Genomic DNA, 71,644 nt, shown 5'->3' on the forward strand with positions numbered 1-71,644 from the left:
CATCATATGTGCCCGAGACTTCCTTCTTTCATTTGGTGAAACATTTATTACGTTGTGATGTATGGTGCTCAGTAAAAGTTAGTCAGTGTGAAAAGTGTGACAACTTACCCCGCTCTCCCCTACCTCACTGGTACCTCACTATAATTTTTCTTGTACAGATTATTTCTGTAACATTATTTAATTCCAGAGGTTTCTAAGTTATTTTTTTTGCACTTGTTGACTTGTACAAGACTATATGACATTTTTTATTTAACCATTCATTAACTGCACAAAGAAGGCATCTTTTAAATATGTTAAAATCTTCTTTAAACAAACAGTATTATTAAAATTCTTCATGACTGGGCCAAATGTCCTCTTTTTTGGAAATCAAAATATGGTCACCCTATCTTTTGGAAAGTGGCAACTACCTTATGGTAAATTAATAGCTGGGCTTTACTTATACAAATTAACTGACTCGTGTCTTCATGATGATGATGACTTCAACTTGAGTTCTCCCTTTTTATACCTACAGTGGTAGTTAGCTAGTTAGCTAGCTTACAGCTGCAGCAAAAGAGCTGCAACACGAGCCAACGTTTAAGGAGAGTCTAAATACAGGCTGTCCTAAAATTTTCAAAGGGTAGGCTTGCATATGACACATGATATGCAGAATATTAATAAAACATTCTTACCTACAATATGTGCAAATACATGTGATTGACACACATGTATTTGTGTGTCAATCACAGGTTTTAAATGTCTACCATGTTTGCTGGTGTTTACTCTATATTTGATAACTACTGATTATATTAATTAAAAAACATTTACTGTGTGATTTGATGGCTGCTTCTTCAATTGTTAATCTCTATTGGATTGAGATCTGGTGAATGTGGATGCCACTTGAGTGTAGTGAACATATTTCCATGTTCATGTAACCAGGCTGAGATGATTTGAGCTTTGTGACATATGTTATCCAGCAGCCATAACTGCAGCCATCAGACGATGGGCATGCTATGGTCATGAAGGGATAGTCACCAGCAATACTCGGGTAGGTGTGGCATAAATCAGTTTGTATATGTGGTCTTCTGCAGCTGTAGCTCAACTGCTTCAAGGTTCGATGTGTTGTGTTTTCAGAGATGGATGTAACAAATGGTTATTTTTGAGTTATTGTGGCTTTCCAGCTTGAAACAGTCTGGTCATTCTCCTCTGACATCTGGCATGAACAAGATATTTTAACCCAGAAATCTCTTGGTTACCAAACCAAATCTGGTTTGGGTAGACTAAACAAGTCAGTGAGATGATTCAGCCCAAAAAGACTGGGGAAAGAAAAGAAAACAGGTTTAGCATCACACATGCTTTAACCATCAGTCAGTACAAATGCTTTCAGTCATTCATGTAATGTATTATGAGACAGCATTGTAAATTTGTAAATTTCAGATTACCATCTTGCAGTGTAAATTGCTTATATAGTCATGTGAAACGGAAAGCTTTCAGAACTCTATGCAGTCCTGTGAAAAACTAAGTAAACTCGTACGGCTTTCATAGGAGGGTAAGTAGTAGCTGAGTTCCACTAATCATATGCACAAAACTGATCATCAGGAGGTGAGAGCACCTCTTTAAAAGCACAGGATTTGGCTGAAAAGGAAAAGAATCAAAGTGTTGGAATAGTTCAGTCAAACTCGATACCTCAACTCGACTGAAATGCTGTGGTGGGGCCTTAAGAGAGCTGTGCACAAACTAATGCCCACAAATTCATTGAACTGAAGCAATGCTGTAAAAAAAGTGGGCCAAAAGTCCTCCACAAGGATGTGAGAATCTAATAAAGTAATACACACAATAAGTACTTTGTTGCCTCAAGGATCTTTATATTGTAAAGACCTTAGAGTAATGGAGAGAAAAACCCACCAAGATGAACCCGTATGAGCACTTAGTGACAGTGGGAAGGAAAACCCCCCTTTTAACAGGAAGAAACCTCCAGCAGAAGCAGGCTCAGGGAGGGCAGCCATGTGCCATGATGTGGTGGAGGTGAAAGGAAAGAGACAGGATAAAGGACATGCTGTGGAAGAGAGCCAGAGATTAATAATAACTAATTATTAAATGCAGAGTGGTGTATAAACACATAGTGAGTAAAGAAGAAAGAGTGGATCGTGGTAAGCCTATTACAAGTAACTAAAGGGAGGATTCAGGGTCACCTGATCCAGCTCTAACTGCTTTATCAAGACGGAAGCTTTTAAGCCTAACCTTAAAAGCAGAAAGTGTGCTGTCGCCTGAATCCAAACTGGGAGCTGGTTCGACAGACGAGAGCCCCCCACGTGAAAGGCTCTGGCTGGGATTCTACTTTTAGATATCTCAGGAGTTAGTGTGAACCACGGCCTGTGCATAGTTTCTCACAGCACTGCATAGAGTCCCGTGAGAAACCTTTGTCACGTGACTCTATTTGCTGTGCATATTTCAGTCTAATAACGATCATTAAAAAGTTACTTTAAATATTTCCTGCACTGAGCAACAGGTAAATGAATAATATTTCATATCTAATCATTGATTACATCTTCTGTTGATCAGTGTCTGTGATATTGCTCAAGTTTTCCTTCCCCTCCTCTCTCTCCACTTTCCTCAAGCAGTGCCTCTGCTCACTGACCCCTTGCCACTTCTGGAGCAGCTTTGGCTGACGCGCACATCAGATTCAGTTACAGCCAAACAAGCTCACAATGAAAAATGCCTCCACATTTCCCCGGTTTCACAAACACTGTTTGAAACAAAAAGCCCTTATCAGACCTGTGTATTATTCACAGTGTTAATTGGAGGGAAAATAAGTGCATTGTGCATCTCAACGGTGCTGTTAAAACAAGATAAGGACCGCGCAAGCAGGTCCGACGCAGTGGCTATTGAATGAATTGTTTAATAGCGAAAGTGTGAACAAGTTGGGAACTGTGTGTTTTTTTTTCCTTTTTCTGGTGAACTGTGCTCTGGTGGGGCTGATGTGACCATTCTGGTAATCCCCAGGTAGGTGTCATTTATTTATTGTCACTAGCTGTAGCGTTATGTATTCAGGCAGCAAAGGTCAGCGTTAAACATGCGCACAAAGAAACACAATCGCCACCCGTGAAAATGCGATAACTCAGTAGGCAGCGGTAAGTGACACTGAACATAAGAGTGAAACATGGCAGCTAAGGAGACCCGCATGCAGGTTTCTTTCAATAGAGAAGTTTTGCTTCACTCTAAGCAGCTGTCGAGCTCGGGCCGCAGTGAACCTCACCCCCGTGTTCCTGACAAGTACGGCCCTCTAATAAAGTGGCAGCATTGCATGAATTAAAATGGTCCTCTTTTATCTTCAGGCTTTCAGAGAAGTTTCAGCAGCCTAACGGTTGTAGTTGCTTCGATTACTGAGTCAAACAGATGAAAGAGAGATGACAGATTAAAAAGGAAAAGATCATGAGGTCAGAACTTACGAAATCATTCTGTACTTACAAATATGTTTGGTGGTTCAAAACCACACACCATAACCCGGTTTGCAGCAAAGCGGCACTAAACTGAAGCAGTACAGTAAGAGCTGTTTCATTCACCCTGATTCACTTTAGTAAAGTCCATATTTGGTAACGTTAGGGCACAGAAAAGAAGTATATGGTTGCATGTGTTTCTATAAAGGGTTTCTGCATCACAGGTTAGAGCAGTGACAAGTCACTCCACCCTGTGCAAACCGAGGCAAACCGATTGTCCACTTTGAATAAAGCCAATAAACATGTCAGTGAAGCTGTTTGTTTGGTAGGGGCTTTACTGAACGCTGCCACGTCTCGGAGTGATACCATCTATCGCAGAGAAAAGCATCACAGAATGAATGAGTGCGTGAACAGGTACAAGGTTCACATACAGGTCGAACTCACCTGCCATCACAGTTTTACCCCAAAACTGCTGACTGACAAAGTCTTCAGCTGGTAATTATTAAAGATATTAGGTAACTGGTTGGTATCTATGTGCATTTAGTTTAGAGTCTTCACTGAGCAGTAATGTCCATTGCAGGGTCTTACATCATTTGACATAAACATGTCCTAAAGACAGAATTTGACAGAGTTAGTTGGAATGTGTTGATCTGGGTGAGTGAATGTCATAAAATTATTATTATTTCAACTGTTTAAAAAAATGCATTAAAACATTTAGCATTGCATTATGGGATTTAAAGAACTACATAGTTTACAGGCTACAGATACTAGGGACTCCAATTACTATTTTTACTGTTTGCCATTTCTGAGACATGTTGTGAAACATCAGACGTCAGATATGATTGCTGTCAGAGCCAAAACGGAACCTTCAAGTTTTAAGAATCTTTTTAAAAAGACTTTTCAGTGTCATAAACAGGTGAATGACAAAATAAAACTGCAATGCAGTTCACTCATGATGTCAAGCGATGATCATCAGCAAGTTCTTGGACAGGAGTTCAAAATGCTGTAGATTCTTAGCAGTGCTTTTGACATATTGAGGTGGCTGTAGCTCAGGAGGAAGAGCGGGTCTCTCTTGATGATGGTTGGAAGGTTGATGGTTCGATCCCTCCACAGTCTACATGCTAAATATCCTCAAGCAAGATACTAACCCCAAGTTGCTCTGTGATGCATCCGTTGGAGCATGGAGTATCTGTTAGTTAGAAAGCACTTAAAAGCAAAGAAAACATTACTTGTGGCATGTTGCACAAAGTGCTTTGAGTGATCCAGGAGAGTAGAAAAGCGCTATATAAGAATCAGACCACTTACCATGTTTTATACTGAACAGTAGCCAACATCAGCCACTGTGAACTGCAGTTGATTATGATGACCCAAGTGTACCCCAAGAATTAAATGTGTATTTTAAAAGTTATCACTATTTAGGCTTTAGACTGCATGCGCTTTGCTGGAGATCTGTTTTTTTTACCCACTATACACAAAATCTCTTTCAAGTTACATCGTTTAAATTAATAAAAAGAAAGAAAATTCCACATCAATTCTACATTACTAACTTTTGGTAGATAAAGGTCAAAGTTGAGCTAATCTGTGTCCACAGTCAGAGATATGGATCGAATAGACCCAGAAACACATCAGGTTTGATGTTTGTAAACTGTCAACACAACTGTCGCTACTTCTGTCCTTACCATGACTTTTATGCTTCATCCTGGTATGGTTACTAGTGGAGGGCACACAACACAAACTAGCTCAACTGGATTTTTCTTCTTTGCCAGAATCCAGAACACGTTGTTTAGCATAATTTACCAACATCTTTTTGTTGTCTTGTCCATTGTGTCATTTCAAACTGCATTCCTATTGATTGATTAACAGCCATAAGCCATACAGACAGAAAGCAACTCCAAAGGACTGTATGCAAATCAGCATATGATTCACAAGCTTGTGGAACCACTTTTAGCAGCAATAGCAACTTGAAGCAAACTTTTTTTTGTGTGTACGACTTTAACAGTCTCTCTCACATAGAGGAGTTTTAATTAACCCCTCTTTTCAATGCAGTTTAAGTTCATTGAGGTTTGTAGATGCGGCTCTTTTAAGATCCCACCACATCATTTCAATCTGGTTGAGGTCTAGGCTTTGTCTGGAACATTGCAACACCTTGATTTATTTTTCAGCCATTCTTTTGCAAAGTTGCTGTTGTTCTTGCAATCATTGTCTTGTTGCATGACTCAATTTTAACCAAGCTTTAGCTGCTAGGTAGAGCTTCACATTTGAGTCTAGAATACTCTGGTATACAGAGGAGTTCAGGGTTGACTTATTAATTGCAAGGTGCCCATGTTTGGTTTTTATCGAAAGGGGTGCTGTGAAAACAAGCTCCACAATGGTCTCGTCTGTTCAAAGGAAACAGTTGGAGAAATCTTGTTATTTTTTTTAGATACAACTTTATAAAACTAAACCACGTTTAATCTTCTTTTTATAAAGAGAAGCCTTTCTCCTCTATCACCATGAAGTGTGGCCAGATGGGCCACCCTTAAAACAAGCCATACTTGTTAAGTGTTTTTCTAATTGTGGTGTCATGAACTTTAACATTTAACATGTGAACTGAGGCCTGTAAAGTCTTACATGTAGCTCTTGGTATTTTTGCAGTTTCTCTGAGTCTTACACTGTCTGGCCTCTGGGTGAATTGCTGAGACAAACAATCCTGGGACGACTGCGACATTGTGAATGCTCCAGACCAGCAAAGTGCTAAAACTTCTTTTAGAGAGATGCTGAGACTTGATGATGATGAGCTAATCAAGTGCATTTGATTTGCAGCACCTCGCTGCTACTTACCCTCTTAATTCCTATGGAAGGTGTAAGGTGTATGGACGTTTTACAGGATGCTCTGCAGCCCACTCTTACTGTGCGATGTATGGCATGACTAAATATATTGCCATGATTGTTTCAGATTGGTACTCTTTAGTCTGGGACAACAGTCCATAATCGCAGTGTATTCCTGGATTTAGGCTACCAGCCAATAAAGCATGGCATTCAAAACAATCCCAGCAGAGGTTGGGAATCAGTTACTGTCATCAAGACATGTGACAGTTAAAAACTCAACCAACTGGTGAAACTGAAAATGCTCATATACCTCAAGGCGAAAAAGCGGCACATCACACCTTTAAAGCTAACCAATAATTTGGAGCAAGAACAAACACCCTTACTTTGTAAATATGCAGTCAAACAACATGTGACAATATTTAGAAAAAAAATCCATTGTCAACTCAGACTTGCAGTCTCGCTTTGACTGTGGCCCAAGTACGTTATGAATATCCTGCCAGTCAGCGAGGCAGGAAACAGACAGCCAGTGGCTCACTCTACCAGGGCTGCAGGGGTCAAAAGCCTGTCAGGTGGTGCGGCGGTGGAGGTGGTGGGGGTCAGGCAGGTGAGCCAGTGAGGAAAACAAAGAACCACTACTAAACCCCCACCCCCTTTTCCTTCCCCTATCCCGTCTGCCTTCTCTTCCTCTCAGAACAATCACCACCAACAGGACCAGGAAGTGATGTAGAGAGGAGGTTGATCTAACCGGGGCAGTTCCTTTCAGATAGGTCAGACAGGGGAAGAGAAGGTAGGAAAGACAGGCGTGGAAATGGGAAAAGATAGAAAACATACACAGCAAGTGGTGGCAGAGTTTCCTGTTTGGGTGTGCGTGTGTGTGAGTGTGAGACTTTCCTATTTATAGAGTATTCCAGTCCTGTAGTGTTGTTCACTGATGACTAACGGTGTCCAGTATTGTTTTAAGCCCTGTGCTATTTCTTTTTTAAATATTCCTGCACTGTTGTGTTCTTTCCTTCATATCTGATCCTCATAGGTGTTATAATTATAAAAATAATGTCCGATGCCCAAGTGACCCTGACTGTGACAAAGGTCATGACAGCACTTTGAAGCTACCATTCTGTTCCGTGTTAGCAGCTGCCTCCATTATTGTTATTTTGACTTCAGGGCCTCTGTGGCTCGCCAGCATCTGCAGCGTCTCCCTTCGCTCAGTCTTCCTTGAGAATGTGAGCAGGCATGTGGCATTGAGAGTCAGTCGGGCCATTCCTGCGCTCATAGCACAGACACAAAGCATGTGGCACTTGACAGGGATGCCAGATGAGGGACGCACGCCACCACGAGCCGCAGCAGCCCCCTTGCCTTTTAAGACACACACTGAGGGGTTCCTGCCCTGAAAGGCGACACCTCGGCCTGCGCCACCGAGGCTCCTTGCGTCTTGTCTTTCCCCCCACTTGCGGACTCTTGTCTGTCCTCGGCTCCTCATTTCCGTCACACTTTCTCTTCCAGGGAGGGTAGCGCGGGGGGCAAGACTGTGTCGTATGTTATTAATACTATTGTTAACTGCACACTCAAGGCTGGCCTTCCTGACTCAGCTCATCATGTTACAGGTATATTGTGCACAGCAGAGAAATGGCCAATCCTGCTTTATATAATGCCATCTATATATATCGCGAGGAATGCCTTGGCCAATTATGGTTCGAAGCCGGCTGATTGTCATGATGGATCTGTCAGCAGACTTAAAGGCTTTCTTCTTGGACTAAAAACAGATGATGTCTTTTGACTGAGGTGATATTCTCCCTGTGAGCATCATTAAAAATGAGTAGACACAAGACAAATGCAAGAGACATTTACTTTACAGGCAGAAGAGATAGGGGTCTCCCAGTGATCGAACAGAACTGTTATTACTACTTTACTGATCGATTCTGACACTATAACTTTTGATAATTGTGCTGCGTGCTGGAATATTAGATGTGTTGGAGCGCCCTCTAGAGGCAGGTACCTGAGAGTACTATTGTTGGATGTTACTTGCAGATTTAAAGTTACTTATTGCAAGTATTAAATGATATGTATTTATTTATATTGGATTTAAATAAGAATTTGCTCTTAATCACTTGTCTGGTTAATCAAAGATCACACTGACTGACTGCATTTTTTTGTAGTACAAACCTCAAATTAAACCAAAATACAGCCTGGCCCTGTTTCAGTCTTGGCTGAGCCTTCTTTAGCACGATGCATAGACATCTGGGACATATAGTCAGAGTGGCTCTTTCTTCATATTCTGTTGATAGCTTTATTCATTTTGGAAAGTTTTAAGATATGTTAAAAGACTGAAATTTACCATAAGTACCTTTGAGCTGTGCAATGGTTTTGAGAACCCTGCAGCTACAGTAAAGTTTTTATGTTTAAGGTAACAATAATAAAACACACACAAAAGTATGGAGAGATTTAGAAATTGTTCTGATTGCTACATAAGAATTTAGTTTTACTTGAACATTAATTACTGATAGATGAATATTTTTTAAATTACTAATTTAAGTGAAGCTTAAACTTTTTTTTGTATAGAAAAACTCTGTTATCATCATGCACATGTGTTGTCAGGCAGTGGACTGTTTTGCATCTTCTCTTAAAATGTATTAAATCTACAGCAGTGCTGAACAGATGGTGCTGTTCACTGCTAGCAGAGTGGGTTGGTTTTCCCATGGCGCCACCCAGTGGCGGTCCTAGCCTGTTTGGTGCCCTGGGCGAACACGCCCTCTTTTTTCTAAACTGAGCACCTGATGGCTTTGACCTTTTCTTGTCCATCTTCCACTGGTTTTAGTGTTGCACTACGGTATGAACATCCATCCCCCAACCCGAGGATCACCACAACATAACGTAATAGACCTACACCTTAAATCATAGATTGGCTTTGTCTAGACTCTAGGGTTTATTTCTGGGATTTTGCACAACCGAGGAGTCTAATCATGAATACATAATGGGCTTGGATTTACATCATTATGAATGAAATGTGCTCTATTTGGAAGCAGCATGTCTCCCTCCCCTTTCGACAGGTTGCGTGTGAGACTTTAAATCATCAAACTGTAAATTATACATTTTAAATTGTTATTGATCTCTTTACCCCGAGTCCTAAAGTGTATATTTATTTTCTTATTCTTCTTATATTTATTGTTTGTTTACTTGCACTGCTGTAACTGGAGGCTCGCCGTCTCGTCTCTCTATATACTGTACTTATATAGTGGAGATGAAAATAAAGTTTACTTTGACTTCAGCAGCAAGTAGGTGCACCGAGGGCTCTCGCGCTCACTTTTCGGTATAGAATTTCGAAAAAAACGTCGGTGCAGATTATAAGTCTGTATCATAATGTCTGGTGTTTTCGTGTTTGTTTGTTTTATTTTGCGAGTTGATTATTAGATGGTGCTAATAACCAACTGAGGAGGATGTCAGGATCTGAGGAGGAAGTGCGTCAGGAAGGTGAACGCACGCAAAGCTACTGGTCCGGACGGGATTCCCGACCGCGTCCTCAAGTCATGCGCGGCTCAGCTGGCTGGAGTGTTCACGCACATCTTCAACCTTTCCCTCTCTCTGTCTGTAGTCCCAGCCTGCTTCAAAATGGCCACCATCGTCCCTGTACCCAAATCCTCCACCATCTCCTCATTGAACGACTGGCGACCTGTAGCCCTGACCCCCATCGTGAGCAAATGCTTCGAGAAGCTGATCAGGGACTTCGTTTGCTCTGCACTGCCTGACTCACTGGACCCTCTACAGTTTGCATACCGCCACAACAGGTCCACTGATGATGCCATAGCCCTGACACTACACACTGCCCTCTCACACCTGGAGAAGAGAGACACGTATGTGAGAATGCTGTTTGTAGATTACAGCTCAGCATTCAATACCATCGTTCCCTCGAAGCTGGACAGGAAACTGCAGGATCTAGGACTGAGCAGCTCCCTCTGCAGCTGGATCCTTAGCTTCCTGTCTGACAGACAGGAAGCTAAGTGGTCAGACTGGGCAGCATCACCTCATCCACACTGGTGCTCCACAGGGGTGTGTACTGAGCCCTGTCCTGTACTGGTAAACGGACTGATTCTTATATAGCGCTTTTCTACTCTCCCGGAGTACTCAAAGCACTCTATACAACATGCCTCATTCACCCCCACTCATACAACTCAAGTGCAACCTAAACTACATTCATACAGATTCATACTCCGATGAACGCATCGGAGGGCAACTCTGGGTTAGTATCTTGCCCAAGGATATTTGGCATGCAGACTGAGGAAGCCAAGGATCGAACCACCAACCTTCCGATCAGTAGCTGATCTGCTCTACCACCTGAGCCACCCCACTCTACTCACTCTACACCTACGACTGCACGGCCATTAGCAACTCCAACATCATTGGGAAGTTTGCGGATGACACTACAGTGGTGGGTCTTATCACCAAAGGTGATGAGATGGCCTACAGGGAGGAGGTCAGCGCCCTGACCCACTGGTGTCGAGACAACCATCTCACCCTCAAAGTCGCAAAGACAAAGGAGCTGATAGTGGACTTCCGGAGGTGCAGAGAAGTACACACCCCCATCACCATCAACGGCGCTGCTGTGGAGAAAGTGAGCAGCTTCCGGTTCCTTGGTGTACATCTGGCTGAGGATCTTACGTGGTCAGTACACACAAACAAAACAGTGAAGAAGGCGCAGCAGCTCCTCTTCTTTCTCAGGAGACTGAAAAGATTCTGCAAGCCATTCTTATATTTTGCTTGTTCTTATGTTATTGTATTTTGCACACCTCTGTTGCTTGTGAAGCTCGCACACAAGAATTTCACTCACATGTACTGTACCAGTGTATCTGCACATGTGATGTGACAATAAAAGTGATTTGAAATCCCCCGCCGCCACGCCCTCTCCTCCCTGTGCCGCAAGCAGCAAGCGCAGCTCGCAAACGGAGGGCGCCCTTACTCCCCGCAAATGGCCGCAAGAACACCGATCGGTGCCTATGACATCCCCAGAATGCGCTGGCATGATGTCGGGGCAGCATGAGTACGAGCAACTTTTTTTTGCCGATGCCCGTTATGCCGCCCCCCACTACGATGCCGCCCCGGGCAACCGCCCATGTCGCCCATATCAAAACCCGCTAGTGGCGCCACCTGACTGCAGCGGTGGTAAAATTTACACACACACACTTGTTATTTGAGCAAAAGTGCAGATAAGAATTACTCTGGCAAGGACTGATTTGACTTCTTTACTCGGCAAAAGTGTAAAACTACAGGCTCTGAAATGTACTCAAAGAATACAAGTAACAGTAGGTCTTGAATGAAGGTGCGCTAGCTTTAAACTTCCAGTTCATCAAATGTCACTGAGCGCTCCTTTTAAAAAGATAAGCGCTCTTCTTCCTCCTGTCATGTCTTTCTTACATCTTTCTCCATCTCTGCGTGAAATTATCTCACAATCATCAAACTCATCTTTTCTCTGGTAAGCAGCTGCAGGACAACTGTATGACAGCCTTTGCTGCTACTGTCTGATCTATTGGACACTGTAAACCCGAATAAGTTACCAGAACTCAAAAAAATTGAGGCAATCGATTGCCTCAATTTTTTTGAGTTGATCAACTCAAAAGTCAAATTTTTCCAGAACATAAAAGTTTGGATTACATGGTACTTGTATCTTTTGAGAACGGTCAACTCAAATATTTGCAGTTAATATGACTTAAAGTTTCAAGTTTACAAATTCAAAGAAATAAGTTCACAGAACTTATAAAAAATAAGTACACAACTACAACATTTTTATGTTAACAAAACTCAAATGTTTATTAGTTTGTGTTGTCATTATTTTAAGTACACGTTAGTCAAATATGTTGACTACTTGATACTTAAAAACATGTGACCCAAAACTTAAAATTTTTGAGGCAATTGATTCCTAACCGTGCAGAAATATTGGCCAATCAGAAGTCTAGAAGCCTCGGTGGGAAAAAGTAAACAAAGCTGGGGCATAGAAGCAGAACCGAGTCGTATGTGTGGAGGGACAGTAACTGTGTGTATATGTAAGCATTTAAACACTGCAGAGAGTAGAATTAATAGTATTGTAGAAATTCATTTCACCGAAACAATAACGTGGCGCACAGTGTGACGCATGCACCAGTTTATTGTATTTCCAGACTTGCTTTCGGCACAATTTACAGTGCACGCTACTCTGTTTTTTGTCAGACTTGAAATAGCCGAAATACCTTCACACTACGGAACTTCTATGGCTCTTCCGTTCGACAATCTCTCCGGCATTGGAACCATCATCTGTTTTCTCTTCGGTCACGCTCGGTTGATTTTTCTAATCGGCACACTCATTTCCTCCATTACGCGCTGGCTCCATTACCCGCTGGCTGCTTCCCAAACAAACACACGTGCGGCTTGGCACTTGTGCTGTACGTAACAAGTCACGCGACGTGACGCTGCGGCTGTGATTGGTTCGGCTCTGCGCTACTGAATTTGGATCGGCTGACCTTTTTTTTTTTTTTTTTAAGAGAACAAGAGCGGCGAGGTCTATCGCGATAGCTTAATTTCTCTATCGAGTAAAAGTTATATCGCGATACATATCGTTATCATTCTATCGCCCAGCTCTACCAGGAAGGCTTCACCAAATCTGGGGAGACTGAACACGGCATCACTTTCAATGACGACAGAGATTTTCACAGGTTGGTAGTGAACTGGACTTGTTGTGTCATGGTCACTGATGACAGTGAAGAGGGCCACTTCAACACCATCAAGCTCCAACTCATCAGATTCGTCCTGAATTAATGAAAAAGAGATACTAATCACAATCTAAACCAAGAAATACAACAGACGACATATAATTTCTCATTTTACCAACTCCCACTGAGATCCAATACCTCTTTTACAAGGGAGACCTGAGTCTCACTGTAAGAGGTGAAAAACAGAAGATCCATGTTCTGCACACATAAATCAGCTAATTCACCAGAGAATCAAGTGGTGTGAGATAGACTGAAACTAAGCTAAAGGAAATACACAGGAAAATGTTTTACTAAACATCTTATCACTTTCAACAAAACACCAATTCAGTTCATTCGTAGTGAGGAGACAGAAAAGACCATACATGGAAACCATATGGGTAGACTAAACAAAGGTAAGTCCAAACAGTGCATCAAAATACATGTTTGTACTTTGATGCACTGTTTATATACACAGTAGTATCTGTTAGATACTTAAGGACACTCACAGTGCAGGTTCTGAAAAATCCAGAGACATCCTCACGCAGATAGACAGGAAGGGCGTGGAGAACGGTAGTGCGCTTGGTGTGGATATCATGGATTTCCTATTTCCAGATAAAAACAGAATTGTATATACTGGTGAGTTTACTGAACAACAACAAAAACAACAGTCAAATCAGAACATATGTCCACAAATAACCTGTTCACATCTTTAATACAGTCAGACAAATAGCAAACACAAAGTGGAGTAATAGCAAAATTCAAAAAGCTCATTTAAATCATTGAACCTGTCCAATGTTCCACTGGTTCAACCTATGAAAATATGTAACAATCTATTATTACCTGTTCATTGTGAATTCTTAGAATTTCAGCCAGGGCATCTGCTGTCTGCTGTTAAAAATTTAGAGAGATTAAAATACTTTGTTTCATACTAGGCGACCGGGCGCCACCTCTAGAACAAGTAGTATCTAACTTTTTAAACAGCCTGCGACCCTCATTACAACAACTTAATGCTAGCTCTGCAAGCGCAAAGTTTCCTTCGGGGAGAGCAGCAAAGCACATAAAAAACACGGACCGACATTTCTGCTATTCTTTTCGACACGCACCCAAAATACAACTAAATATTCGTATTTTAACAATAAACTAATATCAACATTGAAAACTTACTGTAAGTCCAGTGATGCTAGTTGCTGCCGTTAGGTCCAACTTTCTCCAGTCGTCCGTGTTGCCTCTTTGGTGCTGTTCCCGCCCATATACCTTTACTTCTTCTGTGTTTCGTATTAATGCTCATTAGCGCCGCCTTCCGCTTCGGAGGGTGAATCAGAGATTAACTCGGAATAAAAATTGATTCCTGCAGCTGCTCAACACTTACGGAAAAAATTAAAAATATATATGTAGGACACATTGATAAAACAATGAATATTAAATGTCTGTGAAGGTTCTCAGTCATCCAGGTCATCGTAGTCAAAGGAACTTAAAGAAGTCCAGACGCTTTTCTTTGCAAGCTCCTTTGACAATGAATATTAAAATAAATACATTTTGTCTTTCACTAATGCATTTAAGACAATTTGATTTTACTTATTTGGTGAAACACTTTGAGATTTTATTGTATTTTAGCATGTGCTACATAAATTAAGTTTATTATTAAATCCTACTTGAAACAACAAAAATAACAGGACTTTACCATTCTTATATGTCCTAACTTAACTGTGTTACGTTGTGCTTAAGTTATGATTTTAAGTGATGCTTACTTAATATAGAAATAGTTAAATTCAATCAAATATTATTAGTTTCATTTACTCAAAAAGAAGAACATGTTATACGAACTTGACATATTTAAGTTAACAGAACTTTTTAAAGACTTTGAGTATACACTACTTAATCTGTTTAATTACTTTGAACATTCGGGTTTACAGTGGAAACATTGCACGTGAAACTGCATTATTACTCTCTTGTATACCTCATCTGTTTGTATGTTGTACTCACTGATTGATTAATAAAGTTCTTGTTAAAAAAAAAAAAAAGCAGTGGGTGCGGACTTTGTCCACCAAAAACGGAGCTGAAGAAGGAGGCTCTTGACTTTTAAGCCATTTTCGTCTTCCTTCGCTTACCTACAATGGAGATACCAGTGTACACGCTGGATTCCTTCACCAATTTGCCGTTCAAGGGAAACCCTGCGGCAATTTGTCCACTTCTGCATGTGAGTAAAACTATTTAGGCCACAGCTTAATGTGTAGTCTGGCGCTATGGCAGCCTGCATCGGTGCTTCGCACAAGTGCAGACCAGAGGCAGAAATTCGTTCTGCAAAACAAGCTCGACAACATGTGTTTTTAAAGGTATTTTAACTCAAACAATCTTTTATCAATCAAACCATGAAAATTAAAGTGGGTTTTTTTTGTTTGCTTTCCCCTGAAAACTTTCTTATCACACAAGAACAGATACACACAATAAGATACATCAGCCTGCTGCTTCTAATTAACTTATTTAGTTGTTTATTCTTTTTCAGTCAGCAAACTTCGTCTGTTTGCCTGCCAGAAGCTTACAATAATCTGCTTTAGAAAGATGAACTCAAATGGAGGTCAGTCCACTACTGCCACCTGTGGCCAAGTGCTACTACTAGATTAACTTGTGACATATCTGCAGAAGAAGCTGAGTGGCTACACTTAAAATCGACCCACAAACATGTTGAAAGATGCAATGACAGCAATGTGGATTGTCAGGACTAAAACCAATCATTAAGTAAAGACAACAGGGATCATTTGTTTCTGTTTATTTAGCATGCACAACATTTGTAGTCTGGCCTCCATTTGAGACTGCTCCAGCTGCTATGTGATAGTCAGTAGATCTGCTACAAATTGCAGATCATATGCAAGTTTTGGAAATAAATCATGAATATTCCTTGCTTAGCATTAAAAGTAAACATTTCTAGCTCTCCCCCACACTCAAACACAGATGACAAACCAACTGACACACCTGAGTCACTCACTTTCTTAAATCCAATCACTCTCACTGGCTCTGTTTATTACTAATCACTGTGTAACAGCTGTAAATTCACGGTAACTGCCATCTCCTTACAAATGTTTATAGATTAACCACAATTATACAACTCATACAAACTCTCTCCAGCCATGTTGTTGTTTTACCTATACTGGCTGAAAATGTTCATTTCCAGAGAAAAGACACAGGCAGACTATGCTTACAGGATGTGATGTTACAACACCAGTGAAATATGAATGTGTCATATATTTGTTCAAGACGTATTTCTTTGTTATGGGAAGAAATATTGAAATCATCATGAACAACGGGAGTGGTGATTTCTATAACTTTGTGTATATAATTGTGCATTTCTTACTGATGTAGGCCACAAATAAATACATAATGCCATTTCATTTATTTTAAAGGTTTATTTGCAAGACATGCAAACAGACAAAATAGAAAGTTCCAAATGTATTGTGCATGAAACGAATTCAAACGTGGCGATAGAGCCAGGTGCAGATGTGTCACAAGTTAATCTGGCTGTAGGCTGTGGCGCTCGGCCACAGGTGGAGCTAGTTGACTCGACTCCATTTGAGTGAACACAAAGTAAACTGCACGCTTTAGTTGTGAAGCGAAAACACTGAAATCGGAGCAATAACACGTACGAGGGGAACGATAACGACGACAAGATTCTCCCGATCGTTTGCTCTTGCTGCCCTGTGAACAGCATCGGCGTGGTGTTAATTGTTTGCCGTTTTCACGATCGCCTCCTGCATGAGAATATCACCAGGTACACTCGCGACATTTTTAAACATTTAGTTGTTCATCATGAGCAACAAGATTGAGGTAACCTCACAAATATCACAGATGAAGTATTTGGTGTTTATTTGCTGTTTTGTTGGTAGCGGCTCCTGAAAAGCAAGTCGACCACACATCTGTTCGACCAACCCCTAAGGTATGGAACGCCAGGACTGCCATAATGAATTAATTAAATACACCATTAAATAATTAATTAAATGTGGCAATAATTAATTAAAATTGGAATTAATTAATTAAATAAATAGTTATGACACATGTAATTAATTAATTATTGACACATTTAATTAATTATTTATGTATTTCACATTTTAATTAATTATTGACACATTTAATTAATTAATTATGTATTTCACATTTTAATTAATTATTGACACATTTAATTAATTATTGACACATTTAATTAATTATTTAATGATATATTTATTTATTTCATTTTGGCAGTCCTGACGCCTGGCTCTCATCATGAAATAATTTTATCTGTCAGCCTCACCCATCAAACTCAGGGGGCGGGGTTAACGCTGCCCATGCAGCTTCTCTAACATTTGATTGGTTGCCGTGCAAAGTAAGTCAAAACAGGTCGATCCTAGATAATCGATTGCTTGTGTAGACTTGGGGCAGCCAGGTATCCCAGAATGCAGATCAAATCACAGGCAGCAATGGTGGTGGTGTAGTTTTAAAATACCCCGTTTTTCTGTCACCAGCTACACTTTTAACAGTGTTTTAGCCGCGAATGTCACGCCGTATGTCTGGTCAGGTTGTCAACATAGAACATGTTTGCAAAAGTGCTCAGATGTTTTCAGAGATTTCACTAGCTCTGCTAACAGTTAGCATGCAGAGTGCACCAAGGGGGTTACGTTAACCGGTTTGTTTACATATTCCACTCTCCGTGTTCCACATGTTGCATTCGCAGATTCTCATTTTCACCGAACGATCGTCTCTTTCCGCCTGGTCTTGTGTCTCTGTGCTTCTGTAACATAAAGAACGAGCTGACATTTTTCTCACGAAACCAGCGATCAGCTCAACAGACCGTCAGTTTACCTGCATGCATCCTCCTCCTCATCTGTCAGCTGTTTAACACCTGCTGCTAATTCAAGAAACACGCCTACGTTACCTGGTGATAGTCACAGTTTAACTGGGCAGCCGGTGCTCGATATAAAGCAATGTCAGCGCATTTTTCTGCACAAGATAAGTAAATATAGTGTTTTCCCCGAGCGCAGAGCTGCTGGAGCCTTTCCTTACAGAGCACTTTATAGGCGAACAGCTTCATCAGCGGCTGATGTCCAATCACCAGCACACAGCTTTGAAACCTCAGCTGAGTTTTAGCTCTCAGTGGTTAAACGCTGGACTTCATTCACTCAGGTTCTGTCTGTCGGGTCACGTTTACTTCGCTGTTTTATTTACAACTGAGCAAATCGGTTTGGCTGAGGTTAAAGTTACGTTTCATAACTGCATAGTTTCACAGACGTTTAATGGTTTACTGGCACATGTGTTAGACCATTTGCCTGTCTCCATAATTGAGAGCATTTTCTCTTCTTATGTCAACACTCTCTCTCTCTCTCTCTTTTTTTTTTCTTTTTTTTTGCTTTTTCGGTCATGTTATGTTTACCTGTCAAAGGCTTGTTACAAACTATGAAACACATCGTGCAGACTTCTGGATGTTAGAAGAAAACTAATACTGCTCATGAATGAGACTAAAGGCAGGAAGGTGTCCTTTAAAACTAAACATGTTAATAGGACCTCCCTGTTTATATCATAGTTTATGATATAGCACGTGTATTTCAGTAATAGCCTGCTGAGGCCACTATACGTGCTGGCCTCATATCAAATGTGAAGGCAGACTGAGTCTATCTTTGACGTTTTTTATATCTAATCTTCCTTTTGAAACATTTAAACAGCAGCGAGTCTGCAGCTGAGGGAATACAAACTCAAATTGTCGGAACAGGTTTGCTCGTTTCTTGGATTCATTTGGTGATTTATTAAATGTATAACTGTTATTCTAATCTGCTGCTGAGTCTCTTACACTTTTCTTTATGCTGTATATTTTCACGTCTCTGGAATAGTTGGCAGTTAGATAGTCAGCTGTGAAACTTTGTGTTAACTCATGGAGCTGAGGATATCGTGGATATGCTGACCTCGCTGCGTGGTGTACAGAGCGAGGTCAGCATGATTAATATTCACAATAAAAATATTAGCCGAACATCATGAAGTCTGTATGTGTTTCATAGTGTCGAACAACCTTCGTACAGTTAAAGCCAGCAGTTACTACATGACGGAAACACCAACGTTATCTCTTTTATGCGTTTATACACAGGTCACGCTGATTACTGAACAAAAACCCAAAGATCAGATGTTAAACAGATTTATTTGCTCTCTCTCCTCCTTAAACATGTTTTTAATGTTAGTTATAATTCAGAATTGGCGACTGAAACACGTAGGACACATAAGAACATCAGGAAATAAAACACCGATAAATATAACCTCAGTAAAAGAAGTCAGCGGGGGTTACTACAGCTGTGTACCGGGGCCTACGCTTTGTCGGTGGGATTGCTTGCGAGGCGAGCGGGTCTATCCCACGCTTTGCCGTGAGACTGGGCAGACATCTCCGAAATCATCGAAGCACTTTTGCAAAGAGGCTGTATCTTGACAAACCGACCAGACACATGAAGATTAAACCACTACATTCTCGGCTAAAAAAATATTAAAACGGTATTTGGTAACACACAAACAGGGTTTTTCAAAGCTCAGTTCTGTTAGCTTCCACATGCCGGTTGTTGTGTGCTAGAAACAATGGCCACCAGGCCAAAGCAATGGTTTTGACTCGATCAGCGTTAACCCCGCCCCCTGAGTTTGATGGGTGAGGCTGACAGATAAAATTATTTCATGATGAGAGCCAGGCGCCAGGACTGCCAAAATGAAATAAATAAATATATCATTAAATAATTAATTAAATGTGTCAATAATTCATTAAAATGTGAAATACATAAATAATTAATTAAATGTGTCAATAATTAATTAATTACATGTGTCATAACTATTTATTTAATTAATTAATTCCAATTTTAATTAATTATTGCCACATTTAATTAATTATTTAATGGTGTATTTAATTAATTCATTATGGCAGTCCTGGCGTTCCATACTAAGGAAGCCCGTTTCCGCCACTAAATAAAAACAAAAAAGCTAGTATCCATAACTCGAAATTTCGAGTTACTTTTCTCAAAATTTCGAGTTAGCTCTGCCAATCAAAAATATATGTGAATGAGGTCGCTTTCTTGTTACCCGGAAGCATATGGCGCAGAGGAACGCGCACTCAAAAACGGATCCCAACAAATTGGCGCTTTCGCGAGTACGTTTGCTGATAGTAACACCATGTGATTCAGCTAATAACACAGGGACTTCATCATTTGTGAAGCCAGGCTGAAAACACTCAGCAATCTGTGCATTCACGACTGGATGTAATACCGGTAGCTTAGCTGTAGCATTTGTAGCTGAGGGCTTCAGCTTCCGGGTAACAAGGAAATGACGTCATTCATGTAGATTACTGATTGGCAGCGCTAACTCGAAATTTCGAGTTACTTTTCTCAAAATTTTGAGTTAATATGTTGAAATTTTGAGTTAATATGTCGAAATTTCGAGAAAGTAACTCGAAATTTCGAGAAAATAACTCGGAATTTTGAGAAAATAACTCGAAATTTTGAGTTATGGATCCCTTTTTTTTTTTTTAGTGGCGGAAACGGGCTTCCATAAACCCCAGTTAATCTGGAACCGTGGTCATAGCAGCTCATATCAGTGACACTCATCACAAATATTTATATTTACTCATCAAATCGTGTGTTTCTAACAGGAGCTGAGTGATGACTTGTATTACAAGATAGCAGCAGAGATGAACCTCTCAGAAACTGCTTTCATCACCAGGATTAATCCCTCTGATAGCTTTACTACAGGTATGTCTGTTTTAATTCAGATCACATTTGGGTTGCCAATTCCAAAGCCTCTTAGATTATAATGCTGTAATGGAAAGCTCCCTTTCAAAAGTATACAGTATGGTGTATGATTCACATACTGCTTAAACTTAAAAGTAGTCCCTATAGGTGCAGGATAGAAATTTTTCAATATGGATTAACAAGTTTGTATGACTTTATAGTTATAAGAACCGTAGTATATCGTATTTGCAGAAAATAAAAAAGACTGAAATAAAATAACAAAAACCTGAAAACCTGAATAACATGACAAGTGAAATAAATGAGTCAAGGAAATTGTATGATAGGAAAAAATGGAGTCACTATTAAATAAAGAAGAAGCTGTGAGTAGTGGTGAAGAATTTGCACAGCTGTGAGGCTCTAAGAGAAAATGCCACGTCATTTTGTAATGATGTGAGCTGCAGGAACAGTTAGGAGTGTCTGAATCAAACCAGTGGCTCTGTTAACAAAGTGAGACAACAGACATTTCAGGGTCAAAATACAGTTAATTAGAGAAAAATATCTTTAAATCACCACAAAGTCTATTTCATGGCACTTTGTACCTATTGAGAAATGTCATTCACGAAAGGTTAGCCTTCAGCAAAACTAAACTAGTCCCGTCAGGCAGAATTAAGGACCCACAACCATTAGCAGGAGCTCATTATTTTTCAAGTTTATCTGTTCAATAGCTTATGTTTAGAGAGATCCTATACAGTTAAACACACACAGAGCTGCATTGTACTCACTTTGTGCACAAACTGTCCTCAGCAGTCTGTCGGGTCAAAATGTTACATTGTATGGAGTCCAAAGAACTGTGCAACAAGCTGTCACAGTGAAAAATGCAGTGTGCAGTCGGTCCAAGAGGAATGCAGGTATCATTAACACAAAGACAAAGAAGAAGCAGGAACAGATACAATAAGTTTAACTTCAGACTTAAAAATGTGACTTTTGAAGAAGGTCACCAGAGAACTTCAATCTATACACCTAAAAACCACAAACCAGGCGAGAAATTTGGGTGTAGTGATGGATGCAGACCTAAACTTAGAAAAACACATTAAGACAATAACAAAGTCAGCTTACTATCACCTCAAGAATATATCAAGGATAAAAGATCTGATGTCTCAACAGGACCTGGAAAAACTAGTCCATGCATTCATCTTTAGTAGACTTGATTACTGTAACAGCATCTTTACAGGTCTACCTAAAAAATCAGTCAGACAACTACAGCTCATTCAGAACTCTGCTGCTCGAGTCCTCACTAAGACCAAAAAAGTGGACCACATCAGTCCAGCTCTGAGGTCTTTACACTGGCTGCCTGTCCGTCAGAGGATAGACTTTAAAGTTCTGATGCTGGTCTATAAAGCTCTGAATGGTTTAGGACCAAAATACATCAATGACCTCCTGACCCAGTATGAACCATCCAGATCCCTCAGGTCATCTGGATCCGGTCTTTTATCAGTTCCCAGAGTCAGAACCAGACACGGAGAAGCTGCATTCAGCTTTTATGCTCCTTATATCTGGAACAAACTCCCAGAAAGCCTCAGATCAGCTGAAACACTCAGTTTATTTAAATCCAGGTTGAAGACTCACCTGTTCTCAGCTGCATTTGAATAAAGCACCAAATCCACACTTTAAGCTTGAATTTCAAAACTTACATTTAACTACTGATTTTATCTACTGTTCTGATTTTATCTGTTTTGATTTTATATACTGTTGTTTGTTTGTTTGTTTGTTTGTTTGTTAATTAGTTAGTTAATTTGCTTGTTTTATTCAATTTTAAATCATGCTTTTTATTTGTTCTTGTTTCTAATGTCTCTGTAAAGCACTTTGAATCACCTTGTTGTTGAATTGTGCTATACAAATAAACTTGCCTTGCCTTGCCTTGCCTTACTCTGAATTATATTTGCTGAGAAAGGAGAAAAAAACTGGTTGAGCCCATATTAGAGGGAATTACAATAGTCCATATGTAATAAGATCAAAGCATGTATGACTTTTTAAAGAGTGCCTGATATTTAAATTAAATAAGTAAAAAGTGAACCCAAACCATGACAGTAACAGTTCAGTATTCTTCTTGTAATTTGCCAAAAATATCATCTGGCATTTGCAGTTCTCTGCTCACACACAGATGTTGTAGAGCCATCTCCCACATTTTTTCCTCATCTCCCACAATTTAATGACTTCCAGCTATGAGCAGCTTCTCTAAGGCTACGTCCACACTAGCCCGGATAGATTTGAAAACGGCATTTTCATCTGAAAACGCTCTGCATCCACACTAGCGTCTTAATTCGTTTTCACAGAGTTGTGCGTCCACATTGAAACGGCCGAAAACGCTTACGTTCCAGTACTGTGCATGCGTAAAACGCAAGAAGATTCGACCTACCTCATTTCTATCTGCCGTTTATTTACTTTCTGGCTCTTTGAAACGTCGCGGCAAAATGTTGAGGAAAAACACCAAGTTTTTTTTAAATGGACTAACAATGAGGTGGAGTTGTTGCTGCGAGTAACACAAAAGTACAACGTTGCAAAAGCGAGTGAGAATTAAAGAATGTAGAAACTGATATTAATCTTTAATAGGGCTGTCAAAATTGAGAGCAAACAAAACAACTGCTGTGTAATGCCCTCCTCGATCTTTGTTTAATTGGTCACATGACTGCATCATATGACTAACATGTGCCATCGTTTTCGAAAGTCTGCGTTTTCAGTCCACACTGCCATGCCAAAGCACCGTCTTCAAATATATGCGTTTTCGAGAGCGTTTTGAGAACGCTGCGTTTTCCTTCGGGGAAAACGCCGTCTCAGTGTGGACGGGAGGCCAATGATGGTTTCTAAATTATAAGGCTTTTTGTCAATCTTTAACCAATAAATCATTAATTGGACCTTGAAGACCTTTGTGGATGTAAGCCAATCACTAACATTATTATCTACACTGCTTAACTCTGTGTATTTGAAACTAATACCAAAACAAAACTGAAAAAAGTCTTAAATGTGTGATTAACAGGATCAAGATTCCGCCTTCGATGGTTTACACCAACTACTGAAGTAGACCTGTGCGGTCATGCCACTCTGGCCTCTGCAGCAGTGCTATTCCAACACATCAGTAAGATGCAACATTTACACATAAAAAGGTTTTTCAAAAAACCAAAAAGTGACATCATGGTGCACTAGAAAAGGCCGCTGGAGCTATTTTAAAAGATGCCTGTAATGCACAATGCAGCTGACTGCAAGAAGGAGCAAAGAGGTGCCAGCATGTAACCATATAATGGATTTTTTCCTTCAGAAAATGTAAATCCCACCCTGGTGTTTGAGACCAAAAGTGGAGATCTTTCCGTCACCCAGAAGGAGGAAGGGTACATCATGGACTTTCCTCTGAATCCCCCCACCAGAGTGGTAAAATAAACTTTTCCTGTTTAGTTACATGAACAATTTAATCAGATCCTGTAATGTAAAAAAACGAGTTCTTGTGTTTTATTAACAGTGTATAAAATGGCTTTCTTTCTGAACTCCCTTTATTTCAGGATCCCAATGACTTCAAAGACACCATCAAGGTCAGAAATCACATTTTTCTGAACAGTTTGAGAAAGTGTAACTACATTCCTGTGTGTGTGTTCAGCTAAGTCTCTGCCTTTACATGTGTGACACAGGCAGCAGTCGGAAACCTCCCGGTTCAGGAAGTTTTATTTTGCTACAACACCAAGAAGCTGCTGATTCGACTGGCTGACAGCTGTGACATGTTGGTTAAAAAACACTTTGCTTGTTGCCAAATTCAAAGGAATCTCAATAGTGGTCCTACTGTTCATGAGATCTTAAACATTTGTTCAGCAACAATCAATTATATTTCTCAGGTGCCCGGCTAGTGGGGCTTATTCATATGTTTAAAGCCCAAACAAATAATCAAGCAACTGGCCTTCTACACCCACTCATCACGTTTTAGTAAATGTATATGTGCTTTTTGTGTATTATCTCCAGCTCTGCGCTTACCGATCTGAAAGTTGACACTGTGGCTCTTGAGAATACTGAGAGAAGTGGAAGATTCTGCGCCGTCATCATCACTATGAAAGGTAATCGGAGCTGTGCGTTTCGTAGAGTTGTAGACTTGCTGGATCGGACCACATGTAGTAATTCCATTAAAATGAAGACGTAACAGTAAAGAATAAACCAGAGGAAACCCAACATGAAGTGTTTAAGCGAGGTGTGGTCCCACCATGTACCATCAGAAAAGCTTCAATGCACCTCTGTTAGAGGGATGAACAGCACACTGCCAAAAACATTCCCTCATTTGGTGTTTTAATGATGATGGTGATGAAGAGCACAGTCTATGATTCCACTCATAATATAGGCCAGGGGTCCCCAATCCCAGTCCACGAGGCCGGTGTCCCTGCAGGGTTTAGATGTGTCCTTGATCCAACACAGCTGATTTAAAGGTTAACTGACCTCCTCAACATGTCTTGAAGTTCTCCAGAGGCCTGGTAATGAACTAATCATGTGTAGGGATGGGTATCGTTTAGGTTTTATCCGATACCGGTGCCAAATCGGTACTTTTGAAACGGTGCCGGTGCTTAAACGGTGCTCGAACCGGTGCTTAAAGAATGGAGAACACAAACTTTGTCCAAAAACCTCTCATGTTCAGCTGGGTTTTTTTGTAAAAAGATAACAATGTTAGCCTTTTCTGCAGCTATGGGGCATATATGGTATCACTCTTGGTTGGAAGCAGTGCTTAAACAATGGAAAAAACACAAACTTTGTCCAAAAACCTCTCATGTTTAGCTGTTTTCCACTTTTTCTTTGGTCATTTTAGCCTTTTTGTCCAGGGTGAAGGGAGCATCTGCCATCAAACAAGAAGACAGCCGCATGTAGCTATGATGATGTTTGCTAGTTCACCATACCTGCATTAATGTAATAACATGGTTAGCCTACTCAACGTAAATTACACACGAACAACATTAAGCTACTCACGCAGAGAAGAACGGCTGCTGCTGCCATCATCATCCTCATCATTTCTGCTACACTGGCAGGGCTAGGGGCCAGGACTCTATTCTTCGGGTTTTTGGGGGATGTTGCTCCGGGTCCGATAACTGGCAACCCACCCGACGTGCACGGTGTGAGGTCTCGCAGCAAGCTATCAAATACGGCGCATTTCTCGGCTTTTAAAAAAAAACGCTATGCGTCGCCAGGTGTTTCATCGGATTCTTGGTGTTACCTCCTTTGACAGTATCACAGTATCAGCTTAAAGCACTTGTTGCTGCTGAGTTTGCATCTTTTGCTGTGAAGTACAGCCAGACTTTTAACCGCTTCGCCTTGGACATTTTTAATCTGTAGCTCTGCTCTAACAGAACGTACGTACCTGGCCCCGCCTACTATCCTCGGAAACGTAAAATGATTGGCTAGAAGTGTATCACAGCTCAGGAAAAAAAAGCACCGAAATAAAGCACCGAAATGTGCGCTGCTTTTCGGTCTGGTTACTACCGTTTATGTCAGAACCGGTGCCATCATGGCACCGGACACCGGTACCCATCCCTAATCATGTGATTCAGGTGTGTTGACCCAGGGTGAGATCTAAAACCTGCAGGGACACCGGCCCTTGTGGACTGGGATTGGGGACCCCTGATATAGGCCTTCACTTGGGTTGAGCTCTGGGGAAATGTTTGATCACAGGACAAATGGTGCGCCGATTTCTCCTTTGCCGTCACCATCCTGTGGACTCGTTTGTTGCCCATTTTAATTTGTATAACAACATTCACTGAATGTTTCTGCCAACAAACATTACATATCAAACACTGCTAACATGTGGAAACAGGATCACCTGACTGCCAGCCACGATATGACTTCTACTCGAGAGACTTTTCTCCATGGTTTGGCGTCCCTGAGGATCCTGTCACTGGTAAGATGGTTGCTCTTTACTAGTATGTAATCTATAGACATTATTTCTCAAATAACATAATTCTGACCATGTTTGTGTGTCTAAAAACGTTTACATATAAGCAGCTGGACTAAAGTGATTAAAGAGGATGCATTTACAGGTGTCTTATTACTGAGAGAAAGTGTTAAGCTATTCCTGCTATGCATTCTTTGTTCTGGCAGGCTCTAACCACACAATCCTAGGTAGCTACTGGTCTGAAAAACTAGGAAAGAAGAAAATGCTGGGTACGTATTTGAACCTTCTCCCCCTTTTACTAATGTGTCATTTATCTGATGATAACAGACGTTGTGTTCCACTTTTATCCATAATTAACCTGCTTATTGTGTCTGTGCAGCTTACCAGTGCTCCAGTCGTGGTGGCGAGCTGGAACTTGAACTGAGGGATGATGGAAGAATCAACATAGCTGGACAGGCCATCACTATTCTGCAGGGAACAATCAAACTGTAGACTGAGACACATCCAAGAAGACGGCGTCTGATGTTCTATCTTAACCATTGTGTCCCTGCAGATAGACACTTTATGGCTCTTGTTTAAAAATTAGATGGCTAAAATAAAAAGAAAAAACGCACTCAAGTCCTGACTGTTCTATCCTGAAATGATTCAGCTAACATAGCTTTGTTACGCTCATTCATTCATAACATTACAGCAAAAAAATTACAACCAAAAGATTTTAAAATGATAAAAACAGAAACACAAGAACACAGCAGGTAAAATCCGAAGAGTCATGATTAGCCTTGTGGTCAGGAGAATTTTTAACATTTGCTACTTAATAATGAATGGGGTTCAATAAAATGAAGTACAGCTGATATGGACTAAACTAAAAAAATGATACTGCAGATTCGTTTTGATCCTAAATAACATGTACATATTCCTGAAATTAAAAGTCATCATGATGACTGTTTGTTTGTTTTGTTTTTTTGTATAATCTGTTCCTGCACAGATGTAGTTCTGCCGATCTGGTTTTTACTGACAAAATAATGGAATAAACTTGAGGCCCACTGACATAGTTAAGTTCTTTTAAAGTTGACATTTCTGGTTACATACTATAGCTCTATCATAGGAAACAGGAAATGGCACTACACCTAGAGCTGGAGAATGTTAACTTTTGTCACATACAGACAATGATGGATGTTGTCATGGCTTTTTAGTTTGTTTTTATGCTAAAGACCGCGCGTTTTACGCTGCCCGCAAACTTGCACAGGTATGTTCTCGCGAGGTTATAAACGTTGATTTGTTCTAGTGTTTTTATAGTGACCTCCCACCCACAGGGGCGCTCTTTCACATCACAAGACCTCCGTGCTGGCAGAGCACGCGAAAGGAAACCCGCCATTGAAGACGTCTCACAACGTGAGAGTTTCGTTGTAGTGCACTCTTTTAACAAAAGGTGCAATTTTTTTCAGCATATACCTACAGCTGGTAATTAGTTGGAGGAATGGCATACAGAGGACAAGGACAGAAGGTCCAGAAGGTTATGGTGCAGCCCATTGTATCCTTTTGTATTGCAGGACGACACTGCGCGGTTGAATTGGTTGCTACAATAGCTTAGTAGCTAGGCTAACATTTAGTCATTCGTAAACATTTGTAGTCACTCATGTGAGGAGAGGAGTTTTACAAGGCATGTAAGCTTTTTTGAAGACCAGTTTCACCCAGAGAAGTCGCGCGGGTATGAAATATGTTTGCAGAAAAAAAATGTGTTTTATTGAAATGCAGTCAGAAAGCCAGTGTATAGACTTAGCCGCGTTAATCCCGGGGAAACACCGGCTCTGTGGTTCCGTGTTATAGCTAAACGCAAAAGAGGCTAATTTCTGCCTTCAAACTACTCAATATGATACCATATGGAGGGTTTTAGGCCCACCAATCGATAGTTATTAACACCAAAATATAATATGATGTGGGAGAGTGAGGAAGTTACGGAATACTTACCTAACGAAAGTGTTTTGACAGTTAATAGCTATAAAACTGGAATTACTTTCATCTTCTCAAATATTTTAAAAATATAATTAGTTAATTGTTAGTGAAACTTGGTAGTGTTTTCTTTGATTTGCTATCGATCCACGTTTACATGGTCTCTTATGGGAATGCCAGCAACTGATATTACTGCTAATATGATGTAAGAATTACCTAAACCTAAAATAATGACAAAAATAAATGTAACTATATTTTAATTATTTGTTAAACAGATTTTTATTTACAAAAGGATCAGGGGAAAATAAAGTTTGCCCTCAAGATATGAAGCCGAAAAGCCAATTTTAAGCCAGGAAGAACCCCTGACCCAAACTCTGACTCTGAATCACATTTCCAATAACTTGGACTAAATGCAAATATAACCATTAACAACATATGTGCACATTTTAACTATAAACATGTTGAACTTGAGTCTGTGTGTATGTCCTTGACTGTGGTTGTCAGAATCTCATTTTCAGGTACCTGCAAAATGTAAGTAGCTTTTAACTTTTTCGTGCATCCTTCTGATTAGTTTTGTTTTCTGGTAATTTTGAAGATAAAACTGTATTCAGTTTATTCTCTCTCTCATTCCCAGCGCTCACGGATCCAGGTTTGGTTGTATGAACAGGTGAACATGCGGATAGAAGGCTGCATTATCGTAAGTAACATACAACCTTTCTCCATGTTCTTGGTCAGTTTATAAAGCTTGATGTTGATGGGCAGTGTGGAAACCCCTCTTAGCCCTACGTCGTAACCTTCCAGGCCAGTCAGTTGTGGCGGGCTGCTTTGACCTGGCAGGCAGATTCCTCAGGAGGTGCACGTCAGGTTATGGCATAGGGTTAAAGGGGATTTCTGGTTATGTTGTAAGCTACAATGCAGATTTCCCACTGAAGCATAATCTGAGCCTCAGTAACCACCCTCTGTAACACACGTTCAAATGTGTCCAGTTGGCAGCCAGTCACAGAGCCAGCCTTCCTGATCAGTTTATCCACTTATTTGGTGTCACAGTGTATCTTCTTGTATACAGCCTCAACCTTAGTCTTCCAGTTCAGCCTGTTGTCAGTGTGGATGACCAGGTACTTGTCCTCCTCCTCCACATTAGCATTCTGTCCCAGGATAGACAGAGGTGGTATAGCCACCCATTTTCTTCTGTCAGTCTGTCATCTCTGTGGTCCTATTCACATTCAGAAACAGCTGATTCCTCTCTGACAACTCCACCAAATCATCCATTAGTGCTCTGTACTCATTCTGCCCATCATTGATGCATCTGACCACTGCAGAATTATTAGTTTTGTGGTAAGTAAGGTCTGCAAGGTGAACAGGAGTGGAGATGGCTCAGTTCCCTGTGGAGCTCCTGTACCATGTCATCATTTTGACACCGAGCACTGCCCAGTTTTACATACTGTTTACTCGCATTCCCTTTAGCCTTCTCTAAGTAGCAGTGGCTGAAATGTGTTATACACACCAAAGAAATCAAAGAAGTCATCTTCACCATGTGCGTGTTGCTATCTAGATAGAAACAAGCTCTCACTGGGAACAAACCTTTGTCACTTGCTGTTCCCCTGTATGGCCACATTATATCCTAGCATGGCTTAAAATGATTTGGTCTAACTTGAAATGGCCTGATCTATGAGTAGCATTTCCACTCAGGCTGAACTTTCTGTGAGATCAGGCATGTACAAGTTCTAGTTAAACCAATGTGACTCACTTTTGTTGTCTTGTGTCTCATTGCCTTAGGGTTTCGATGAGTACATGAATCTGGTTCTAGACGATGCTGAGGAAGTCCACATGAAGACTAAGAACAGAAAACCATTGGGTAAGAGTGCATCACTTTTTGTAAAGCTGTTTTATTATTTTACTTTATTTACTTTACTTCATTTTACTTTATTATTTTTAGGAAGGTTGACTGTGAAAGGTAAGAATGAAGAAAAATTGTGTGTCATCAAGACATTGTTGTTTCTCAGGGATTTTTGAAAAACAGTTGTCCTGCATATCCCAGAAACTGCAAACCCAATTCTGAAAATGTTGGGATGCTATGTAAAGTGTAATTAAAAACACTTACAGTGATTTGAAACAAAGAAGCAAAATACAAACACACAACACATGTAAGAATTTCAAGACAATCGTCAGTCTGCTTTGGTGCATTTTCTGTTTCGTGACGTACTAAATGTTTTCAAATGGTGAAAGTGCAGGTCAATTCTGCAGCTGGACTCTGCTGCTACGAAGTCATGCTGTTTTAATAGCTGTGCTATGCGGTCTAGCGTTGTCTTGACGTCATCAGGATTATATATATAAATGTTGTTCTAAAGCCTGTATACAACGTTCAGCACTGCTGTCTTTCCACACCTGCAAACTGTCAATTCCATAGGCATAAATCCACCATCGGAGATGCAGGCTTATGAACTGAACACTGATAATAAGGCAGATGGTCCCCCTCCTCTTTAGTCCAGAGTTCATTTTTTCCAAAAATCTTGAATCATCTGATCACAGATCAGTTTTCCCCTTTTTCTCAGTTCATTTTGAATGAACTTTGGCCCAGACTGGAATTTCTGGATCATGTTCACATATGGCTTTCAACCTGCATTTGTGGATGGCACAGTGAGCTGTGTTCACAGACACTGATTTCCATAACAGAATCATAACAAATTTCCCACGTGTGGGACTAATAAAGGTTGTCTTATCTTATGTCTGATTTTAACGCAGTGCTGCCTGAGGACCTGACCATAGGTGTCTATATATATATATACAAACAAGTCATTTTATTCTGTTTTTAATTTACAATTTACACAGCATCACAACTTATTTGCAGTTGGGATTGTAAATGAAATCAACTCTTGGATTTTTGTGTGTGTTTGTTGGGGACTGTAGGTGGTTGGTGAGGATTGCTCTGTTGTTGCATCATGCCCCTGGCTACTGATCCACTTTATACTGATGTTAGATTTCACATTACCTTTACCCAGCGTTGATGGGGGCATGGTGCTTTGTCTGAAAGTGAACAGACACTTTGTGCCTCCCCTTGTCCAGCATCTGGCAGTTCTGTTCTAATTTAGCTTTGATCTCTCCTTCATTCTTTTCTGTGTTGCCCAGGGAGGATCATGTTGAAGGGAGACAACATTACCTTGCTGCAGAGTGTGTCCAACTGAGGCGAGAATGGAGATGTCTACAAACTTCAACTTTTGTAGAAGAAATTGGTTTTTGTTTTTCTTCAGAGATTAAGTGTTTGTGTTTATGACATGAATATTGTAATTGTTTCTTTCTACCACATGGATCTGTTTGGAGAATAAAGGTTTTTTTTTTTCTTACAGTTGTTCTCTGTTAACTTTTTAGTGTTTCAGACTCTAGATGTGTTTTGGTTTAATGGACTGTGCTGCCGTCTAGTGGCAGACAGAACTATTGCAGTGCACGTATATAGGTCAAATGCACTGCAGCGGCGCAGTTGCATTTAATACGTCTGTCTTGTAAGTGCAGGCGTTATTGTGTGTGAAATACAGAAAATGAACATGTGCTTCCTCGTGTAACTTTTCTATGCTGTACATAGTACAGAACTGCTACAAAGAAAATTAGGGCAGAACTTGGGTGCATGCCCAAATTATGAGTGCAGACTACTTAATGTATATGTACGTTTTGTAAGTAGTGTATAGCTTGTTTATTTTACTAAATGCAGGGAGAATATAAATTGAAACAAATTAGGCAATGTACTTTATACAGTAAATGCTGTATCTACTGGTCTGATTAGCAAACGACACAGATGCTGTGAATGTTGATCTTGAATGTTATGTTGAAAAGTTATAAAATCAGGTTATTAATTTACTGGAACCCACACACTACTTGGTTTAAACAATAATACCATTTTAGCTTTTGGCCTCAGAAAATGAGCCTTAATGTAGGCAAATTGATTAACGTAATTACGTAGTTAGTCGCTACGCAGCTCAACGTGTCCCTGTTCTGTTGACTGGGAAACCCCTAGCACGGAGCTGCCAACGCCCGGCGTAAAGACACAAATAGAGGATACGGTATGGAAATTTTTTGCTCGTTTCTTATTACTATTTATTCTTTTGGGTAATGTTTAGGTCTAACTCTTGTCACTTTACTGTATAATATGAATTCCTAACACTGATTGTAATCAGCAGTTTATCAGACTCATTCAGCAACAGCATCCGCTAAGCTTAGCACAGCTCGTTAGCTCGCAAGCTAATTGGGGAGGACAGTAGTTAGCTAGCGAAACAGGCAGGGTGTCTATCGTTAGACCGGTGTGTAAATCGAGCTCCTGGAGTTACTCATAAAGAACATGCAAGTTTTTTAATTGGTGGTTCTGATGTTGTAATGATAAAATAAAACACCTCTTTGTTATTAAGATAAGTTGGTGACGAACCTAAGAATTGACTAGTTACGGTACGCGGTAAGTGGGTTAACAAACAGAATAAACGAGCATAACAAGAGTTTGGTTAAGTTGTGATTTTGTAGACAGCATAGTCCCATCGTATAGATGGAAAGCGTAATGTCTGGGTACTAAGGAAAAGATTCATAACACTGACCCTGTAAAAATAGGGGATCAGTTGTAAGTTTATCGTTTTAACAGCGGGCAGGAAATTAGGCCAGACTGAGGCCGAGGATGTGGCCGAAATATATGGCTAATGCTACCAAGCTAACAGATCTTTAAGTGGTAGTTATCTCTCAAGTGTGAGGTAAAATGTTCCATAATAGGATATTTACATGCTGATTCTAACAGCTTGGCACACCACTCGCGGCTGCGTAGTTAAACATGTTATAAACTCAACGGAAGACAAAGTCTAGTTTGAGATTTCGGGTCGGTGATGTCAGATCAAAAATACACATGATTGAGGTCTGTTTTTGTCAAGAATCAGAGGGTAACATTCTTTCCCCCCCAACGTGCGGAAGTACGTACATGTATCAGTGGAAATTAGAAGGAAGTTATGACCAATCCTTAAGGAAATACCTCCAACGTAACGATCATTACCGGTTTGTGTTTAAATGTACTGATATTTGATCATGTAGATGACATAAGTGTCTGCTTTAAAATAAATCCACACTGCTCAGAGGATTAGCTGACCCGAACATACAAAATCGCAAATTATACAGAGTCCATTTCAGTATGGCAGCTAAATATTTGGAAACTGTTATCAGGCTCAGTTGAGCCGCTTTCGCTATTAGTATTTAAGCAGGGCTGCAGTTAGTGCTGGCTGGCCTACAAACACAAATGTGAGGATTAAGTCTGGCGGCATTAATGCAGCTGCAGTCATCCTTTGGTGCCCATTGCCGTTGGCTTACTACATTGTTACACTTAGATTTATATTTTTTACTTTTACAAGATGAGTTGAGATTTTTATTCAGATTGATGGGACACACAGTAAAATACTTGTGTTCATACACTACTGTGTTTCATGGATGTCACGGTGTTCATTGTACAGTGAAATTGACCATGTATTCACCAACCAAAGAATTGCTGAAGACAGTGGCACTTTCTCTTAGTCAGTAATTAGTTGACTTGGTCCTAAGGCACAGTTCTCCTTGATGATGTGCGTTGGAATGTTGTCGATAAGTGTTATGCTTGATTCATCTGCCAACATCTGTAATAACAGTGTTCTTGGTTTTCGGAGACAGAAATCTGTCAGTTTGTTGATAAACCAGTGGTGTGTACTCTAAGTGGACTAGAACATGATCAGATACCGCCTGTTACTTGTCCATGGTGTCTGCAGCAGTTTGCACGTACATCTACGCAGGAGTGTAATCCCAGCCAAATGGAGTGTCTTCACTTTTAGGATCAAGATGCGGCATAATGCAGTTGCTTTATATATAGATTTTTTGGGATCAACCTTGATAACATATGTACTCTGATTAATCAAGTTTTGCATGTCTGTTTGACCTTACTTACAAGTCTGTGCATTTTCCTGTTATTATTGTAGGGTACCGGTATGTGTTTTTACAAAATGATTTAAACTTGAAAAAAATCAAAGCCAACTTAGTCTCTGTTTTTTAGTCTTGTGTCCTGGTGATTTTACTTTGAAAGGCCAGACTCTTTGGTGGCACCAAATTTTTGTTTATACTGAGAAAACTGCTGTGTAGCATTGTGACACACATGAAACAGTTATCACAACATTAACAAATTCACATGAACAGACAAGCATTTATAGTTCAGCATTACAATTCAGTATTTTCAGGCAATGTACGTATGGTCAATTTTTTTGTTTTTACATATTATTCACATTATTCACATTATTTTATAAAATCCCTCCTAAAAGAACTGCCCTGTATTGCATCACACCTGGAGAATTTCCAGCCGGAAGCGCCCATTGTTCAGTTTCCGGTAATGCTAGCTGCTCATATGATGCACTTGCGGTAATGGGTAAGCTCCATTAGCACGTACAGCTCCATTCAATTAGATATTTAACAGCTGTAATTGTGTTAAACATTGTTGTATTATAACAACATACTGGATAGAAACATGTTGTATTTTGTGATGAGGTTTTTGTTAATAAGGGGAGATTTGACTTGTGCTCAGAAAATGGTACACGTGTGGGGAAATGATTTTTGGTTTAGAAATGTTCATTATTAGAAGTGGACAACTTCATTTGATTGTGCTCTAATTGCTGGAATAAATCATTAAAGACTTATAAGGCATTTTAAACAATGACATATGCATTAGACATATGCAGTGGCATAGTGGTAGAAATCACATAAATCTGTAGCAGGTATTGCACTGATGATGACAGGGAAAAAAAACTTACAGGTCTAATGTAAAAGCCTTTTTTGAAAAGGAGTGGTATGTTGAAGATATTTGGGTTGTTAGTTGGGCACCTGTTTTAGCAGGTTCTGTTTCTGTGTTAAACACTGTAGCGTTTGGTGCCTGCAGTTTTGTCCCTCATGCTTCTCTCAATGACATCCCCACCCCCACACTGTGCTGCAGAGCTCTGCAGTGGCTTAGCACTGACAGACTGTAACTTACAGAGGAGAAATGGGGGAACAGTGTTGCTTGTGTACTACATACAGTGCGTTGTCTCTAAAATCAGGCACACACTGAACAATGTTGTCAGACCAAGAAAGTACTGCTGTGACGTTATACACTACTTACCAAGAAACATGGAAAGACAGACAGCTTTAGAAATAAAAGCAAAAAAGACGAGCAGATGAAGTCAAGCAAAAGCTGTAGTTAAAGCTATACATAGTCATTTAGAAGTGGTTTGAGATGGATGATGATTGTTGAAGAACCATCAAATGACTGTCAATGAATATTGAATAGTTCTTTTGGTTGAGATTCCCATCTCTACGTAGAACGTGATATTAAATATCTACGATAGCCTAATATATCAGGAGTGCCTCAACCTCCTATATGCCTGTCAGTGACTCAGTTAGCATAACAGCAAAGCATCAGCCCCATCAATTAATTTTCTTTGTTGGCTTAGTCTGGTTCCTTTTCATAAATCACTTGTTGGTAAGTTTTTATTTCACTTAAAGTTACATAACAAATTGTTTCCTAGTCGAGTCTTCCTGTCCTCATTTTTATGCGCACTGTCTGCTCCACTCTTAGTGTGTTAGTGGGTGCAAACAAAGTGAAACTGAGAGCGGAGGAAAATGCAAATTAGAATGGCCATAATGGCAACAAGTGAAGAATTCACACTAAGCTGGAAGAAAAGTAGTGCAAATACATTAGCTTAATAACATATATATAATGAGCCCGTGTGCATCTTGTAATGTGGACGTTCTGACATGTTAATATGTGTGTTGGTTTCAACAATAAAACACGTCAGTGTAGGTAGAGCCTTGGTGGTGTTCCTACTGGCTCACTATCACAACTGAATAGAACAGATTTGTTGTTTCTTTTATTTGTGCAATTTGAGCTTTTCCTGTGATAACAGACAGAAAGAACTTTGTAGGTTAGCTTTACTCTTGGAGTTGTGTTCACATCTACACTACATTCATGTTTGATGTTTTAGTTTCTAATTTTGTATAACAAATTAAAACAAATAAAATAAGAGCATGAAGCCACCATTAGTGTTTTTGAGTCTGATCTGTTTCTTGGGCCATATGGGGAAGAGAGACTGCGCCAGCTGATGTTTTCCCTTTTTTCCCAAATTTCCTTTCATGTTTCCTTCCTTCATTTGTGTGAAGCAGGCCTGTGCTGTGTCCAGTTGTTAAGCTGTACTGACCCTCAGTCCATTAACTGTAAAAAGCTCATTGGAGCCTTTCCAGTTTAATTCCCGTAGTTAGTGGAGGTTACTGGTTTTCACTTCACTTCCTGTGGCAAGTAAATCACGATTTGTAGTCAGAGTTTAGGTAAAAAGTTCTTAACCAACATTTTGTCTTTTACAAATAATGAAAAATGCCATCTGGTACTCAGCTTACAAAAAAATGGCTAGTCCTTGGTCCATGCATTTTTCTCCTAATATGAGCTCACCTCAAACAAAATGCTCCTATCAGAAGTCCACATGTATAATGTAGAGTAAAATAATAATGATCAAAGATGATATTTTAAAATTTATCTGTGGTATGTCTGTGAAAGTTGTTCAGCCAAAAAGTAAATTATTAAATGTGCCTCTTTTCTTTTCCAGATCTTGAATGAGTAGCAAAGACTGTAACACACAGCTATGCAGACCATTAAGTGTGTTGTAGTTGGTGATGGTGCCGTGGGTAAAACCTGCCTGCTCATCTCTTACACCACAAACAAGTTTCCCTCTGAATATGTACCTACGGTAAGTGCGTCAATCTCTATATTAGATTTTAAATGTTTTAGTTACCACATGTTCAGCGAACCACACGCACGTGAGTTTATATTTGCTTGTTGCACAATTTACAGAAGATTCAGCTGGAGTTTGGAGTTTGAGTACATACAATGCTGTTTGCATGTTTCCGTTGATCCTGCAGAGGTCTGAACAGGATGTTTGCTATTGTTGACTAATTGGCCTTGACCACTAAGTACGTGATCAAAGTTGTGTTCTGTATGCAGCTTTACAAACACACAATCAGGTCGAAGAACCTGCTGGAATATGGTTTATTTGAAGGATGTTGAATAAGAGTAATAGACGAGCAATTTGAATATATTATTTCTCAGCTCTGTAGTGTAAATAAATGTGTCTATAACTGTATCTTTAGTTCTATTGCGTTATGAGTGGCTGAGCTGATTTTGGTCTGTGTGTTGCAGGTGTTTGATAACTATGCTGTAACTGTAATGATTGGAGGTGAGCCCTACACTCTGGGCTTGTTTGATACAGCAGGTATGTTACATTTCACTTTCTATTATAAAGTAGGAATCATGCTTTCAGAAGCAGCTTGTCTGTCTTCACACTGCAGCCACAGGGGAGCTTTAGTAAATGTAGAGTTTGTGTGATGTTTTCTTTCAGTCAGAGTTGTGCTTTCAAACAATCGAGTTAAATATAATTTTTGTGTGGCTTCTCCAGGTCAGGAAGATTACGACAGGTTACGACCTCTGAGTTATCCCCAGACAGATGTCTTCCTCGTCTGTTTCTCTGTCGTGTCCCCATCCTCCTTTGAAAATGTAAAAGAAAAGGTAAGTGTGACCTGCTCATTTTGGTGTTTTTCTGTTAGTGTAAAAATGAACATGTTGTAACAGTTTGTTTCATACTGTGTAATGTATACTGAATATTGTTTATTTTGTAAAAATGATGAATTATGGGTTGCTCAAATTTTACTGGCAGGTACAGTACTAATTAGCCGTTTGGTACAAAAAGCCAGAGGGAAGGGAACTTGGTTAAAAATGCAGTGCTTGTCTGAGGATGCAAATGCCTTAAAAAAGGGTTAAAATAAAGGGCTCTCTTCAAATTTTTAAAATAAAATTAACATTTTCCTAATTTTGTTTAATAAGAAAACCCCCCGGTATTCCGCACATGTGTGGTATTGTGCTGACTCTTGTATTTGTCCATTTAGTGGGTTCCCGAGATCACCCACCACTGTCCAAAGACGCCCTTCCTTCTAGTTGGGACTCAGATCGACTTGCGAGATGATCCCTCCACTATAGAGAAGCTGGCTAAGAACAAGCAAAAGCCCATTACTCCGGAGACAGCCGAGAAGCTGGCAAGAGATCTCAAGGCTGTGAAATATGTGGAGTGCTCAGCCCTCACACAGGTACTGTATATACTTGGATATAAAAGATTTACAGTCACGCACACACACTCTCAGAGACGAGTATGATGGATACTTCAGTGGCAAGAACTAAGAAAGTGGAGGAAAGAGGAACATGCCTGTACCCCCACTGTCCTGTGCATGTTTGTTCTGCATGCTGGTTTGATCTTGGTAATTGATGTACCTTGTGGGTTCACTGATGTTGCTAGTTGGAAATGATCCTTGCTACAGTAAGCAGACCTTCATTTAGGTAAACTGTTACTTATTCAGCTGCACTGGTCTTGAGCATAGTCACATGGTAGATTAGCCAACTTTTCTTAACAGTGGGGTGGATTTTAAGCAAATGCACTAAATGTTAGAGTTTAGGATTCTGGGTGAGCAGACCTAAAGCGATTAAAGCGTAGGAAGGAGAGAGTTCATGTTTTGCAAACCTCTCCAGTATATGTGCTTGTTAAAGCCTGTGGGCTTTACACCACATCATGGACCAGCAATCGCTCCTGGGATCAGCTGATGGTGTTTGCAGTAATAGAACAGGCACAAACACATTATTGTGTCAGCATTTTGACTAAATGGCAAAGTAAAATGTTTCTAGTTTATGAAGGCAAACCTGCTGCTAGTTAGTTGTTTGTTTGTTTGGTTTTTTTGCACTGTTTCTAAAGAGGACCAAAGGTAGACAGTGGGCTTCGTGTCAAATTTAGGAGCGCTTGACTTCTCTGTGGTAGATTTAATGTTGTATTATTGAGTGCTTGTGTTGACTAAATCAGTCAGTGCCTTTAAAGGCTTTACCTGCTCAGTTATGTCCCGAGTTTGTTTGTGTTGGCGTTGATGCATAACTGTTAGAAACTGAAGCACAGTAAGCATGACTCGGAGGAGAGCAGGTGACTTGGATCTCTGATTCTGAACAATAGTGTTGATAAAGCTGGGGTGCCCCCACCTCCCTGCTCTGCTCCTTCCTTCCTGTACTCCCCCCTATCTCACTGGCACAAAAGTTGCATAGCTGCTGATGTCATTTCCTGTTTCCTGTTGGGGATCTCAACACCCAGGTCCCCAGCTCACTTTCAGCCCCCTGTTAAACAACTTCCTTGTCTTCATTCAGTGTTGACACGGCTGCACGGCACTCCTGGTCTTTATGCTATGAAACCTTCCTCCTCACTCTGCCATGTTCCTCTTCTTCTCCTCCTCTTCTTTGGTCTCTCTCTCTGTGTTTGCTCTGCTAATTGCACTCTTGTTCTCTTCCCGCTCTTCCTGTCGTCATAGCGAGGGCTGAAGAATGTTTTTGACGAAGCTATCCTAGCTGCCCTAGAGCCGCCTGAGACGCAAAGAAAGAGGAAATGTTGTTTATTTTAAACTTTCTGTGCCACATCGCTCATGTCTTCTTCCTGTCATTGCTGTTTATCCGTTTTTCGTTCCCTTGCTCCACTTCTCTCCTCCTTCCCATTTTCTCTCTCTCTCTCTGCATTTGCTGCTTAAAACTCTCATCTGTCTCAATCTCAGCCATCTATTAACAGATCCACCAGTTTGATACTCACACTGCTGCTCTACTCTGCATCAAGATTGCGTTTCTCATCTTTGTTCTGTGGCTTGTTAAACTAACCAGAGGCCTTTCTGCACTTAAAAATACTTGTTGCCTTTTCTAATTTGGTTTACTCGGCATCATATCTTCATATTTTTCTTCTGGATTAGTGTGACCACCTGCATCATTTCACATCCTAATTCTTGGACCACTCTGTGTCTTAAACTGTTTTCACACATGAACTCTGGACAGTCAAACACAGTTGTCCTTTCTGGAAGGATAAATTCTGCACACAGATACCTCCTTCATTCTAACATGGACTTAAACGCCACCACGCCTCTGAATTGAACTCATTCTAAAAGATGAGATTAAACATTATTGTGTGTGTATTTAAGAGCCACTGAAAATTGATCGCAGTCAGTGACCACATTTTTTTAAACGTGTCACTTTCTGTAGTTTATAGTGCTCCAGACACATAATGTTAGGGTGCTGAATGTAGTAGCACCAGCAGTCTTCTTTCCTTTTTAAAATACAAATGGAAAAAGAATAGAGCAAAACTAGCTAGAAAATACAAACTAAGAACTCACACATCTGTGCAGTGCTGTTTACTCACTGCTGTCTGTAGGCTGTTGACACAGTCTGCAGACAACTTTCCACTCTCTATGTCAGAGTGCTACAGGTCATCTGTTTTACTTTCCACATTGTTTGTTTGTAATTTCAAATTAAAGAGAAAGCAGAAATAAGCCTAACACCAATATTAAAATCATACAATAATAAAATGTGAATAAATAGCACAGCAAGAGCAGCAGCTGTGTACATTGACAGTCATTCACACACTGTGTTGAAACAGCCGGGTCGGTAAAGCTGGTTCATTGTGACACCGTCTGAAAGGTTTGTGTGTGAAAACGTCTTGAGTTTAGCTTATTAACAAGACCTGTGTCTAACAATAGGTGGCTAGTGTCTAGAAGGATACATCCTTTGTTTGGGATGGTCCTCGACTCTTCTCTCTGCTCTGTGCGAGTAGTAGTCGTGTGAAGGTGGTGGCTTTACAGGCTGAGATTGAGCTTACACTCAACAGAGCTTCCATTTCTAATGCTAAAGTATTTTTTATACTTCTACAGTTATGTTTAATTTATCAGAATCTGAAGTGTGACTGTGGTTTCTCACGCAGGGCTTTTAACTGCTCAAGTCACCTATGGGAGTGTCTGACCTCAGCAGACATTGCTATGTGCTGGTGTCATGGTACTCTCATTGATCTATTTTATAGCTAAGCCACACTTGATGATACTTGCAAGCCGTGTTTAGTGACTTATTTCGCTTTCTCTACATATAACATCAGTGTGCCATTACCTGTGGTACAGATTGTTGTATTAGAAGTCTATATAATAATAAAAGCTATAATTGTGTGAAATGACTTGTGAACTGAATTAATAAAGGACAACTTAACTTGCGCTCATCTGGCTTCCGTCTTTTTTCAGTGCCGTGTCAGAAGAATTTAGTAGTTTGGTCAGCTGAGATAGGCAACGCAGTGCAGCTCTGGTTACCTCACATGACTGAGCTCATGACGTAAGCAGTTCTGCTCGGGTTAATACAAAGGTTCCCCTCTTGCACTCGGCAAGTGCTTGATTGTGGTCATGTGTTTGGAATATGAACCAGTGAAGTCAAGAAAAAGTTCTTGTTTGCCGTTGTAATGTCAAGGGTTATGTCCTGTTTTTCCTCCACTTGCTTGTTTGACTTGCCTTTGATTTCGGCTGTCTCAGGTCAGCTGCACTATGCAGACATGCATGTGATTTGTGTTTTTGACACTTAATCCCTGATCTGGCTTACACCACTGAAAACACCACAAGACATCGTTTCCCACACACAGACTTTACTTGGGAGGGTACTCCAGGGATGCTGATGGCTAACTAAGTATAGTGTGTAATTATTTTTTATTTACAGTGTGATCGATTTAGTCACTGCTAAGCATGTAGACTAATAATATAAATTCTGTAATGCAATTGTTTGGTTCTGCAGTCAGATAAACTCCAACTAAACTATGCTGGACTGCAGCTGGTCAAAGTAGACTTTATTCTACTTAAAAGATGTGCTTTAAGGAGTTTAATGTAGAGGCAGCAATATTTGCGTATTATTGTCACAGAGAATGTGTGCTATTATTTTAAAAAGCACGGGTGCACCTCCTGTGTCATTTGTCTGATTCTGTGGGAAACACTACATGACAGTCTCCTGACTTGTTCATTGCAGATCCTACTTGGAAATTTTGTTGTTGTTTTATCTTTTTCTTTGCATTCCCACCAGCTTCCCCTCTTTCTTATGAAACCCCTCTGAATTACCTTCAGTGTGTTTTGCTTTTTCACTGTCCCCCCCCAGTTGAAGCCATTTCTGCCTTTTGTTGCAAGATCTTTTTTTTGTTCCTTTTAAATCTGTGTGTGTGTGTGTTTGCGCTGCTCCCTCATTCTGTTTGTATGTTTTTGTTCACAGAAAGGACTAAAGAATGTGTTTGATGAGGCGATATTGGCTGCATTGGAGCCCCCAGAGCCCAAGAAGAAACGCAAATGTGTGCTGCTATGAGAGGCTCCTACCTTTCCAAAGCACACACCCCCTTCACTCACGCATACACACACACACACAGAAATACACACGTCTTTAAATACATACATCCCTGCCTCTCCCAAACCCCCCTCCCTTGCTCTGCTAAGGCTGCTTGACAGCATTGTTTTCCTTGTGGAAGACTAGGAAGAAAACAGCCTACCAAGTTTCAGATAATTCTCTGCAATAATAACAACCAAGCTTCACCCCTGCGTCTGAGTTCGGGATAAAACATGAACGTTACATGGCCAAGAACCCAGTGAGGGCTCAGACAGGGATCCAGATACCAAGCATACTCACAAGTAGAAATCCCTCTGTCGAGCTTTGGATAGCTGATTTCATTAGTTCAGTCAGTGTTGTGGCCTAATCGAGTTCTAGCTGTCCAGCCGTGTAGTCGTCTTCAGCCAATGTAAAGGTTTCGTGGACATAAGCCCAGCCCCAGCCCCTCCCAGCTGCTTAATTAGCAGCTGCTCATGCTGCTGTTCCCGTCGCCTCAGTTGACGAGCACGCTCATTGCTCAGCCCCCCTCTATGTTCTCACTCAGCACTACCACAAGAGATGCTAACAGAGTAGTGTTGTTGATTTTGTTTGCCAACACCTCCTTTATCCCTCAAACAGTCTGAGATATTTACTCGATGTTCCAAGTAGACGCGCTCTTAACCACTAGGACACCGTGGGGGTTTGACACAGCTCGGTAATTCAGTCAAGGCTCCATCAAGCCTTACCTCCACAGTACAGAGTAGCAGTCTTTTTAAGAGTGTGGAAATCACTTGAAAAGCTAAAGGCATTCATTAGTAATGGGTCTCATAGTCGACCACAGGAATTTGCCTTTTAGATGGAGGGAACTTAAACAGTGTTAGCAGAACAAGCGGTTGTTCTTCATGCGTTGCCAGGGACCAAGTAGAATACTGTTTTCACATTGTCATCACCGTACACTGAGAACGGGCATAGCAGAGACAACTGTGTTAAATGACGAATGCTTATTGGCCAGACAACAGATGAGCAAATGTGAATTTTCACCAGATTTCTGTGCCAGGTCAGAATTTGGTGCCTTCCTGTAGTGCGTCATATCCAGGCAGAGGTGTGAGGCCTGTTGTACCTGTTCACACTGTACGGCGCTGCATGTAGCTCGGCCTTGGTCTCTGTTCTAAATGATAGGTTTAACAGATGTAATTATAATGTAAGCTGGCACACAATGTTCATGTAGGCTCCAGGTGTTTTTACCAAAATCTGTTTTTCTTTATCATTTCTGTTTGTGTGTTGTTGTTTTGTTTTTTTTTTGTTTTTTTTTTATTATTATTTCATTCATATATATATATATATATATATATATATATATATATATATATATATATATATATATATATATATATATATATATATATATATTAGAATAAAAAAGGTTACTTTCACTCCTTTTACATTTTAGGGGTCGGAACTCATCTGAACTCTCGCCCGCCAGTTTATACCAAGTAAACCTCTGATTGGTTTAGCTGAATAAAAACCTCCAATGGCAGCGAGACTGTTTGGTAATGATTATTTGTGATTGGTTGGTTCTTGTTTTTCTTTACTGGTGGCTTAGAGTTGGGTCGACGTCCAGCCCAAGTCAGTAAAATTATTATTATAACCTGTTGTTGTTTTGGTGCAAAACCAAATGCTTTGTCTAAAGTCTTTGTTCTTTGTATATGCATTCTTTTCAAAAATATTAAACTTATACCTTAATTGCCTTTACCACTTTGCACTTGCTGTTCTTTGTTTTTCCAGCCAGCAGGTGGAGCTGTCTAATCACATCTCCATCGTCTATATCCTTCATTCGAAGCTGATAAATGAAAATGTTGCAAAACGCCCACAAAAGTTCACTGAAATGTTTTGGGGTTTTTTTCCCATTACAAAAACCTAAAGCATCATTACAAAAAATATTAATTATGTTGACAGGTTTGAACAGATTTTCAGGATTGCATTGTCAGAATATTTAAGTTTAGAGGTCCGTACGTTGGGAAGGTGTGTGTTTACCTGCTGAAAACTACTTCGCGTAGCACGTTACCATGTTATCCTGATGAGAGACGAAACCATTTTCCTACTCATGGACTCATGGCCCGTTTTTTTTTTACTATGTATCATTGGTGATGCTCTTAAATTGAAGGGGGAAATGTAAGTTGTCTCCATTACATACAGTATTCATCTCATTACATAAGTCTTACCTTACATGGTAGTAAAGTATAGCCCCTTGTATATTTGGAGGATTCCCAGCATGACAACTTTGATTAAGCTATTCTGTAATACTTGGCCTGTAATTAAAATACTGATCATAGTTAAACTGTCTAGCCAGATTTTCATTCTTTTCAAAATGAAAGTGCACTGTTACTCTAGTGACTCGATCCAGAGGTTCAGCCTCAAAGAGAGATCAACAAACCAACTTGACTAGGTAGGATTTTTTCCTTTTGTAAGATAGCATATTAATTGGAGCCTTTTTTGTTTCTTTTCTACAAACCAAGCATCCCCATTAAACTACAGTGACTAACACCTTGTGACGTTACCTTGCTTGTGTGCATTAGAATTATCCATAGACTATATAAAAAGATAGCTGTAGCTCCCAGCTACAGCTATCCATCCATTAAACTTCCATTCATTTTAATGGCCAGTAGAGGGCAACATCTGAATAATTCAGATTATATAAAAATCTAAAGGAAAACAGCCGTGCTTTTGCTCATATAGCACCAAATCTCAATAACAGTCACCTCAAAGTGATTTAGAAGGATACAACCCTCATTGGGGAAATTCATGTATTCCTGCAGCAAAGTTACAGGCAGATGGAGCATCCGGATTCATGGTATTATTATTATTATTAAAGGTATTATTTATATTGTAAAGACCTAAACTCCAGCAATCAGACCTAAACTCCAGCAATCGGACGACCTCTTATGAGAAAGCACTTGGCAACAGTGGGAAAGAAAAACTGGGTGGGGGGAGGAAGACATGATAAAAGACACACTGTGGAAGAGAGACAGAGATTAATAATAACTAATAATTGCAGAGTGGTGTATAAACACAGAGAGAGACATAGTGGGTCAACTTCCCTCTTAAGGGTTTAAATACATGAAACTCCACCATTTGATTGTAGAAGTTTCTTGGATGGCAGGTGAGATGTCGTCATGAAACTTACAGAAATCCGGTCCCTTTCTTTTCAAGCTCCTTTGACTATCGTCACCTGGATGACAGATCACCCATGTCCTTCAAAACTTCATCTAGCCAGTGCCATATTTTAAAGATGATTAAAACATAGTTTGGACGTTGCTATTCTCGAATGTGATCTTTTATTTCCTATCAAATGAATCACTCGCCTTCCATCACACGCACACTCACGCAGGATCCAGCCGTGTGCTGATGTCAGATGGTGTTGAGTGATCGGTATTGTTTTCATATAGCTTGCACAGATGTCCCAAAATTCCTCAAATGACAGCATATGAGGGTAATCTCCCAAGTTTCATGACCTGGATCATCTGCCACAGACAGTTGGGATGGATGTTACGCAGCAGCCCCCACCACCCCTCACCCGTGGATCCCTTATTCACCCTCATCCACCCCTGTGAGGCGTTCACACATTCCCTGAGTTTCTGGAGTGCTGTCTGTCAGCGTCTTCTTCTGCTAAAGAGACGCTGACAGCCATTAATTATCACACGGGCTGAACGAAGGGCATTCCTCTCTGCTGAAATATTCATGCAGACACACACGCAGATGCTCCTCAGCCCTCTGCATCCACACACATATGCTGAGCGACGCCACCTAGCCTCCACCGGTCTTCGTTGCATTTGATAAATGAGTAAACGTTTTGTTCCAAGCAGTTGTCCGATCCCCGCCGAGCCTGGGACGAGCAGGCCGAGGCCGGGATGTAATAACCGCTCACCACACCAGCACACATAAAAACACATGCAGCGCTGGCCTTCAGCTGCATGTGCTGCACCCACTTTTATGAGACGATTTTATGATGATCTGCACAGATACTGATTTGTGATGAAAAGCACGCTGAGTATTTTAGCAGTTTATCGGAGCTAAGCGGTAAATCACCGACATCTCAGCTGTATACAGTACGAGGGCATGTGTGCGCGATGTGTGTGTGCGCGCATGGAAATAACTCTCCAGTGCTGGCTGAAGCCACAGGACACAGTACTGAACGCTCGACAGTTTGTGTTGTTTCAGTGTCCGGAGTCGCTTCCAACACACAGAACACAATGTGGGTTTTTTATGTGGATGTTGGCTGAGGTGTAGAGGTGCAGGTTTGGTTTAATTGCTCTCCAGCAGGTAGAAGGGGGAAGCTGAGAGAAAACTGAGGGTGGAGAGTGTGGGGTCTTTATTTTTACGCCAGCCGTGTTATAAATCATTGGGCGAAGTGGCCCTGAGCACTTGGGTTTAGTCCATCGAAAAGCTGTTTGTACTGGATGAAGAGATTGTCATCCTTGCTCGGTGCCAGACACTAACTGATGCAGCTTACAGTTACCCAGCATTGGGAGCGCTTGGCCACACCTAGAAAAATCACTGTGCAGTTGTTTTTGACCCCACTTACACTGAACTTCCCTCCTTATAGCACAGTGCATTTTAGGGAACATTGTAGGACTGTCTGCAATGTTCCCTAAAACACTGGACTACGAAACAGCTACCAAATCCCTGTATTTCATTCATTGAACTATCTCTTGTTCATCAGTAGGAGCAGAGTGATGCAGGTGGCAGATAGGCTGGTGTGGCAGTAAGTTTATTAGTAAATCAATGTGCTTAACTTCAGCTTTGGGTAAAGACCAAAAGACAACCAGCTAATCCATGACTCATGGTGTTACCATTCATGCAGGTAGGAATCATTGCTGCTTCCCAAACTGAATGATTGGTACTCTGGAATCACAGTCCAAGAAAAACAATGCAGTTAGTGTCTCATAAGGTGATTCAAAAACAGATGACCAATGTGACAGAGTTAAGTTTTCTCTTACACTCAGGTACAAATTTATTTTTTCTATCGATCGCTCACAGTTTTTTCCCCAGGGCTGGCCAGGTGGATGTTATGACTTTTTTTAGGCAAAGTATCTGTCCAAAGATCTGTTTGTTTCTTGAACTCTGCAGGCTCGTTGAGATATTTTCTGGTAAAGTCTCACCTGGCCTTCCTGCTCTTGAGTGTAAGTAGTGAGTTGTAACCCCCCCCCCCTCCCCTCCCCCCCCTTTCCATTCATGAACGCATCTCTTGATCGTAAACTTTGACACTGTTATGTCGACTTCCTTAAGACTGTCCTTTTATGATCAGTAGATCATAGTTAGATGTTGAGATTTTCTTAAACAAGAACCAACAAAGTAATCTCATGCTGTCTTCCGGAGCCGTTAGGACTGGCTGAGTTGGCCAGCAGATTTCCTGTTTGTTTTTTAAGAATGTACCACATTGTTGATGTGGACACTTCTAAAGTTTTTCATTTCTTTCTTGTTAATGTCTTGGTCTTTGAGCCTAATGATGGTCTCCTTCACTTTTGTTAACATCTCTTTGGACTACAAAACAGCTACCAAATCCAAGTTTAACACTTGGAATTAAGTCCTGATCTTCTATCTTCTATTTGTCATGGAATATAATGAATACTGTATTTGGAGTAATTGGACCACTGCTTGTCCATCAATGGTCCAATTAATCGTGAGGCTGGGGCACTGTGTATAAAGGTTAATGCAATACTTTTAAACCCCTTAAATCAAAGCTGGAGTCCTCAGTCACATCTTGACTATTTGATTTGAAATTCACTGCGGCTGCGTACAGAGGAAAAGCTATGCAAAGTACGTCACCGTCTAAATACAGCACTTTCATTTTACCTTTCTGTTCATTTGGACATGGACATCAACACATTTACTTGAAACGAGTATATTTTCACTGTCACTGTGTTTGTTTGGTCCTCAATTAGAATTATAGAAGTTTTTAAAAGGTCTTTAAAATTCGTAGGCGCCCTGTGTGAGTGGAATACGTGTCTGACAGCCAGGCAGCCATCAGGTGAGGCTACCACTGGTCACCGCAAGGATTATTTTGACACGGTGGGTTGCTGTTAGTTAATAGATACATGTAACGCACACACACACTCTAACCTCTTTCGCCCGCATACACAGGCAGCTTTGGTTTTGGGAATATGTGTATTCAGTGTCCAGGTGTTAAGGGAAAGTTCTTTGCAGTTAAGTTGATGACAGACATGTGGCTATAACTACACATAAAGTATGTGTGCAGGAGCAGACTCAGTGATCCTCCATACCAGCATCCAGAGATGAAGCTGTGGCAGCTAAAGCCCCCATCAACAGTCTGATCCACCATCTCTGTGGGGGAGAAGCTGTTTCACTCCTCCTCCTCTGATGTTTCCTTATCTGATCGGTCCGCTCTGGGATGAATTGTAATCTGAAAAATCTTAACTCGCTGTTTGGAATTTTACTACGATCTAAATAATTTTTGCATGTGAGAAATAGGCCGTGTTAAATTTCACTATAAATGCCTCAGCGCAAGTCCAAAACCCTTGGTCACACTTGGTTTTTACTTACGTTTTTATGTTGAATAGCACTATTAAAAACTAGATGTGTAGAACCTGGATCGCTAATCAAGCTTCAAAAAAGTATTTACAACAAAATATTCAGTCACAGAATTTTATTTTGATTGTTTATCCCTGTTTTTTATTATTATTATTATTACTATCTAGTTTTCCTGGCACCTCATGTTGAATACACCCTCACTTCTAAGCTCTGAGAGGATGCGACACACATTAAGTATGTGGTACTGGTCTGTGTAGTCATGGATAAGTAATAAAACAAAAGCATTTGTTTCAGTCTACACCCCTCTCCATCTGTCTTTTGAGGCCTTTAAATTCAGCCTGGTTTCACTAGAAAACGTCTGATTGCTGATTTGTTTGGGATTATCGTCTTGTTCCATGATCCCATTTAAGCAAACCTTCAGCTGTCAGACACATGGCCTATCGAGGAGCTCATGGTTGACTCAGTGACTGCAAGGTGCCCAGATCCTGTGGTTGCAAAACAAGCCAAAGTTATGACCCCTCCCCCACCGTGCAGGTCTGTGTGCTGATATGCTGTGTTTGTTTTTTCCCCCCAACGTGGAGCTGTGCATTAAATTATATAAATGTCATATTTCATGAACTAACATAAGACTGGGCTGTCATACCACAGACCGGAAGTTATAGGTCTTAGTGGTTTATGTGGTTTCCAGGACTTTCATTATAAAATCCCCAGTGAGATGCTGAGAGCATATTTCATGGGAAACATTACGGGAGATCCAGGATTTTCTATCATTCGATTGACTTGATCTGTTCGGGACTCCCAAGCAGTGTATGGCAGGTAGAATACAGCACACACATTTTTAATGTGAAGTGTCAGATGTAAAACACTGACGCTGGTGTCTCACTGGCCACCAGCATGGTTTTAACAAACACTCTTCTTGTGTTGCACAACGCGACCGTTTCACAGCAAAAAAAACTGGAGACACTAAGAGGAAAGCCGAGAGGGAAGATGAGGGGAGGAGAGCAGGAGGAGAAAGAACTGCAACTGTCATCATAAACAAGAACCATCTGTCTCATTTGTGTAACTTGTTTTCTTTTAATATGAGAAGTATGCTGAAGAGATCTGGGAGTTTGAGAGAGGCCTGGGAGGGCTGGGCCCTGGGCTAAAGCCAGCCTTCTCCTGGGTTCTCTGAGCGACTGGCATTAATATCCAGCCAACCTGCAGAGTTAACCCTTTGCACGCTCACAACACAGACTGATGGAGAAAGACGGCAAACTTTTAACGGGCTTTAACCTTTAACGTGCGTAGGTAGCTGAGTGGTAAATGGAGCTGTCTGAGGGATGAAGTGTTGGAAGGGAAATGCATTGGGATGAATACATGAATATATTCCAAATTTAATTTTAAAGAGCTCCCCAAGATGCCTTTTAATCATGCTAACACCGTGTCTGCAGAGAGCCAGAGCTAATTCAGAATTCCCAGGCTTGGTTCCATAAGTGAGGAAACTTCACTATCCAGCTGATTTGATCCCACAGAGCAGCCTCAGAACAAATCCTTACCTGATATTCTGTAATGTTTTTGACTTCTTTTTTTTTTTGACAAAAGTCGTTCTTAATAATGCATTTGAAATCACAAAACTTCACTTTTGCAGTAAATGAAAAGAACCAACCCCCCAAAACACTACACCTGAGAATATTGTTTAGGGAATCACAACTTTATACCCTTAGCAATGGTCATTTCGGTATCTATAGTAGGGTGCAAAAGTCTTGCAAAAACCCTTACTTCTTTATGTTTTGCATGAAAAATGGGAAATGAGTGCAGCGATTTATTGAAACGTGGAAATACAGTATATGTGAAAAAACAGAGTTTGAAAGTCAATTTTTGATGTGATCATCTTTATTCTTCAACGCAGCCTGAACTCTCTTAGGCAAGCTTTCTTGTAATTTCTTTAAGTAGCCTTCAGGAATAGTTCTCCAGGCTTTTTGAAGGACTTTCAACGCTCTTCTTTGCTCTGCTGATGATGGCACACTGCTTCAGTAATGTTCAGGTCTGTGCTCTGGGGAGGCCAGTCCATGACTCATAGTGTTCTCTGTGTTTTTCTATCCAGGTATGCTTTTACTGAATTCACATATTAAACAAAATTACCTTTTTCAATGTGTTAAAGAAGATAGGTAGACAGATTATTTTCCAAGAAAATATATATCTTGAAAAGTATCTGACATATGAAGCTACAATTTCACAGCAATCTTTATAAATTAATAGGCACGCGGCTTGGTTGATTTGAGAGGGATTGACCCTGAAAGTAAAGAGAAGCAAGCCACTCTCTGTCCTTTAATATGTCAGTGTGACTCATGTCTCTTTCTTCCTCTCACTCTCTTTGTCTCATGTGTAAGATGGATAATTTAATTACAGTTTGGATTTTGGTCTTTAAGTGAGCGGATAGCCCACATTGTCCTCATAATCCACTGCAAAAATAACAATGATAGTTTGATATTGTTTTCTTAAGTTTTACACGTGCCTGCATCTACTAGGAGCAGTAGTGATAAAAACATTAACATGTAATTACAAGGCCAAGCCCAAATGACTCTAATGTGTCCAAAATCAGAATACTGGAGCTGTGCCTGAATGTCATGTTGAAAAATTAGGCTTTCACCACTCAGACTCTCTCCACACAGATCAAAATCTGATGGTACATTTCAGAAAAAAACATGGCGGGTACAGGAAAATTACTTTTTAATATAACTGGGTACATGACCACTTTGACTGAGAGGTGTGGAGCTGTAGTTAGGCCTCGCCTCCATTGATTTGGCACAGTGAACTGGATTTCTTCACTTTGTGGTGAAATGCTGTGTGGTACAAGTGGTACAAGGCTTATTCAAGAGAGCTGCACTTCACCTTTGGTGAGTAAAATTCTGGTATTTTAGTAGTCTGATGCTTAGCTGATAGGTGTTCATCCCGCCCATACAGTTTATGGCCTACTCACTAGGGACGGGAATTGATAAGAACTTAATGATTCAGATTTAGCGTGTTAGAGGTATTTCCCCTTGTGATCAGTGTTGGGGCCATTACTCAAAAAAAGTAATGTATTACACATACTACACAGAACACAACGGCTTTAGCACCACTCTGAGTTCTTGGCTAGCTTAGCGTTAGCAGGCACTGAAGATGTGTCAGCAGCATAATGCGGTTGATTCCGCTGTGGACGCAGTTTGCACTTTATCATTGAACTGTTGTCCTTTTGTGCAATAAAAAAAATTGTAATGTCAATATCCAAGCTGCAGGATGCACCACTATTTTCCTCCTCTGGCACACAAACTAGCGCAAGTGCAAGGGGAACCGATAAGCTGAAGGTCCGGAGACACATGATGAGGGGTTCAGTCATTCAGTGGACGAATGCACGTCTGTCACCTCGTTGCATGTCTATGAAAGGTGTGTGTATTCGATAGTGAGTGCCTCTTTTTGTTTGGGGAGGTTGGTTATGGCCTGTTAAACGTTTGTGTGGATGGTATGCTAGGTATTAGTCTAATATGTCAGCTATGATTAGCTTAAACATTTATGTTTCAGTGCTCATAAATCCAGATTTGTAGCATTTTGATTCTGACAGACTCTCTAGTGTACACAGATTAAGTTGTAAAACCCCCACTGTCAGCCTCTTGTCTCTGCCACAACCACAGAAGACCACAAGAAGCATTAGCCTTCTCTGGCTGGCGTGCGTGCACACACACACACACACACACACACACACACACACACACACACACACACACACACACACAAATTTGGTTGCAGACTTTCGCAATCAGTGTGGCCACCACCACCCACCTCATGTGGGCCATCACAGTGGCTTAATGAAGGACAGATCTGAGAGTGGTTACGTTTTCCGCAGAGTGGAGCGCTGACTGGGTCCAGTGTTAAGTCAACGATATTGGAGACGAACGAGCAAGCAAGCCAGAGCTGGAAGGGTGCAGGGGGGGTAGAATGATACTGATAGAGATAGAAGGAGGAAAAAAAAGCATATGCCATGTGGTCTGCATTTCACTATAATCCCTGTTCTAGCCTGGTGTTCCTGTTTGTGCTCCTTCTTCAGCCCAAACCCAATCAGACGGGCTTTGAAATCTGAGCAGTCGCTCCGGTTCTTCCCAAAACTGCCTTCCCCACGCTGCAGGAAATACATCCTTGGTTGGTGTAGCATAAGCGCTGATATATGGTGCATAAACTGTGTTTATAGGTGTCAGGGGTGCAGGAAAACATCTCGGGGTGTACTGCTCACACACTCATACACACACACGCACGCACACACACAAAATACTGCACAGTGCAAACTGTGGCCACATAATAATGCAGCTGAAAGACACGGGAAATGGGTGATTTTATTGAAATATGTGTATGTCTGTCAGCAGAGCTCTGTGTGTGTGTGTGCGTGTGTTTGGAGTTGGTGGTGGAGACTCTGCACTCTTTTACTTTCCATCTTCTTGACTATTATATCTGCCTCTCTCTCTCTTACACACACACACACACACACACACACACACACACACACACACACACACACACACACACACGTTTTATAACAAAAAGCGACAAAAGCCTTTTTTTTGACACAGCATATATTCATTATTAACATACATTCATAGGCAGTATAGTCTTCAGTGTATAAGTCTTTACAGATCTACAGTATGTCTCTATGATGATAGCAAGTTATTATAGGAAAGCTTGGCTTTATGATGGTGGTACAAGATGACAGTAGAGTCCTGAAAGTGGCATGAGAAACTGTGTGTGTAGTGTGTGTGTGCGTGTTAGGAAAGGAACAGGGAACACTTGGTCGTGTGATTTTGTGTTTGTTGCTGTAGGGCGAGGGCTCTATGTGCGCTTGGAGAGAAAGTGCTTCAGTCATCATGTGTGATGAACATGCTCGGCAACCCTCTGGCAGACCCCTTTCTTTGTATGTCTGAATGTGTATTTACATTATGTCTGTTTGGAGATGCAGGCATGTCGCTGTGTGTTAACTTGACTGTGTGTTGTTTGCATTAAGCTGACTAGCATTTGGCAGATGACAGCGTGCAGCACAAGGTCAGAACCCGCATCGATTCTCAAACGAGCACACAGGGTGATGCCAAGGACATGCGCCGAAGCTGACGTAGAAAGTGTTTTTCATGGAAGCTGTCTGGTGTGTGTTTGTGGCTAGCAGCTGTGGGTGAATGCAGGTGTGAGTGTTTTGTTTGACCGACGCCCATCACCTGCCTACTGAAAAAACAGGACACAGCTGACAGTGGCTTTCGTCCGTCCGTCATCGTCCTCTTGTCGTTAGGAAGACAGTGGATGAGTGAGTAGAGCAGCATCAGGGTGTTGCGGAGGGCAAAATAAGCGACTGAGAGGCAAGTGAGCCTCAGCGCAGCCATGTATACTCAGAAAGCAAATCACAAAGTGTTCCTCTTTGTTGTTTTAGCCTGTCCTGTGACAGACTCGCAGTCTCCATTTTTGTCTCCAAGTGAGTCCCTGAAGCAGCAGCAGCAACAAGGGCTGACGGCCAACAACCCTCCTCCTTAACACAACCCCCAAACCCCCAAACTGCCTAGCCGTTTGTCTAGTTTGTCCATGATAATCTCCACTCGTCGGTTTGTCTGTAGTCCTTCTATAACTGCCCCTGTCAACCCCCTCAGCAAAACTCTCAACAAATAAGTTAAACATTACAAAAATAAGGATCAATGACAAACTAAATATGACTGTGAGGGAGCGAATCAGGAACTGAAAGATGCTCTCTACTTGAGAAGAAACAAACAGACTGTAGCTTTATAGGAAATCCCATGCCTAATCTACTGATGTCCACTAAGGTGGCTAAAAAAAATAAAGGATCGGATGACCTTTGACCTCTCGGGCAATCAGTCTGTGTCTGTTGAATAGCAGTAGGAGGCTGGGATGGTTAAAGGAGATGAAGGAACTAAACAAGTCCTCCCTACTCCCTCTTTTCTTTAGCCGATCAGGAGTACGGGGCATTTTTTGTCTATCAGCAGTTCCCTCTGTGCCTCCGCCTCCATCACCGGCACGTGTGAATCTCCACCATTTTACGGCACTGTTTGCATTTGACGTAACAGCACCAGTGGAACTTACAGCTGCACCTGTCCACCACCTCCACCTCCTGTGTCTGGAAGCCACGGCCGCAGCACATCAGCTCACAGCCGTCGATGGCCTTGGATGTTCGGTTACAATGGCGACCCACCGTGCCCAGCATCCCTGGCGTGCGTGGATCGTAATCGCAGAAATCTGGACTTGGTTCCAGGTAGACCAGGTCTTCATCCGTGTGAGGTTTGAACTGGGAATTGCGAGGAACAAGGACTTTGGTTGTGCCCACCTTCCGCTGCTCTACCTCGGTAGCGCCGTCAAACTTCTCCTTGATGATGTTGCCCACCTTGCGAAATGGTGGCATGGCTTTCCAGCAGGTCTTCACCTCACAGGAGCCTGAGACGCCGTGGCATTTGCACTCCACACGCATGTGAGACAGGATGGCCTGCAAGGATTCCAAAGAACATTTGGTTTGCTGAAACAGCTTTAAAAGCAGCAGATCTGGATCCCAACATCTGTTTCTATAATGCTGAATTTGCTCTCAGTAACACCTAAAACAAAAATGGAGCTTTGACTCGTATTTCTATTAAATGACTTGATACCTGACTTTGCATTTGTCTCAAATAATTTGTGTTGTCTTTTAGTTTTCTCACATTTTTTTAGATCTCTTTTCAGTAACTTCATATTTAATTTGGACTTATGTTAAATGACTGAAGACCAGACTTGATGTTTCTTTTTCAAAGAAACTTGACTGAAAATTAATGCAGTGCCACCCTACAAAAGGGCAAATCGAATTACTAGAGACTTGATTCGAGGGTTTATCTCTTATAATTTGGGGCTTAACTTTCTATTTGGTTATGCTCACTTGGACTTTTCTCGAATGGCTGGACTAGACTACTAACATCAACAACATTAAACTTAAAGAACTTGTGACATGATTTGAGAACTCTGGGTTTGACTTTCTAGGCTGACTTGAGAATTGACATTGACTTGTCACATATGGTGTGACACTTGGACTTGTCTTAAATAACTTGATCACAACTTGGCTTAAGCCTGTTTTTAACGTATATAATCCTGACTAGTTTTTTTTTTTTAACTGAAGGACTAAAAACCTTTCAACTAAAAAAACACTCAATTTAAACTTATTCTCAAGAAGTTAAAACCTGACCTAGATGGACTTGTCTCAAATGACTTAAGATTTGACTGTAATGGACATCAAACCCCTACAAAAGGTAAAAACTACTTTTTAAAATATCTTGATCCTTTGAATGGCTGGAGACTTGACTTGGGAATGTGTCTTATAACTTGAGGCTTCTCATCTACTTGAGAGTTGACCTTGGATCTTCTGTAAATAAATTCAAGGTTTCAAGCTTTTCTTCAAGCTTTTTTTTTTTTGTTATCTTGAATGACTTGATTGTTTCAAATAATTTGAACATAAGCCACGGCTCTTTATCAACAGCAGTGGATTACCTTTCTGCCGGCCTCGTTGTTGTGCAGGTTCATGAGAGCCCGACTGGAGGACTGGCCTTTACTCCTCTCCCTCACATCGACAAAGGACTGAGAGAAGGCCACTCCATATGCAATGTTATCGCTGCAGCCTGACCACTGGAACCCTAATAAAGGATATTAATACAGAGACAAGAAACGGTCATTGTAAGGCTTTTAAATGTTGCACTGATACTATACCACAAGCTATTTTTCAGTCAGGTTTTATTCTTCATAAACTTATAATTTAATGTGGAAATGTGTGTGGGGTGGTTTTAAAATGTCATCATTAACAGTCTCACAGTTATGTCTGCTTGGAAAACAATTTTCATATTATATAGTCTTATTTCTGCATTAAACTGTACAGGATCAGTTGGCCCTTGTGTTTCCTTTTCTGAGTGTGTGTTTGTGTGAAAGAGTGAGAGAGACCTACCCTCTGGACTGACTCCATGTACATTGTGGTCACAACCACATTTTTCCAGCTCCCCGCTGCTGCAGGCCCTCGTGACCGCAAACGCCACACTGGCTGCTGAGATGGCATACACAAAGGCTGCTTCACGGGTGCCTAACACACAAGCATAAACACAAGCACACAGTCACATTGTGTCATTATGCAAATGAAAAGAGCTTGTACTTCTGAATGATCAGATAAAGTGTATGTGTGTGTGTATACACACAAAAGTGTGTTAAAATCTAAAGAATTGGGCCCAGACATTAATACGCTGGAGCCAATAGAAATGGAAACAAGCTCAAACATTTCACAGTATATAAAACATGATGAGTTATTTATGTTGCACTTTTGTAAATGCAGAACAGATAAACCTGTTTTAGCATTATAGACCAGCTTTAGTGTTGTCTGCCATTAAAGTGTCTTCTGGAATCGCTGCAGTGGATGATCTTACCTTGCGTGACCACTTTCCCAAACACAGGCATCGACTCCAGTGTGGAGCAGTTCCATCGACGGTTGCGAAACTGAAACTGACACTCATCTATAGCCAGCTGGGCTCCACGACGCACCGCATCCATCACCTCCACGCTCCGCTTACAGATCTGAACCTGTAGTGGACACACAGGAGCTGCGTCACCCACAAACGAAGAGCATGCAGCTAGAAAGTTTTTACTGTTCTGATCTAAGCCTAAAATTAGTGGCATGGATACTTTGAGAGGTGTGACAACAAAGGCAGCCGGAGGGGATATTTGTCTTTTAGGACTCACGTTAGCTAAAATGAGTCACTGGGTTGAACTTGTCAATTTTGTTGATGCTCTTGGGTCTTTTAGAGCATTCGTAATGGAATTATCTGGAAAATAATACAGTTTGCTGTGTTTTTCCACCTATCCAAGAAGCTTCCCCATCAGCATTTAATTAGTTTGTCACTTACACTGATAAGCAGGTCCATTTGTGCACTTCATGGATGTAGTATTCAACCCAGACTTGCTCCTCTAGCTAATGAATTAGCTCCCCACCCTCTCATCTGTTTATATAGTCATTTCTGAGTCCAAAACCAACATGGGCAAAAATATGAGTGCTTCAGAACAGATCCTCAAAAAACGGTTACGTTCATCTTTTAATTACGGTGTATTGTTACTACCTGTTTCGGCACTTCATGATGCTTATATGCTCAAACTTTCAGTATTAGCATAATACATTATAACACCTATGCTGCATGTGCTCTAATAATTTGGTTTGTTGGTATGCTGGTAGTTATGTAATACTTGTATTCTGTCAGAAACCAAAATACAAGACAAATTAAATTTGACCTGATGGAGGGGCCTCATGACAAGTAAGAGGATCATCAGAATTAAATTCCATTGTAAATTTTCCTGGAGGGAAAATGTCATTGTAATCAGTCCGAAACTTGTCAAGAAAATTTCACCCCAACCACAAATGCCAACTTTGGGGTGGCGCCAGAGGAAAAGTCAGGGGATCAGCAAAGTCGTGTCTGGGACCCGGGAATGTCTGTAGAAAATTATGTCCCAATATATCCAGTAGATGTGGAGATATTTCGCTGGATAATGAAACGTTTGGGATTACTGGTGGCACTACAGGAAATGTCTGGGGATCACCTGAGTCAATAGGAGTCAGGAATGTCAGTGTAAAAATCAATGGCAATGCAACCAGTAGTTAGTGAGACATATCAACATGCTAACTTTACTACCTCTAATTTCCATGAGCCTATGAGTTCCAACGATCATGGCAAAATTTTGTCCATATTGTTACCCATATGGTTTTCTTGAACATATGTAAACTTCTATATGTAGTTTTGTAAATGTATTCAGTTTTGTTTTGGATGACCTCTTGGATTTAATTTAGTAAATGGAGCCTATATGTTGTTAGTGAGGCAGGACAGACCACAGGTAACCGCTCAGTGTGCACGGCTGTGCGTTCAACTCAGGTTGGAATTTTCCAAGTTGAGGATTACAATTTCCAAGCTTGGAGTGTCCAAGACTGACAATACCGAATGTAAACGATCAAGATGGCTTACCACGAGAAACCTTTTTTTTTCATGGCAGGCAATGCATAGAAATCAGCAAAGCTTAGCTGGATATGGAACAGAGGAGGACAAAACAACAGCTAGAAGTGGCTGGAACAAATAATATCACCACATATCTGTTTAAAATACCTGACAAAGCAGTAAACCAAATGCCATAAATGTTGCAAACAATGTCATAATGTAGCCTAGAAGCCTTTGATGTATTCTGTAGATGCTACCATATCGAGTAACATAGTAGCCTTAGCTTGTTGGGGTTGATGTACAAGTCAGGCCCCAGTTTCTGAATCTTCCAAGGACTCATCTATGAAGTGTTGTCCTCTCAAGAGGAAGCAGGCTGGTTTTGTTTCTGCTAACAACTGACATCAGAAAACCAACGAGCTAACAATCCTTAAAACCGCTTTATGTACACTTTTTTTTTTACGCTCAAATTCTTTGAATGTAGAACTTTTCAAGAATTAACAGCTTGGTTTTACTAGTCTACACTATCAAACCTTAAAAATGATTGATAGCAGTAGTTTATAAATTCTCAGTGATGAAAGTTGAAATTCCTTTGCAGGTCCTTCCATGAACATTTCAGGCTGGGTCCAAAAATGATTCAATCCCCCAGAGACCTCCATGTTAAAATGGCCAACTTTACAGCCTTAGGAAGCCATGCTTGTAGGCTGGTGCAATAAATATGTTTGCCCTGTATGGATAGTATTGCTCTTTATGTATATCCATACTGATATTGGAGTTTTGGGTGTGGACTGATGGACACTGATGGACAGCTCACCTTGACTGAATATAACTCTTTATAGTGAAAAACAAGTGCATTTGTAACTTCATAACTGACTTAGTAACTTATTACTACAGTTGAGTGGAGTACCTGTCTCTGGATCAGGCCTCGTAACCTCTCACACGTCTCCTCGTCCCTGATGCTCCCCACTGATGACAGCTTGGCGAGGTACCTAGTGGAAAAAACAACAAGGCTTCTTTAGTGAGCTCAAAAAAGCAATATTTCATTTTACAAATACACAGTAAATGGCCACAAGGTGGATTTGAACAGGGCTCTGCATTAAACTTTATGCTATATGGGTTGCTTGCTAAACTGGCTCCCTCCCCCTCCTAGATCATCATTCAGTGCAAATATGATACACAAAGAAATTTGTGAGTCTTGAACAAACATTTACTTGGAGCCTACAGGAGGATGCTGGTGAAGTAAGAAGAGTAAGGAGAGTCAGCCGTATGATGCAAGCAACAACTCGAGTATCCAGCCTGAACTAACTTGCAGACTTTCTTGAGCCATGCTCATCATTAATCATTCTTACAGTTGGGAAGCAGAGCTGCAAAAAGCTCCCGTGCCTTTGTGGGAATGTTTTGGATGAACATCCAAGTGTGAGGACATTGAGAGGAGGGAAAGTGGCTTATCACACAAACACACCACCTCCAGGCCAGACAGGTCAGGGAGATATACTGCACACACACACACACACACACACACACACACACACACACACACACACACACACACACACACACACACACACACACAGTCTAAGATATATGAGAAAATGGCATCAGTCTGGATGCCCTGACCCTACCACTTCCACCTCAGCCTCATATCTCAAGTCATAGCTTCACCTTACAGAAATAGGCTTTCTCATAACTACCCAAGCTGTGTACTGTCTGCACCCCTCAGTGTCCCAAGACGTCATGTGCATGTACATGTTGAGTCTAAAATGTTTTGTTTTTCTAAAACAAACAGATGTGATCCTTAGCTGTTTTCATTTTCCCAAAAATGAAAAAAAAAACAAGCACAGGTTAGAAATTGGTATCTAATAATGATTAATTTTATTTTGGTAAATTATTTAGGGAAAATGTGAAGGCTGAAGTTTAACTATTACACCTGCTTTTGTGAAATACAGCAAAATGGCAATTTTACAACAAGATTTTGCCGAAACAAAGACAGAAGAAAATAATAAAAAGAAAATAATAAATGAAGAATAATGTTTTATAAACAATGATAATGATACTAACACTTTTTCCTGAGTTCATATTTTATCTCTAATTTCAAGACACTTATGAATATCATTTTCATACAGTGTAGTGTCAGTGAATAAACTGGTGTATAAAAATATTAAAAATAAAAGTTGTATTCCATATGTACTTTTTGTTTGCTTTTTATGCTCATTTTTGCATCTTGCTGGAAATTGATTTCCAGCCTCATATCTGTGAGTAAATATCTGCAGAGGGAGATTCAGGAGGTGTTAATCAGCAATCACACAAGGCTACAGACCAGTTGGCAACCACCTTCAGTAGGGAAAAGTGAGTATTCTCCAACTGGTTGTGAGTGGTTTCTGGAGGTTGCTGTCACTCACTGCTATAGCTTCAGACACACAGGTCTAAAAACTGGTCCTCAAAAAAACTGATATTAATGCATCAAAAGGCTTTGCTAAGACATGGAGGGATGCCAAACCGTGTTCTTTAGCAGGCGAAATCCAAAGAAGAGCTGAGTATTGATCTCTCAGTTCTCAGGAAACACTGGATTGTGATGTGTTCTGTGTGGCTTCACAGCATCAGTAAATATAGTAGTATATGTATTAACTCAAAATGCTCAAAAGCTGGCATACACTTTCAAATGTGGTATCATATCTAGATTTTGAAGTGAACACCCTGTTTTATCAGGCATCTTTCCACAGACCTGTGCTGGATTCTCAATCACATTTTGAAAGAAACACATGCACATTTGTTAAATGTAATTTATTTTCTTGCCACTTTTGGGGCAAAAAATGACCTTGAAAACTGAGGTTTTCAAGGTTTAATATAGTTAATGTTTGAAAGCATCTATTGTAACTTTTGGTCATTTCCAAAAGTTAGTAAAAAGGAGTCTAAATCTGAGATTAAAAAAAGAAAGCTTAGAAGCCAAAAAGTTGAAATAATGGGCTGTGACTAATTCTTTAACCACCTGTTGGTCTCACTGTAAGGTATTTCTGAAGGGAGAAAACGAGAGGGAAAAAAGAGCACTGCATATAGTTATATAGTCGTATAGCCATGTCTTTTTAGGAGACATGGCTGATTTTACTATGTAAGAAAGAATTCAGTAAATGGGCACTGGTCAGAGTTTGAATACCAAAATGTCCCTTAATAAAGGCAAATTCCAACAGAATTAACTTTTAGACTATTATTCTGTACAAGTAGACGTGTATTTCCTTCAGGTTCCCCCAGCTTCTTTTATGAGTCTTGGGTTATGAGTTCCCAGACCACACATACCTCTGTAAAGCCCTGCTTGCCCATCTCAATCAAGCCATGGCGCACAACCAGACTGCAAAGAATTCTTCTGTAAGATTACAGACCAAACTTTAATATAACACAAAGCCAGCTGAAGTTCTTTACACTGGCTAAGGCTATAGGTCGTTTAATAAAGTTGGCTCGTAGCCACTGCTCAACTCTTTTAACCTCTTAACATCCACCAGATCACTGGAGACCTTACTAAGATTAGTTTTCTTTAAGTCATATGCTAAATAAGTAAAAAAGCTGAAATCGCATGCATTCCTTTTGGCATTACAGCTTCCCTGTTTGGGTGTAGTGACGAGCGTTCTATAAAAAGGGTGGATGCTAACGTTACCAAAACACTAGCCCTGACTCTAGATGGGACACAATGACCTGGTGGATGTAACACGTGTTAATGGGGCAGTATTACGATGCCGTCCTTCTTGAGGTCAAACAGCTCCTCCTCCCCCTTCACCCTCTTCATCGCCACCTCTCAACAGCTGAGATAATGTCTTCCTCTCTCTTTCTCTCTGTCTGTTCCATGGACTTTTTCTCTTCCCATCCAGACAGCGTCTGGATTAAACACTCATCACTGTGATAACCCTACTCTCTGCCACTCTGCCACCTCTTAGCCGCATCTGCTCACATCCTCCCAAACGATTGACATCATGCGCTCAGAAAGTTAAAGCACCTCTATGCTGACCTTCAACAGAAAGTCTGCACTATTCTCTCATGTCGTGGACAACAAGCATTGTGGCTGAAATTAGCACTGATCAGCACTTCTGTGTTAACGATGGAATATGTAAAAATTTGAAATGGTTACAATTAACTCTATGAAATGTATCACATTTTAGTGTATTGCAGAAGTAACATGCTCTGATAAATAGTGACTTGCATGTTGGCTTGGACAACATGCAGCATTAAGCAACTACGGAGCCACAGAAGGTCTGAGCTGGAAAGAGAAAGTGTGGCTATTCATTTGTTGAGTCAGAAAAAGTGTGGGCAATGCGGAGGTGCTGTAAACTTGCATTCTTCCTAATGACTAGCAAGTGGGGGATTTCTCTTATTGCAAACACAAGTCATGCATGAAAGTCTTTATGAAAATGACCCCCATTCCTTCACAATTTATCACCTCATTTATTTTCAAATGTGTTCAGGGCTTCTGTGGCTACTTTCAAGTACTCTTTACAGGTTTGTTTGTTGCATTGTGATTTAATTTAGAGTAGACTAGATGATAAAGGAAGATGCTTCAAAAGACCTAAAGACTTCAAAATGAATGTTGAGTTAATCATTTAACAATAAACCGTCATTTTATAAAATATTTGTCTTTTTGAAGCCAAACTGAATCCATGTAAAACCCTGAACTTGAACCTTTAACAAAGGACACTAAAACCTGACATTTGCAGACCTCATTATTTAGTGACATCATCATTAAACAACATGAGAGTGTGAAGGATCATGAACAGTAATCAACAAACAGGTAATCAGAGGAGACATCATGTATGCATTTCACTGAAATGTTTATCTGTGATGTGCTAACATGTAATTTGGTGGAAAGAGGACTCGGATGTTTTGTGAATTGTACACAGTGTAGAAATGTCAACAAGCAATACAAATGAAAAGTGTAACAAGCAACAAGTACTGGAAGAATATAAATGGCTTACTGTCTGGACAAGATACATATTTATCATCATTATTAGAACATATTGGCTCAAAGTAAATTCCCAGCATATGTGGATTTGCACAACTCCAATCTGAATGACCTCCAACCTTTCTAATCAAGGCGCGTAAGTCAAAACACCTGTGTGCACACGCAGTGCCAAATCATATTTTATGTCACTCAGAGGTTTGGGTTTGTAAAAGGAAAATATCTACAAACTACAGCTACCAGAGTAATGTTTTTAATCAGAAAAAAAAGAGTACGAGGTATTTTACAAGACAGAGTACAATTAAATCCAATACATTCAAAGAAATGTACAATGTAGCGTACGTTTAAACGATAGCGCTGAAGACAAAGACACAAAGTCAGCAAATTGTATCACTAATCTGAGCCATGCGTGGTCCACCTGGGTCTTAGATCTGACGTCAATAAAGCTGAACAGTGTTGGGATCTTGAGCAATGCTGACAATGTGGAGCTGCTTTGGTAATCGTGTGTTCAGAGGGATTCATGCGGTAAGTAATACAAGCCACTCCAACCACAAGCTCTGGTGTCATACTATTAACTCACCATGCAACAAGTCACACTCCTGATTGGCTGTACTAAAATGTGCAAGTGTGTATTTTATTGATTATAAATGTAACTTCTGATTCCTCTTTGAAAGGTTAATGCTGTTGCAGAAACTGGGAAAGAACAGAAGTCCCCATTGAGCAAAAGTGGCTGAAAAGACATGAAACACGACTTTGCCAGTTGTTTGAATAATGTTGAGATTTGGTTAAAAAGTGAACGGTGCAAACATGACAGTTTTCCTTTAACTCTTCAGAGACAACAGTGCGAACCACGGCGCCCGCGTGTGAGAACAATAACTTTGGATTTGCCTGAAACCTGTAAAGATAAGGTCACCCTTCCTAGTCCAGCTAGGAAACTAGCAAAGTAAGTACACCCTTACTGCTTCTGTAGGAAGTAAGAGGGTAAGTAGCAGCCAGGTGCTTTTTGCAGTTTCCTGGTCTTGAACATTGAGATGTGTGTTAACACACAAACCACAGTCCTCTCAGGAGTGGATGTCGCCCCAAGGTCAGACTGCGCAACGTTCATAGAAATTACAGAAAAACCCAAACAGACCAGAAAATCTGCAACAGAATGAAAAACCCAGTCAAAGTGTGGACATCAGCCTGACTGAGATGCTGTGGTGGGATCTTATGAGAGCTGTGCGTGAATGAATGTCAGCAAACCTCAATGAACGGAAGCACCCCTCTAAAGAAGAGTGAGCCAAAATCCCTCCACAATTATCAGAGACTGATGATGATGAAATGATGACTTCAAGTTATTGCTGCTAAAGGTGGTTCTTTGTGCAAATTCTTTAAATTTAGCCTGGAAATGTTTTGCTCAGGTAAATCCGCACGGTTTCAAGGGAGCCCTGGGCCTCACGGTCGACCCTCTAGCTCTCTGTGAGGTACATCCTCTGATCATTTTCAACAGGTCCTGCCCCTCATCTCCCTCCCTCCATCTGAACTGGATCGAGTCCACTTCAACTCTTCTCTCTGATTTGCTCGATTGCAGTTGCACGGCTCTCATCAAAGACATGTGGGGCTTTTGATCTGTCTTTGTTTTCTAGCATAGCCTTGGGCATGGTGCTACGTTTGGGTCAAGGCATCCAGCTGGGAGACCGTCAGTCAGCACGAAATAATCCCCCAAAACAAAAAAAGGCCCAAAATCGCAAAACAACTGACAGCAGCACCCACACAAAGAGACAGAAGCAGCTGGATGGCATCGCTCTGGCCTGACATTCACCCTGGAAACATTTAATAAACAATGGATAACTTGTTATTCAGGTAATTTCATAGATGTGTGTGTGTGCGTGGGAAAGCTAGTTGAAGGCCTTGGGTGTGTGCGTGAGTCCTCTCCCACTTTATCTGTTCATTTTGCAGTGTATACACTTCACTTCCCAGAGATGAGGTTAACAAAACACCTCTACAGAGGAGTCAACCCGTAGAAGGACAGAACACTACACACACACACACACACACACACACACACACACACACACACACACACACACACACCATCATCCCGGTTTCTCCCCCTCTTCTCCCTCTGTCTCTCGGGTCTCTGGTGCTTGCGTGCCTAAATCTCAGAAGCCTAAGCCCAGTGGAGCCAATGGTGCTGTGAAGGCTGCGACGTGTAATGCAACACAAACACACAGCGGCCTGCGAACGCACCGCGCTTCAGGTGGAATGCTCCATACCTTTCACCCTCCACCCCACGCTCATGAGAGGCTGAAACTGAAAATAACAGATAAATATAAACAGAGCGCCATCATAACTGCAGGTTTATTGCAGCTACATAAAAAAGAAATGAATATCATTCAAAAACTCCTGTTTGTATTTCTATAACAATATGAGCCCTGTGTCACCATCAGAGATGGGCAGTAACGCGTTACTGTAATCCCATTACTTTTTTCAAGTAATGAGTAAAGTAAGGGATTACTATTGCAAAAAAGTAATTAGATTACTGTTACTTTCCTTAAGCACGCCGTGATTCTGTTTGTGAGAGTGTCTCATGACAATGACGTACGAGCGTGCGACGCCCGTGGCAGCAACAGACGTGTGCAGATCAACAATGGATAACATGACATTACTTTGAATTTGACTCTGTAAAAAGTGACAAAAACATTAGCGTGCGCTGTTCACTCTGCGTGGGAAGAAAACTTTTTTTACAGCGAAAAATTTAACTTGAAATCTGAGCGAGCACCGAGCACGCTGCCACGGGAATGTGACATTCACTGAGAAACCCCCGGATCCTCCCACTGACATGACCACTGTGGCACCGGGCAAACCTCCACCCGCCCCACTCCTGCTAAACAGGTGACAAGATTTAAGAGACAGGACTTAGTCCTGCTAAATCTTTGATTTTATTTATTTTCTGCTGTATTTTGCCCTTATTTTATTTGAAAGAGTGAATGTAAACATAAAGAATTATTTTATTTTATATGCTGGAATATGCAGAAAAGAGGTTCAAATGTTAAACACATTTCTTCAAGACAACGACTGTTGCATATAATTAAAATTTTGCAATGTGCGTAAAATTCAAACTAATAAAACAAGTTTTAAAAAGAGGCTTTCCATTTGTTTCAGTTTTGTATGATGCATTATGCAGAAAAAATAGAATTGGGCTGAAAGGTCTTTTGCTTTATTTCGTATTCAGGTTGTGTATCATGTTTTTAAAAGTAACTTAGTAATAAGTAACTAATTAGTTTTGAAAATAAGTAATCAGTAAAGCAATGGGATTACTTTTTTGGAGAAGTAATCAGTAATAAGTAACTATTTACTTTTTTCAAGTAACTTGAACAACACTGGTGGCCATTAATAAAGCTTTTTCATATAACTCATTTATAAAATGATAACATTTTGTCAGGTGTATTAAAGTACTCTAAGCTCAAATATAATATCTGGTCAAACACCCACGACGCTCCTGGTTCGAAGCTGTAAAAAGTCTGTGATTTAAGATGTTGCACTAAAACCAGACAGAGTGATTTTTGAACCCATGTAGGTTCAGGGGTAGAGACTAAGTTCAGTTAATGTTCATCTTTTTTAGCAGAATACTGTTTGCAACACCCACAAACTGAAAAGCAAAACTTCATCTCAGATGTGAGATAGATATATTTTGTACCAAAACTACCATCATGCTTTCAAGGGCACACACACAAACAAACACACACACACCCTACACCAATGCCACCAGGAAGTACCCGAGTGCAAACCAGGATATGTTGGTACGTATGAACCTTGTTGGTACAGACTGTAGTGGCTATATGAGATATCAGTACAGACAAATGATCAGAATCAGCAAGTACCTTGAAGAGAACCAGCTGAGGTAAACTAAGTGCAAATGTACAGAGGAGAGCTGCTATTTAGACTTTCTCTCTTCTTTGCTCTCTTCCTGTATCAAATATATAGATTAGAAAGAGAGAGAGGGGAATGTAGAATGACCAGTTAACCTAACCCTTCTGACTGTAAGTCTTTGGACTGCAGGAAGGAGCCAGAGTACCTGGACAGAGTGCACAGAAACACCCCTGCTCGGTGCTAGATTTGACCTCTCTTCTTTCAAAAGTCTCTCTTCTCACCACAAAAATAAAAAGAGGGCCAAAAGGAAGAGAACCTGCAGACAAGAGAGAGCTGGGGTAGAAGCTGTGATCTGTGCTTCAGTCAGTCTCTTCACACAAAATGACACAAATGCTTCCAAACTGCAGCACACTCTCTGCACCGCCATCGTCTCCAGTGTGTATTTATATGAAAATATCCTCATGTTTGACTTTCCAGTACTGAACACACAGCAGAGGTACACAGTGACCAGTAAATATAGAATAAATGGGAAGTGCAAGGAGGAGCGCTGCAAGAAAAGAGTCTTTTCTGCCGAGGGACTGTGTGCTTGTTTTACAAGAGCTGAGACAAGCCTGCTACCAGTTACAGTCAACATGCACTGACGGTCATTTTTCAGCAGCGCAGTAAAAGCAAATGAAATAATAAACTTTTACAATGAGCACTGCTGGTGGAGAACATGAGGGCAGTATACATTCAAAAACAAGTGGCCCCAGCTAACCCTCAGTGTGCCCTCTGCAGTGTTTCACACAGCATGTAAAGCAGATACTGACCTGTAGAGGGCACTATTCTCTCAGTTTGGCTTAAGCCACCTTCCTACACTGAGCATCAACACAGAACTAAACTCTCCAGCTTCTAAACTTCCTGATGGCTTTACGCTGCTGTGAACAGCCAGTGTTGTACATGTGCCTGTACAAATTAGTATTTGGAAAACACTCTGGCAGTGGCAGAGGCTTCTTGTCCACATATCCATCTGTAATAGGGTTACAGCTGACCTTATATGGAAGTGCAAAAATGATTGACCCATGACGGATAACATTTAAGAATCCCTAACGAAGGTGTCAGTGTATGCCACATGGAGATAATCAAGATATCCAAACATTTTCTGTCTCCAAATATGTGCATTATAAACGATATAAATACTTTATATCCAGCGTGCGAAGGAACCTGAATAATCCACTTTGTCAAATCGACGCAATGACGTTGCGCTTGCAGTGTTTTATAACCCAGTCTTCCAGAAACCACATTCATGCTGACTGGATTTGCAGCAGGCGTTTTTACACCACGATCAGTAAAAATAACTTTTTTAAAATTTTTATTTTATTTTGTTATTTGAGTGTTTCCAAGTGGCAACACTGGTGCCAAAAACAGCAGTTCCTCCAATAGGCACTTGACATTGGGATCCTAAAGCTTCAGTGCAGATTCTGAGGCTGCATATGGCTTGCTGTGTGGTACAAACTGTGCCTCAGTTTTGGTGAATGAAGTTATATTATTTTAGTAGTTTTTTTAGCACCGTTCAGCAGGTGTCTGCACTGTATGACTGCAGCTTGAAACTGCTTAAAAGCAGAACTTCAGTGAGTACATCTGCATGACATTTCTATTTCACATTTGAAGCCAGCCTGTTGCTTTTTGATTCAAACCAGCGGATGGCCAAAATTGCCAAGCGTGTATAGCCCAAAGAAAAGAAGAAAAATGACATCTGAGTGCAGCGAATGGCTTCACAGTAAGTATTCTGATCACTTCACTCCACCTACACACAGGTTTACTTCTTTATTAGATATGTTCTTATTATATATTTAAAAAATATTATATCTGTTAACCCAGGGTAATGGGTAAGACATGTTTATCTCAAGTTAAAAAGAAAATATATAAACTTTAAAAAAAAAGCCTTAAATGTAAATATGTGTTAGGAATGGCAGAATGTAAAATGTTTTGGGATAGCACAACATTTGCTCAATTATATATGCAGTTAATGCTTTTTCTTCACCCCTCTTTTATTATATAATCTAATTAAGCAGGATCATCTCTGCATTTATAAAGGAAAGCATCGTTCGGAAATGGGCTTAAGACAAAGAGAAGCAAAAAGTTAAAAGTAGAAGCACCTCATCACTAAAAAAGACCCGCAAAATTAGTTTTTGTGTTTGTGTTTTTGTTGTTTTCTTATGAGCCCTCATCGCATGCATGATCTCTCCCTCTCTGCATGTCAACACCGCTGACATGCAGTAGCTGGTTTAAGAAGCTGGTGTCGGCGTTGTTTGGTGGATGTGTCGGGTGTTGTATTCATTTGAGACATAATACTCAAAAGGTCCTTGTGACACCCGCACAAAAAATAAAAGTAGGGGAGAGAGACAGTACCTTCAGCGGAAAGAATGAGAGATAAGGAGGGGAGGATGGAAAAAAGCTCAGAGGGAATCGTTTAAGGTCAGACGGTGAAGGCAAGAGAAGGAAAAGTGGCTGTGAGGCAGGGAGATGGTTAAGTGATAAAAGATTAAAATGTTAAAAGGTGAGAGGTCAAACAGTCTGATGAGTTCAATTAATGCACAGTCTACAGTTTGCTCTGCAGCTGTGTGTGTGTGTGTGTGTCTGCGTTTGTCTTGGTGTATTTATATGCTGCTGGCTCCACTAGAGCTGCTCATTTCCCCCTAAAAATAACATGCTCTGCCAACCCCACAACCCTCACACACTTGCACACAAAAACACATTTTCACACACGTTTGGAGAAAGAAGCAGTAAAAGCCATGAAATTAACCTCCTGCCTGGTAGCCTCAAAAGGCTACGAGCCAATTACTGTGTGTGTGTGTGTGTGTGTGTGTGTGTGTGTGTGTGTGTGTGTGTGTGTGTGTGTGTGTGTGTGTGCGTGTGTGTGTGTGTGTGTTCGTGTGTGTGCGGGAAACAATAGCTGTGAACAGCTGATTATTTCTAAATGCAGGACTTGGCCGTGTCTGATTCCTGCGACATGTACCTGTGGCCGTTTCTGTGTTTAGGTAACATTAGCCAGCTAACTGGATGGTTTTGTGTAGCTGGGTTTGGTAGGACAAAGATGATAGGCATGCATGATGATATCAGCTTGTGAGCAAGCAAGTCTCTATTTGTCGGTCAAAATTCTCTCATTCGGGTGATAAAGCTAGTAGTCAAAGTATGCTGCTGTCAATTTCCTTAAAAGCTGACAAATAGAGGCAGAAAAAAAATTGGTGGATGGTACATTTAAAAAATCATCTTCTTTAATAAGCCAAGACATAAGCTAACATGGGCTAGAAAGAGCCAGATGTGGCTAGAATGTACATAGAAGAAAAGCGATCAATAATCTGACTGCAGCTATTATAACCCCAAGATATACAATCATCTTCCATTTATCCAATTCAGAGTGGGAAGGCGGCCTTATGGTAGGAAGTCATTGGACACTTAGTTTGGATCCCCTTTGCTTTCAGTCTTAATTTTTCAGGGTACATTTTCAGCAGATTGCTCATCAGAGATTTTGGTCCATGTTGTCATGACAGCATGGATGTGATTTGACCTTTGTGACAGGGTGTATTGTCCTGCTGGAAGCAGCTGCCAGAAAGAGTGTACACTGTGGTTAT

At 40.7% G+C, this 71,644-nt stretch overlaps 4 protein-coding genes and 1 long non-coding RNA gene across 5 annotated transcripts in view; 3 read left to right on the plus strand and 2 right to left on the minus strand.

Moving 5' to 3' along the window:
* Window positions 1-11,755: 11,755 nt before the first annotated feature.
* Window positions 11,756-14,724, minus strand: LOC146708848 (uncharacterized). The gene is made up of 3 exons (XR_014920383.1): window positions 14,096-14,724; window positions 13,438-13,533; window positions 11,756-12,989 (listed from the first exon to the last, which is right to left on the minus strand). It is a non-coding gene; the product is annotated as an uncharacterized LOC146708848 (long non-coding RNA).
* Window positions 14,725-14,965: 241 nt separating this feature from the next.
* Window positions 14,966-27,603, plus strand: LOC146708849 (phenazine biosynthesis-like domain-containing protein 1). The gene is made up of 10 exons (XM_085455704.1): window positions 14,966-15,128; window positions 20,568-20,667; window positions 23,681-23,779; window positions 23,960-24,069; window positions 24,198-24,227; window positions 24,324-24,412; window positions 24,649-24,740; window positions 26,477-26,560; window positions 26,761-26,823; window positions 26,934-27,603. The coding sequence occupies exons 1-10, from the start codon at window positions 15,045-15,047 to the stop codon at window positions 27,044-27,046; spliced, it is 864 nt and encodes a 287-aa protein (XP_085311830.1). The 5' UTR covers window positions 14,966-15,044; the 3' UTR covers window positions 27,047-27,603.
* A 255-nt stretch (window positions 27,604-27,858) lies between these two features.
* snrpe (small nuclear ribonucleoprotein polypeptide E) lies at window positions 27,859-31,847 on the plus strand. Its single transcript, XM_085455706.1, has 5 exons — window positions 27,859-28,085; window positions 29,009-29,035; window positions 29,139-29,201; window positions 30,281-30,359; window positions 31,631-31,847. Exons 1-5 carry the CDS (start codon window positions 28,032-28,034, stop codon window positions 31,684-31,686), a joined length of 279 nt encoding a protein of 92 aa, XP_085311832.1. The 5' UTR covers window positions 27,859-28,031; the 3' UTR covers window positions 31,687-31,847.
* Window positions 31,848-32,472: 625 nt separating this feature from the next.
* Window positions 32,473-44,471, plus strand: cdc42 (cell division cycle 42). The gene is made up of 6 exons (XM_085455705.1): window positions 32,473-32,556; window positions 37,111-37,251; window positions 37,701-37,773; window positions 37,957-38,066; window positions 38,444-38,641; window positions 42,633-44,471. The coding sequence occupies exons 2-6, from the start codon at window positions 37,147-37,149 to the stop codon at window positions 42,720-42,722; spliced, it is 576 nt and encodes a 191-aa protein (XP_085311831.1). The 5' UTR covers window positions 32,473-32,556; window positions 37,111-37,146; the 3' UTR covers window positions 42,723-44,471.
* A 9,320-nt stretch (window positions 44,472-53,791) lies between these two features.
* The window catches only part of wnt4 (wingless-type MMTV integration site family, member 4), a 26,251-nt gene continuing 8,398 nt past the window's right edge, over window positions 53,792-71,644 (minus strand). Inside the window, exons 2-6 of the mRNA XM_085455707.1 lie at window positions 60,147-60,228; window positions 57,692-57,845; window positions 57,223-57,354; window positions 56,775-56,917; window positions 53,792-55,749 (exon numbers count right to left, since the gene is read on the minus strand). Coding sequence (XP_085311833.1) covers window positions 55,279-55,749; window positions 56,775-56,917; window positions 57,223-57,354; window positions 57,692-57,845; window positions 60,147-60,228 — 982 coding nt within the window. The 3' untranslated portion in view covers window positions 53,792-55,278. The remainder of the gene's footprint in view (window positions 55,750-56,774; window positions 56,918-57,222; window positions 57,355-57,691; window positions 57,846-60,146; window positions 60,229-71,644) is intronic.

This window comes from Copadichromis virginalis, linkage group LG5 (genome assembly GCF_057382275.1).
Source record: "Copadichromis virginalis isolate Kocher_CV1m ecotype Utaka linkage group LG5, C_Virginalis_male_GT1.1, whole genome shotgun sequence".
Classification (NCBI taxonomy): Eukaryota; Metazoa; Chordata; class Actinopteri; order Cichliformes; family Cichlidae; genus Copadichromis; species Copadichromis virginalis.

What these genes read in the sequence shown, in the direction of transcription:
- snrpe (XM_085455706.1), top strand. Translation starts at nt 28,032, where the DNA reads ATGGCATACAGAGGACAAGGACAGAAGGTCCAGAAGGTTATGGTGCAG. An exon ending in AGGTTATGGTGCAGCCCATT is followed by an intron (nt 28,086 to 29,008) that starts GTATCCTTTTGT and finishes TGTGGTTGTCAG; the next exon opens with AATCTCATTTTCAGGTACCT. An exon ending in TAAGAACAGAAAACCATTGG is followed by an intron (nt 30,360 to 31,630) that starts GTAAGAGTGCAT and finishes TGTGTTGCCCAG; the next exon opens with GGAGGATCATGTTGAAGGGA.
- LOC146708849 (XM_085455704.1), top strand. Translation starts at nt 15,045, where the DNA reads ATGGAGATACCAGTGTACACGCTGGATTCCTTCACCAATTTGCCGTTC. An exon ending in CTCTGATAGCTTTACTACAG is followed by an intron (nt 20,668 to 23,680) that starts GTATGTCTGTTT and finishes TGTGATTAACAG; the next exon opens with GATCAAGATTCCGCCTTCGA. An exon ending in AGTGCTATTCCAACACATCA is followed by an intron (nt 23,780 to 23,959) that starts GTAAGATGCAAC and finishes TTTTTCCTTCAG; the next exon opens with AAAATGTAAATCCCACCCTG.
- cdc42 (XM_085455705.1), top strand. Translation starts at nt 37,147, where the DNA reads ATGCAGACCATTAAGTGTGTTGTAGTTGGTGATGGTGCCGTGGGTAAA. An exon ending in TTGAAAATGTAAAAGAAAAG is followed by an intron (nt 38,067 to 38,443) that starts GTAAGTGTGACC and finishes TTGTCCATTTAG; the next exon opens with TGGGTTCCCGAGATCACCCA. An exon ending in AGTGCTCAGCCCTCACACAG is followed by an intron (nt 38,642 to 42,632) that starts GTACTGTATATA and finishes TTTTGTTCACAG; the next exon opens with AAAGGACTAAAGAATGTGTT.